This window comes from Euleptes europaea, chromosome 2, assembly GCF_029931775.1.
Source record: "Euleptes europaea isolate rEulEur1 chromosome 2, rEulEur1.hap1, whole genome shotgun sequence".
NCBI lineage: Eukaryota > Metazoa > Chordata > Lepidosauria > Squamata > Sphaerodactylidae > Euleptes > Euleptes europaea.
The window spans coordinates 11263840-11321757 of NC_079313.1; the positions used below are offsets into that span (position 1 = coordinate 11263840).

At 45.4% G+C, this 57918-nt stretch overlaps 1 protein-coding gene across 1 annotated transcript; it reads left to right on the forward strand.

Annotated features, from left to right (window-relative positions):
* Nucleotides 1-12663: 12663 nt before the first annotated feature.
* Nucleotides 12664-20561, forward strand: LOC130472612 (vomeronasal type-2 receptor 26-like). Its single transcript, XM_056843985.1, has 3 exons — nt 12664-12870; nt 14516-14729; nt 19651-20561. Exons 1-3 carry the CDS (start codon nt 12664-12666, stop codon nt 20559-20561), a joined length of 1332 nt encoding a protein of 443 aa, XP_056699963.1.
* Nucleotides 20562-57918: the final 37357 nt, after the last annotated feature.

Consider the following 57918-nt stretch of genomic DNA (forward strand, 5'->3'; position numbering starts at 1 on the left):
ACACACGGAGAGAGGAGGCAATTTGTGAAGATCGGAAAATGCATGTGTAACCCAGCATAATCCTAGTGACACAAATCCCTATTAGAGGATAAGTGGTTCCCCCCCCCTAAAATCAATAAAATGACAGCACCCCTTGTGAACAAATGTGAAATTGCTTCAAAATTATAAGGAAGCAAGAAGATATTCCAGAGATGGAAATGGCAACAAAAAGTGGCTGAATATGCAGTAATGGCTAAACTAACTAATATGATGAAAGGGAGAACGATAGATGCATTCCAAGAGAAACGGAAGTGGTTGTTTTGACTATAAATAAGAACAACATAGAAGTAATAGGTGCAATGATTTAAAATGTATGAATTGAAAATCTGAAACAGAAATAATTAGAAAGTTAACAGTACAAGTAGATATGATAGTGTTGTGGCTGGAAAACGATATCCAGATTAGGATCACAGATAGCGCACTGGAGATCAGATGTAAACAGCTTGCTCTATTTAATAGTACAAAGTTTAAACAGTACAAGCGGGATTCAAAATCTCTCCAGACGAAACAAAAGGATTCAGACTGCAAAAATAAATCACCATTCTGTGCCTCAAACAGCACCCTTTATACATTTTTAGCAAGAAAGATACTTTCCAGAATCACACCATAGTTGTCATCCTTAACAAACAGTCTCTGTAAAAACTAGTGCAAAGCTGTTCCCTTGCGAAGGTCTCGGTACAAGATAATAGCCTAGCAACGGAGAGGAGTCCAGCAGCCTCTACTTGTTACAACTTTCAGGAATGTTAGTGTATGTGTTTTTGTGCTTTATGCAGACTGGGTGAATTGCAAGCAAAGACAGAGAGGAAGGGGGGGTGTTTCTTGACATGCGTTTATTTGTCTAAAAGGAGGATTTCTGCACCTGCTTATGTACACAGGGCAGTTCATAGTGCCACAGGTAAAATACCTTTCTTGTGGGCACTTCATTCCCCCCTTTTCATGTAAATTGACATTCCTGTCAGTTCTAGGGTGATTCTAGGAGATTCCTGGAGATTCCGGGAGGTCCCTAAAACAGCTTTATTCAAGAGGTGGACAAAACTCAGGTGGGACAGTTTGAAGAAGCAGAAATGCAATTAAACAAAATATTAATGGAAGAGCTTATAAATCTTACAATACATGGTATAATACATGGCAGAATCCAGCAATTGTACATTCTTGTACATTCTTATAGAATAACCAACAACATCCCAGTATCCTTTCTCAAACAAAGCATCCCAAGAAAACCAGAAGCACTTTGCTAACTTTGAATGGAAACATGCGTAACCTTTCTTATAAACGACACCATATTCAAACTGCATCTCCTGAAACATCAATCTGTAAACAGTAATTTGAGAAATTGAATTTCTCACAGACACCACCAGTTTTTGTCAATAAGTAATACAAATGCTAACCTATTTTGATATATTGCAGCACTCATTTGCATTTTTGCTGCTCAGCTAACAGTTTAAGCGCAGAAGCAAAGTTATGATCTCTAACACAGCTTGAAGTCTAATAATGCAATCAAATGTATGAATATATTTCACATTCATACATTTCATATTCATACATATTCATACATTTCAAATATATTCATACATTCATACAATATTCATACATTTGACCATGAGATTATGAAGCAAAATCATAGTACTCAATGATACGCTGAGCTGACCATGCATCCCCACTGAGTGCCTCCCCTTTTCATAAAGGGGAACACCCAGAAAATCACCAGAGGATGTGGGCAGCAAAAGAACTCAGGGTGAATGACCCCCAAAAACACAAGTCCCAGACCACCGCTTTGGCAGTCTAAAGCAGGCATGACTGCCACAGAACCAGAAAATGAAATATCACCAGAGTCTTTCCAGAGGAGCTGTAAAGACAAATGAGCCTGAGACACAAGGAGGAACCCGCTGCTGCCCCCCCTTTTCAATTGCAGGGTGGGGGAGACAAACCCACAGTCTCTGGCAGGACTCCCAGTAGAGGAGGCCAGATTCTGAGCCACAGGAAAAAATCTAAGGCAAACAATGTTAACATATAGATACAGTCATTTGCTGAAAAAGACTTCATCTGGCATCAGGAAAAATAGTGTGCGTTGAAAGCTGGAGCCAGACTGCAGGAGATAAAAATATAAAGAGCATACACAGAGTTCCAAAGGCATGTAAGTCCATGGTGGCTTGGAAAAATAGAGTGCACTTGATGTCTGTAGCGTGCAATGCAATGTCCATAGCAAGAGTTTTTAGAGCCACACAAGGGATCTGTCCCAAGGCAAAAGGTGGCTGAAAGAAAACCTGAAAAACTAAAAAGTCAACAAAGTTAAAGAGCAAGATTTTCCCATTGACATAAAACCTGAAAATCTAAAGTCAGAACCATGTAAAGAGCAAGATTTTTCCCTGTTGACATAGAGGGGCTTACCCTCCCCTTACTTTTCTTTGATACACAGAAAACAGTGACCATTTTAGGCTCAAGAAAGCTACTGACAGACTAAGACCTCAGAGCCAAATAAACAACCATTGTCACCTTTCTCAAACCCTTAAAAAATCTCCATTGCTTGCTTCCGGTCATCAGGAAAACAGATCCATGAAGAAAGAAAAGAAAAACCAAAAGATGTTTCTTGCTGCTGTGAGGTGGCAGGTGGCAATGTCTGCAAAGTTCTTGCCAAGACTCAATAACTTATTAAGCCTCCCTATGATGTTTCCCCTCCTTTTCTAATGCAACCTGGCTGCTGCACAGGTCAGAGCAAGTGGCAGACAGAGTTCTGACCCAAAAAGAGAATGTAACCAGAGGTCAGAGGTCATCCATCAGGTCCTCAAGCAGAGGTTTCATCTCCCAAAAGCTGTCCATCAGAGTCATGAAAACCCAGTTGACACCAGGGGGCAAGGAAGGCATAGATGGTATGAGACCCCACCCCTGCAAACTGGCAGGCTGTAACGAAAATGAGGAAGCCTGCATCCAGGAAGGGGTTAATGGGCGGCTGGCGTATCTGTGCTTCTGGAAACAGTTCAGCTAGATGAGAGGCTGCCGGGGCTGCATACTCGGCAAAGCCAGGATCATCTGTGTCCCACACTTCAGGATCGATGGATGGATTGCAGCTATCAAGACCTTCTGTCTGGCTGGACCCTCCGAGAAAGTAACAAACATCTGGCTTTGGTGCTGGGAAAGTTTCCTTCAGCCATCCCAGCACTGGCTGCTTTCGAGGCTTGTTCCAGCCGGGCATGTCCACATCTGGTTTGCCAACCTCCCCTCCCTTGTTCCTTGCACTGATTTTCCCCCAAGGGTCGGCTGGCCCCACTCTCTTCACCCCGGTCTCTCTGTTCCCTCTCTGCCATGTACCCCTGGAGAGCTGCGGCAGTCTTTCTCTCCTTTTTCTGTGTCCCAGTCTGCACCAGGGTTTCAAACGTCTGAGTACTGGGGCTTTGGAGCATGGCAGGAGCATTCTCAGAGGGAGAGGCAAGTTGATTGATTTCTTTTTCAAGCAGTTGCTTGGAAGGGGGGAGAACGGGGGCTGTTGCAAGGCTGAATGCACTTTCTGGAGGGATGGAATCTGGAACGGGTGATGTTTCGGGGGGGCTTGGGCTTCTCCTGGTCGACGGCAGGAGTAGGGAGAGAGGGAGGTTGCTGAATGGGTTGATGCGTGCCGGTTGCAGAAGGCACAGATGCACTGAGCTGGGTTCACTGAGAGTGTGAAGTGCAGCATGGAAAGACAGGCAGGCACAGCAAGGGTTTTGACATGTCTAGCTTTGATTTGCTAATTTCTTTTCTTTTTCTTTTTTTTATAATTTTTATTGAATTTTTACAATACAAAAAAAAGAAAAGAAAAAAAAGAAAAATATATATATATAAGAATATAAAAGGGTATTCACATAACATATTCAATACATTTCATTTCTTTTTTTTTAATACATTCATCAAAAAAAGAAAAATACCCTTTCCCCCCACCCACCAAAAGTGACCCATCACCATGACTTCCGAAGAAGTGTCCGGTAGTTTTATTTATTAATTTTCTAAAGATTAGTATTACTTAAAGAATAAATTTTCTGTAACTCACTAAATAACAAAGTAAAATCCATTTTTGCCAACTTGTCCCAATATGAGGTGGCCTTAAACTATGTTTGCTTGAATTCTTCCATATCATTTCCATGCAGAAATTCCGTTAATCTGGCCATCCTCATATATAACCACAATTTTTCTCTCCGTTCTATAATTGAAGGTTTACTTGTTTGTTTCCAAACTTTAGCTATCACAATCCTTGCAGCAGCAAAGCTATATTGGCAGATAATCCTATCCCGATCATGAATATCATTTGTGGGTATTCCCAATAAACAAAATAATGGTTTCCTTTTCACTTTACTATTAATTAAATTATTTGTTTCTTTCACTATTTTTTTCCAAAAATTTTTAATTTTTCTGCAAGTCCACCAGACATGCATATAAAATCCTCTTTCTTTTCCACACTTCCAACAAATTCCTTTATCTTGACTGTTCATTTTAGATATCATAATTGGAGTTATATGCCATCTATAAAACATTTTATAGAGATTTTCTCTAATTTCATTGATTATTGTGAATTTAAACTCCCTCTTCCATAAATTTTCCCATTTATCCAAGTCTATGTTGAATCCTAAATCCTGCATCCATTTAATCATGACTGGTTTAATTCTTTCTTGTTCTAAGTTAATTGTAATCAATAATTTATACATCCTACCAATCAATCCTTTATTCCCTTTATCTAATATCTTTTCTAATTCGGATTCTTACTAAATCCAAGTTGACTATCTTTATTGAAAATATCTTGTAGTTTATAATATAAAAACCAGTCTTTTATATTTAATTCTTCCCTACTTTTTAAAACCCATTTATTCTCCTTCCATTCAATAATACCCCTATACATCTCTATATCTATATTTAACTGTATTCCCCTCTTCATATAGGCTTCTACTGGGTTAATCCATCCCGGAGTTTTTTCTTCTAAAATCTTCTTATATTTTGTCCAAATTTGGAATAACCCGGCTCTAATAATATGAATTTTAAAATCCCTATTTACCTTTTCCTTTTCATACCATAAATATGCATGCCAACCATATCGAAGGTTATACCCTTCTAACTCTAATAATCGATAATTTTCTAATTTAATCCAAGTTCTTAACCAGAGAAAACAGGAAGCCTCGTAATATTGTTGCAAGTCAGGTAAACCTAATCCTCCTGTTTCTCTTAATTGAATCAAATTTTTATACGCTATTCTATGTTTTCCTTTTCCCCACAAAATTTTTTGAATATTTTTTTTCCAAATTTTAAAAACTTTAAACCCCTTAATAATTGGTAAATTTTGAAATAAAAAAAGCATCTTGGGTAATACCATCATTTTAATTACCGATACTCTACCCCACAGCGATAAAGGTATTTTTTCCCAATTTGTCAAATCGGTATTTATTTGTTGCCATATTTTTTCATAGTTATTTTTAAATAAGTTAAAATTATTATAAGTTAACCATATTCCCAAGTATTTTACTTTATGTTCTATACCAAAACCTGTTATTCTCACTAATTCTTGCTGCTGCAAGAGTGTAATATTTTTAACCAATATTTTAGTTTTACTTTTATTTATTTTAAAACCTGCAAGTTTTCCGTAAACCTCAATCATTTTGCTCCATTCAACAATCTGAGTAAAAGGATCAGTTAAGAAACACACTAAATCATCTGCATATGCCTTAACTTTATAATGATTTCTCCCTATTTTATAACCTACAATCTCTACATTCTCTCTAATTTTTCTCATCAATACCTCTAATATAATGATAAACAACAATGGTGAAAGAGGGCACCCTTGCCTGGTGCCCTTTTGTATTTCAAATTGTGATGATAGTTCCCCATTAATTACTAACTTAGCAGTTTGGCAAGTATAAATATTTCCCTTTTGAAATTTATCACCAAAACCCATATATTCTAACACTTTCTTCATAAAATTCAAATTTACATTATCAAACGCTTTTTCTGCATCTAAAAATATCATTGCAAAAGGTGTATTATCAAATTCTGCATATTCTAATAAATCTAACACTACTCTAACATTTTGACTAATTAACCTCCCTGGAAGAAATCCTGCTTGGTCTTCATGTATGATAATATTGAGAATTTTCTTCAATCTGTTCGCTAAAATCATTACAAACATTTTATAATCATTGTTTAATAATGATATTGGCCTATAATTTTTAACTTCCATTAAATCAGCATTTGGTTTAGGTATTAAAACTATATTTGCTTTCTTCCAGGTATTTGGAATGGATCCTCCCTGTATACAGTTATTCATCACTCTCAATAAATTTGGTGAAAGTTGATCCGCAAAAGTTTTATAATAAAGATTTGTGAACCCATCTTCTCCTGGTGCTTTATTTAATTTACTTTTCTTTATTACTGATTTTAACTCCTCTAATGTTATTTCAGCATCTAACAATTCTTTATGTTCCTGTGAGATTTTATCCCATACAAATTGTGTTAGATATTTTTCTATCTCTTTTTCTGAAACTATTCCGTGTGTAAAGATTAGAATAATAATCTATAAAAATTTCTGTAATTTTTTGTTTATCTAATAAAATTTTACCGTCCTTCCTTATTTTCAATATTGGCCTTCTCCTCTCTTTATGTTTAAGTTGCCATGCTAACATTTTACCTGGTTTATTTGAATGTTCAAAAAATCTTTGCCTATTATATAATATTTTTCTTTCTATATCAGTAGTTAATAAAATCTCATATTGTTGTTGCAATTTTTTTATTTTATCAACCTGTTCTTGTTTAAGTAATTTAGTTTGTGCTTTTCTTAATTGTATTTCTGCCTGTTTAATTTCCTCCAATATTTTTTTCTTTTTCAACTCTCTTTCTCTGTACCACCGTGAGTTTTGTTGTATTAAAATACCTCTTATCACTGCTTTCCCCGCATCCCAAACAACATCTTCAGGTGTACCTTTATTTAAATTATCTTGAAAATAATGTTGTATTTCTAATTTTATTTTATCTGTAATTTTCTTATTTTTTAATAAATATTCATTAATATGCCAAGATTTGTTTTCCTTGATTCCCAAATTCATTTGTAACACCAGTGCATTATGATCTGAAAGAACCTTCGGTAGGATTTCAAAGTCATCTAGTTTACATATAATGTCTTTGGATAGCCATATCATATCTATTCTAGAATGAGAGTTATGTCTTGAAGAGTAAAAAGTATATCCCTTTTTATTACCTTTTTTCATTCTCCACGCATCAAACATTTCCCATTGTTCTGTTAAATGATTAAAAATACCAGGTATTTTACCTTCAGATTTCCCCTGTTTTTTGTTTTTTTTTGCTGATCTATCTAGACGGGGATCTGTTACTCCATTAAAATCACCCATCCATAACATGTTTTCCATAGCATGTTCAGCCAATATTAGTATTAAATCCATGTAAAATAATTTTTGGTTATTATTAGGTACATATATCCCAACTAATACTATTTTTTGGTAACCACACAAAACCTCTACCATCAAAATCCTTCCTTCCCCATCTTTATACAGCATCCTTGGTTCAAATATTAAAGGAATATACATAGCTATTCCATTAACCTTTTTTTTGTCATTACAAGAAATAAACAGTTTACCTAATTTATTTTGTTCTAACCTTGAAGCCTCCTTTGTTAAAATATGTGTCTCCTGTAAACAAAAAATATTAGCTTTTGATTTCTGTAGGTGATAAAATATTTTTCTCCTCTTATTTGGAGAATTTAAACCATTAACATTCCATGATAATATTTTCATCGTTTTTTAATTAGTAACTCGATTTTCCCCCAAATGAAATGCCCCCTCCCCCCTCCTCCCCCAGTGGTGTCCCCTTCTCCTTCTCATAAATCCTCAGACTCTAATTCAGTCTGTATCCTCTTCTTCTGTCAGTGATTTTCCTCCTGTAGCTTCTGCAGCCTTCTCATTCTCTGTAAGATTCTTTTCAGCCAATTCTTTGGTTGGTTGTTGTGGTGGTTTACTGAGCTCTCCTTCATATCTTCGGAAAAACTGTTCAACTTTAGCCATGCCTGTAAGTTTGAACCTCTTTGCTTTGAATATAAATGAGACTCCTTGAGGGTATTCCCATCTATGTTGTATTCCATTGTGTCTCAGCCTTGCCACCAACTCTGCGAAATCCTTTCTTTTTCTGAGTAGTCTCCCTGGGATCTCCTTCATTAGTCTCACTGGTTGACCATCTATTGTTAAAGGGTTATTGTAATGTTTGTTTAGTATCAGGTCCCGGTGAGATCTTGAGAAGAGTTGTACTAAGCAATCCCTTGGAACTTTGTTTCTGGCTGCATAGGCAGAGTTGACTCTATAAGCTGTAATTATCATCCCTTCCACTATTGCTTCTTCTTGCAAAAAATCATCCAAAAGCACCTTCAGATATTCTTTCAGGTCAGATCCCTCAGTTCGTTCTTTAAAACCACGTATTCGAATCCAACTCTCCTTTATCCTCATTTCTAACATCGCCGCGTTATCATCTTGTCGGTCTTCACGTTCCTGGCATGCCTCCAGTGCTAGTTCCATAGTGTCAACCTTTTTTCTGGTTTCTTTATTTTCCTTTGATTGTTTTTGTTGTTTCGCCTCCATCTTATCTTGCTTCACAGTTAAAGCTGAAATAGAGTCCTGCAATGTTGAGATAGCTGCAGTATTCTGAAGGCCTTGCTTTACATAATCCATATCTTGCTTCATTGACACAACTTCAGATTTTACTTCTGTCACTTCTTTTTTAACTTCAGCCAATTCAGTTTTAACTGATGTCACTTCCTGAAGTGTTTTTGTTAGCAACTCTTGCAAGGAATTCAGTGTAGCGTCAGATTTCTTAGTCATTTTTGCCAAAGAAGTTGATCCTGTTACTGGAGAGGAATCTGGAGAAATAGCTGGGCTAGTAACAGATGGTCTTCTTTTTGATTGTATGGATAATTGAGTCTGAAGGGTCTTGGGGTCTTTGATAAGTACTTTAGGATGCTTTTCTGAGTCCTTTTTATTTTTTCTTCTTTATCTCCCATTGAAACACTCAAAAAAGTAACATTTGTAATCCAAAAGAGAAGAGGGGGGGGGAGAGAGATAACAGTCTCACAACATCAGTTGTGTCAGCAGTCTCAGCAGTGAAGCATAAAACTGAAAAAATCAACCTGGAGAGCAGTTGGCGCCTATAAAATGTTGCCCATCAGTATTTCATTGCCAGTTCAGTAATCACAAATCTGCTGGATGTCTCTTAAAACTGTCAGAGTCAGCAAAGCAAAAAATTCCACTGCGCCACAGTCTGGCAAAAAGCCAAGTTTCTCTTTATAATCGTTAGAGAGTATAGAAATAAAAAAAAACCAGTTTGCTTCTCTTTATCAGCTATGCTGCCAGACACCCCCGTGACTCTCTAGTTGTACATCAGATTTAAAAGAAAGAAAAAAGAAAACCTGTTTGCTTCTTCCGCGCCTTTAAACCGCCGTCCCGATCTGCTTGAGAATAATGGCGCCGGCTTCTCTGCTGACTCACCCGAACGCTCCCCGCCGCTTCCAAGGCAGGGAGCGCATCAAGGGCAAGCCGCGGACCGGCCGCTTGCTCGGCTTCCCCTCTATTTCAAGGGGAGCCGCGGCGATTGTTCGGGGAGGGGGGATTTCCCTCCCTCCCTGCCGCTTTTTGTCGGGGTGCGAGGATCACGCTGCCGCGGTGGTCGGCAGTGGAAGCGGAAGCGATTTGCTAGTTTCTTAAATAAGAAACTGACTTGCTGGGGTGGATAAGCTAGCTGCAGTTAATTAGGTTATTCCTGCATTCCAAGCCAGGTGTCATTCATCAGTCCAGCCCTTCCTCTGCATTGCTGTCAACAATTGATCTGTGCTGAGCCAGCAACCATGCACTTTATCTCCTTTCCTGCAGTTCTCTTTGTAAATACCTCCATTGTCATTCTAAAGGTTCTGGTGACCCTAAAGGTGAGGCGACCCATTGCTGGGTTTCAGGCAGAGCTCAACTTTCTGAACTAGAAGGCTGAGGGCACGGTGCAGCAGCTTCTGGCTGTGACTGTTTCTCTGTTATAGCTTCTGCCTGTGACTGCTCCTCCATTATCAGCCTGGGGCTGAGACTGACTCCCTCCACCTACTCCTTGTCTGAGGAGGTGTCAGCAGGCTGACCCATGCCATTGGCTCTCAAAAACCCATGCAAAGCAGATAACTCAAAGAACAAAACTACAAACCAAGTGAATCCATGAATTCTCAAAAAGGTTAAGCTGCCACCCGGCCAGCTCAGCACCGAGACCCCATCTCTTACCCACAAGACTTTGACCACCCTCCTAGCAGAGATTAATGCCTTGGATCCTGAGAAGCCAACCATCCTGACACCTGACACTTTGCTGATGCAAAAATGGGTGACTGGCCAGCACCACAAGGGGATTGTCCTGGATAGTGAAAAGTCTGAGGGCTGAGTCATGAAGCATGGTCAGGGACAGTCCAAGTCGAATGCTGAGTTGTCTCTAGGTACAGGTTCCAAGTGACAATACCAAAAGCGTAATCCAAGCACAGGGTCAGGGTCAAACGGGTCTCAGAAGAAGCCAGATTCTGCAGTCAACCTAGAGTGGTTGCAACAAGTTGTTCCAACACTGAGTCAGACCCAGTGGCCTGCTTAAATAGTCCTGAAGTGGATCAGCTGCTGCAAGCTACCCTGTCTTAGCATTCTCTGTCTGGTGGAGCTCGTTAGCCTCATTACAGTCATCTGAGAGTGTCCTTTGCTGAGCTTGTAATGTGACATTCCTTCTTCTATTGTGTAGTTGTGCCCTAAGTCTTTTGCACCTCTGCTCCAGTGGCTCTGGAGGGCTTTTAACAATAGGGTGTTTTTGGAGGTCATTAATTCATAGGTTGCCATAAGTCAGAACAGCTTGTTGGCACATAAAACACACATATACACAAATTCCCCTGGTCATGCATCCACATGCATTCTCTTCCAAATGCTGGACATTTTCACATGATTTTAAAGTGTTGTTGACTGTTAGGCAAAGTGGCTTGAAGTAACATTTATTGCAGCTCTGACATTTGTGCCACAAATTGTTTGCAGGCTGGTGTGACCTATGGCAGTAAAGGCAGATGGAAGGCGTCCATGCCCAAACAAGGGGCAGAGACAGGTGTTTTGCAATTGCCTTCGCTTTATGTTTATTGGTAATTGGTGCAATTCCTTCATTCACTGCCTCCCCAGCATGCATTTCCTCCTATATCCAGGACAGCCTTTGTGGCCCACCCTGGGATGAAGGGCATTGTGCTATCTGGCAAGTGATGGAAGCCAGTGAGGTAGAAGCAGAGGATTTGGTGGTACAAAAAATATTTTATATCCAAATAGAGTTTGCTAAAGTTTAAAAAAAGTCCATATCTGGGCTGGGGTATACGTTTTAAACAAATAAGTCTAAGCCCATGTGGAGGCAAAAGCAGACAAAGTTTGACCCCCTCCACAAACTTGTTTTTTTCCACGGAGATGTCAAGAGAGATTAATCACTATGTGATGTGATTATTTCTCTCCCCTGAAATTATAAACATAATAGTAATTTGTGTTGACCTCTGTGGGTTTCTACAGCTCACCAAGTCAAAAACAAAAAAACGTCTTTATCGAGGATGTTATAAATACACAATCGGCCAGGTTGGGGCCATGAGGTCTCATCCCAGCTGGGACCTGTGTCTGACGCTGCCCTTCTGCTCTGCACAGTTACTTCTCTTTACAACGTTTCTGAAGTAGGAAGGGTCTCCTCGTGTTTCTGATGATCTGGCTCCTGCTGTTGTTCTGGCTATTTCCTCAGATCACCCACATGGCTCTGAGAACCAAGTGCCTGCTCACAAGGCCTTTTCAATCACAGTATTACAGGCCCGGAGAATTGATTGTTGGTGGGAATTTGCCCTTCTCCATGACTATAGTCCCACTACCAACCTTTGAGGAATCTCCCAGCAACCTAGACATCTCCCTGTCTCAGTGAGTGTTTGTTGTTGTTTCTACTCCTGCGTAGAATCTGGTCTCAACACTGAGTGTACATGGATTTCTGAGAAATGTCACAATCCAGGCATCACTGTAAAATGGGTGGATTATTCTAGCATTAAGACTAGGACAGTGTAGCCATAGGGCTTATAAGACCATGAAGAGAACGATTTCCAAGATGTAATTTGAATTTTGCTTGTATTGTAATAGAAAACTTTCACACCACTGCAGGATTTTAAAGTCCCGCAGAATCAAACAAATCCTTAGTTTTCCCCCACTGAAAAGTTTTAATAAGATCTCAGATGTCTCAAATGAATACTCTGTGGAAGAGTGTTACCGGTACTTTGCCTAGACAGTGGGCATCCTCCTTCACATATTTTTTTTTTATTGTAGACTGTGGAGACATTAAATTGGTTTAACATAATTGACATGTCATTAAATGTCTAAGGTATCATTGGACTTCTGTTTTGTTTTGGAACAACAGACGGCTACCCTTATTCAATTGTCTGGTTTTAGCCTCTAGAGGCAACTCTACCATTCACTATTTGGTCGTTCTACAGGCATCTCCATGCCATGTATTTTTCATTTCAGTCCAGTGCCCAAAAACTACCAGCATATCCTGGCCTTGTTGTTTTCCATCAACGAGATTAACAAATCTTCCCTGCTTCCATCCAACATGACATTGGGGTTCCATATCCATGAAGAAAGGTATTATGCGAGCGGGACCTACGAGACCAGTCTGTCTCTGCTCTCCACCGTGACACGAATGATTCCTAACTATAAATGTGACCAGAGTGACAAGCTCCTCTCTGTCATCGGTGGTCTTGACTCCAGAGTCTCCAAGCAGATGGCTTCCCTCTTGGGTATCTTTAAGATGCCACAGGTATGTTGCATGGGTCAAGGTAGTGGTGGTGGATGTTCCACCTCGGAATAGATAAACCCCTAAACCTTTCGATTTCTAATCCACAATATTTTTCGTATCTAACGGTGCCCTAATTTAGAAGGGTGTTTAAGCTGGCTAGGTTATACACCTTTCTGTCAATGGTCACAGAGGGCCGTTATGCAGGTATTTCTTATTTGGATAGAATATGTAAGTGTGCGGAGAAGAATTATCTGGAAAAAGAACCGGACACTTGTACGTTTCGCCTTCCTGGTGAGGAGGGGAGAGCAAACTAAACAAGAGGTGGTTAATTCTCTGGACATCCCCCCCTTGCCAACGACCACTGGACATCTCCCCCCTTCTTTTCAAAATGCACCCGGAAGGCTTTTCAGGGGGGTTAAAATGGAAGCCCCTCCTCATAAAGGACCAAACTTCATCACTTCATCACTTTAGAGATCCTAACCCCTTTTTTGTGAGGGACTGTGGGGCCAAGCGGCAAAGGGACAGGGCCTTGGGAGGGGGAAACTGGATAAAAATAATACCGAATTGGGGGGGGGGTTGCAAGGTGAATCCAGTGGTGGTGAGTGGAGCTTTTTGTGAGGTTTTTACATACATACACATACCTTTATTGGCATAATTACAATGTTTTAGACAAAAGTCCAAACAGAATACAGATTAAAAAAACCCTGCAGATTGGGAAGATACAGTAATATTCCATATGGATTGTGATAATACAAAGTAAAAAGCAGTTTTGATCTTAAGCACTTCTGCAAGAAATTGAGCCACCATCTCAGTTATTTCAGGAATCGAATCATTCAAAAGACATTTCAGTTCATTGTTCAGAGATCTTTTGGTAGCTAGTAGAGTGGATAGCCATCTTTTGCGCATTACAGGAGCATAAACGTTCATGCCTTGGAATTTGGGGAAATCTACCAGAAAGAATCTTAGATGGAAAAGCATTTACCCAAGCCAATAAAAACGGTGAGCTTTTTTGGGTGGCTGCTGCTGCTGCTTTTACGGGCGAGAGGGGAAGGCAGCTCAAGTGCCGCCCCCTCGACAGGCTCTCTCCATGCGGTCACTTTTTTGAACGGGGGATGTAAAAGCATGAGTTATTACAGGGACAAAACTTTGAAATCCCAGCCATGCGTTAGCGGCAAAAGTTTTATTCTTCTGTCCTTCTGATAGCCCCTGCTCTGCTTTCTTCCCCATCTTCCTCCTCCTGCTCAGTTCTTTTCTTTTCAGTATCAGAGGGTCTAGTCTGCCCAACGACAGACTACAGTCTCTCTTCTTAACATAAATAATGAAACAAAGTTAGAGATACTACAACTCTTGCCCAGCATCTGCCAGGAGCTGTGGGGAGGTGGGTACACAGGGAGTTTGGGGGGTGAGCGCTAAGAGCGTTGCCCTGGTGTAATGCTGGAACGTCTGGGTCACGCCGGAAGCAACATCATCACATGGAGGCACTGCACTGCCCTTCTGTTTGACTGGCCTGCTTCCATCCACCAACCAGCTGATCAGGGGCAAACAGTGACCAAAACTGCCAGGACCTGGCAAGCATAATTAAAATTCTGCACTGTTCTAAATCTTAATAATTCTAAATATTAAGCTAAATAAATTCCTAAACACTTGCCAATCTCCCCTTCTTCAGTTAGGTTACAGGTCCTTCGACCCTCTTCTAAGCAACACTATCAACTTCCCCACGTTCTATCAGATTGATCCCAAGGACATCCTACTGCAGATGGGATTAATACGGCTACTCTTGTATTTCCACTGGAACTGGGTTGGTCTCATCGCTGTGCATGAGGATAGCAACGAACATTTCATCCGGAGTGTGATACCAATGCTCACCAAGAACGACATTTGTGTGGCCTTCAGAAAAAAGACCATTCCTGGAATCTTCTTATTCTTGGCCCTCAATAATAAGTTATTTGATTTATTTTCATCCGTTTTTCAGAGTCAGGCCCATGTGGTGATCATTTCTGGGGATCCCAACAGCATCCAGAATTGTGTATTGTTACTCTTTACCTATGAAGCGCTAACCAACACTTCATCTGGGAAGGTATGGATCCTGGCAACCCAGTGGGAATTTGCGGCAATGGGACCCCATGAACTGTGGAGAGCTGTAAAATCTTTCCATGGTGCCTTGTCCTTCACCACACACACCAACGATGTGCCAGGATTTCACCACTTTCTCACCACTCTAGATCCACACCACCCCCAGGGAGACGTCTTTCTCCGCAACTGGTGGGAAGCTGCATTCGACTGTGAATTTCCGGTATCAGATCCGGCCTCTGCAAGCAGAAAGAGATGCACAGGAAACGAGAAGCTTGAGAACCTCCCGGCATCTGTGTTTGAAATGAGCATGACTGGACAGAGCTACAGCATCTACAACGCTGTGTATTCTGTGGCACATGCATTGTGTACTGTGTACTTTCTGGAATCAAAATATAAAACAATGTGGAACAAGGGATCATGGCTTCTGAATGTGGATCCTTGGGAGGTAACATCTTATCCATCTCGTAATAGTACAAATTCAATAGTTAAACACGATGCACTTAGCAATTAGGATTGCTTTTCAAAAATATTTCCTTCCAGATCCATGCCTCTCTGAGGAACATTCATTTTAACAACAGTGCTGGAGATGAAGTGTTCTTTTTAGAACATGGGATGAAATCAACTCAACTCGATATTTCAAACTGGGTTGTCTTCCCAAACAACTCTGTTGCCCGACAGAAAGTTGGAAGGATGGATTTGGGGACTCCCTCAGGCGTGCATTTCCGTATCAACCCTGATACAATCGTGTGGGCTAACCAGGTGGGGACACAGAGAATAGAGGAACTTGAAGTTCAATGAGAAAGCTTCCCATGATGCTGAGGGAACGCCATTTGAGCTACAAGTCCTTTTCATCAAAGGCTGCTTCACACAGCAATGATTCTCTGAGTAGCTCTCATTTGGAGTAATAATAAAGCACCCAAACAGTCGTTTTCCCAGTGCTTTCCTTCAGTCCCCTGCAGTCAGAATCCCTCCAAACTATCAGAAGGCTTTTAAAGAAATCTTTGCTCTATCACTACAGCATTATAAAGATCTATTACTATGATCTATTTGCTCCTCTGATTTCCCAGCTTTCATTTTATAGAAGTCTCTAGCCCTTTTATTTCCTTGGGGAGATATGAAAGATGTACCCTCCACAACAAAGCTATGGATTCAGAGGCAATAGATGGCTATAACATCAGTGTGCTATAATTATTTTTCAGTTGCTGTTTCTTTTAAGTCTCCAAAAGACCTCGAATGGTAGCAGGGAAATGATGGCCATGGGCGGGAGACTAGAGCAAGGAGAATAGCACCCATATGGAAGGAAATTTCCAAAATGTGCCCCTTCCCATCCACACTGTGTGCAAATGTACTTGGACTGGGAGCCTTCAAAAAACACATCAAACCAGCTATAGGAAAGACTAGATCAAAACCAGGGAAAACCAAGAAAGTTGATGATTAGGGAACAAAGTTTATTCATTTATCAATTTTAATGATTTAAATCTCATCAGACCAAGCCAGCTAACAATTAAAACAAGCAGAACAAAAACATTTAACGAAAGCATTTTAAAAATGAGGAGGTAAAAATACATAGTGAGGGGGAAAAGTATTTGATCCCCTGCTAAATTTGCCCGTTAGCCCTCTGACGAAGAAATGACCAGTCCATAATTTTAATGGGAGGTCTATTGCAGCTGTGAGAGACAGAATAACAACAGGAAAAACCCCAGAAACCCAGAAGACAAAAGTCAGAGACCGATGTGCATTATAATGAGTGAAATAAGTATTTGATCCCCTATCAACCAGACAGATAAGGGTTAGGGTTAGGGTTAGGGTTCTGCTGTCAACAGAAGCAATCCATCCATCAGATTCCAAACTAGCCACCATGACCAAGACCAAAGAGCTGTCCAAGGATGTCAGGGACAAGATTGTAGACCTTCACAAGGCTGGACTGGGCTACAAGACTATTACCAAGCAGCTTGGTGAGAAGGTGACAACCCTAACCCTAACCGTCAACCTCCCTCGGTCTGGGGCTCCATGCAAGATCTCATCTCGTGGAGTTGCAATGATCATGAGAACAGTGATGAAGCAGCCCAGAACTACACGGGGGGAACTTGTCAATGATCTCAGGGCAGCTGGGACCATAGTCACCATGAAAACAGTTGGTAACACACTACGCCGTGAAGGACTGAGATCTTGCAGAGCCCGCAAGGTCCCCTTGCTCAAGACAGCACATGTACAGGCCCATCTGCAGTTTGCCAATGCACATCTGAATGACCCAGAGGAGAACTGGGTGAAAGTTTTGTGGTCAGATGAGACCAAAATCGAGCTCTTTGGCATCAACTCAACTCGCCGTGTTTGGAGGAGGAGGAATGCTGCCTACGACCCAAGAACACCATCCCCACCGTCAAACATGGAGGGGGACATATTATGCTTTGGGGGTGTTTTTCTGCTAAGGGGACAGGACACCTTCACCGCATCGAAGGGACGATGGATGGGACCATGTATCGTCAAATCTTGGGTGAGCACCTCCTTCCCTCAGCCAGGGCATTGAAAATGGGTCGAGGATGGGTATTCCAGCATGACAATGACCCAAAACACACGGCCAAGGCAACAAAGGAGTGGCTCAAGAAGAAGCACATTAAGGTCCTGGAGTGGCCTAGCCAGTCTCCAGACCTTAATCCCATCGAAAATCTGTGGAGGGAGCTGAAGGTTCGAGTAGCTACACATCAGCCTCGAAATCTTACTGACTTGGAGAGGATCTGCAAAGAGGAGTGGGACAAAATACCTCCTGAGATGTGTGCAAACCTGGTGGCCACCTACAAGAAATGTCTGACCTCTGTAATTGCCAACAAGGGTTTTCCACCAAGTACTAAGTCACCTTTTGCAAAGGGGTAAAATACTTATTTCACTCATTATATTGCACATCAATCTCTGACTTTTGTCTTCTGGGTTTCTGGGGGTTTTCCTGTTGTTATTCTGTCTCTCACAGGTACAATAGACCTACCATTAAAATTATGGTCATTTCTTCGTCAGAGGGAAAATGGGCAAATCAGCAAGGGATCAAATACTTTTTTCCCTCACTGTAATTGAAATGCAATGTGTCAAACTAAAACATAAGGCAGGAAGAAGGGGTAATTAAGAAAATGCCATGCAAAACAAAAAAGACAGAAAACGGTGATAGAGATAGACAAGTGAATATTCCGGGGGGGGGGGGTTCTATAATTTTGGCACCACAGCCAAGATGGTCATCTCTCAGGTTGCTAATGTTGTGTGGATGATCCCCAAAAAACTGCTTGAGTCCGGATACCAAACCGGACGCAGAACTTTCTTTGGGAGGCAGCTGTAGATATTCCAGTCAAGGAGATGACCTCTCGTATGTTTCTCACTGTTGAATTTTTTGCACTTCAGATGCCACCTTTTTCTAGGTGTGTGGAGCAGTGCCCTCCAGGGTTCAGCAAAGAGGTTACAGAGGGGAAGCCGGTTTGCTGCTACAACTGCATTCGCTGTCCAGAAGGAACCATTTCTAACCACACAGGCAAGTGCCGAGAGCAAAACTCATCAATCCCTTATTGAAATGCAGCATGTGGGGATGGTCCACCCTAGACACAATGGGAGGAGATCCATTGATGGGCCTCCAGCACTTGCTTGATTTATTGACTATTTGTTTCCCACTTTTCTCACTGAGACTGTCACGGCTTACAATATTTAATTTCAATCAGATAGCATAAGGGCCCATTCCTGAAAAATGGGCCCAAAGCCCTTAGGAGGCTGACTACGGCATCCGCCGGTGCAGGGGCCCACACTGCCAACGCCCGGAAGGAACATGCCGGTGTGAGTGGACCCAGCGCCGGTGTGCAGGGCCGGGTGCCGCTCCCTGACCATCGCCACCTCCCGCCGGCTGCCGGCCACCGGCACATTAGTCGGTCTCCCGAACACTTTCGGCTCGGGAACACCCCTTTTTATTTTTGTTAAGATACGTCAGCTTTTAGCGTATCATAGGGTTGCAACCCTCATAGGGTTGCACGGGTTTTTGGCACCGGACAGCACTGCCGAAACCTCTTTAGGAGGCAACGCCGCCAGTTTGATCCTAAGCCTGGCGCGGGCATTCCTTTCAGGAATGCGCTGCAAGGCATCCAGTGATCAATGTGACAGGATTAGGCTTGTAGAATTAGAAAACCATGTGTGTGTCTGTTTTGCCATCAAGTCACAATTGACAGGGTGACCCCGTAGGGTTTTCAAAGCAAGACGCTCAGAGGTGGTTTGCCACTGCCTGCCTCGGTGTCACACCCTTGCTATTCCTTGGAGGTCTCCCATCCAAATACTTGCCAGGGTCGAGGCTGAGAGTGTATGATTGGCCCAAGGTCACCCAGCAACTTTCCATGGCAGAGTGGGGATTAAACCCTGGGTTTCACTGCCGAGCAAGGGGATAACAGTGGGATCCCCCCCACCCCCCTCAAGACTTGCGGGTCCCCACTTGTCAACCCATCATTCCCATACCTCACACTAATGTAAAAAGAAAAAGGGAAATAATGATCTAGAATAACTTCCCCAGACCGAAAATATGGAACTAATGTGGGGGAGGAAATCGGTTTCTTAAAAGAGCTGGGCAGCAGCATCTCAGAGGGGTCTATTGACTTTGAATGGTGAAAAAGGAATTGTTCCATCTCCTAGAGTTTTCCACAGAACTAACTCCACTCAGAAAGAACATTTGGGTTCAGTCTGACGTGCTTTGGGACTTGTTTCTCATTCCAGATGCCATTTCCTGTGCCCAATGCCCAGAAGATCAATACCCAAACAAGAACCAAGACCAGTGCGTCTCCAAGAAGATACACTTCCTTTCTTATCAAGAGAATTTGGGGGTAATTTTAGCTTCCCTGTCTATTTTCCTGTCTCTGGTCACATCCCTTGTACTGGCCGTTTTCATTCAACACCACAATACACCAATTGTCAGAGCCAACAACCAAGACCTCACCTACGTCCTCCTCATCTCCCTCCAGCTCTGCTTCCTCTGCTCCCTGCTCTTCATTGGCCGACCCACTAAGGTCACTTGTTTGCTCCGACAAACCGCTTTCGGCATTCTCTTCTCCATTGGTGTTTCTTCTGTCCTGGCAAAAACGGTCACGGTGGTTCTGGCCTTCATGGCTACCAAGCCAGGAAGCATAACAGGAAAGTTGTTGGGGAGACAACTGGCAAATTCTACTGTCCTGGCCTGTCCCCTTATCCAAGCAGCTATCTGTGCCGTATGGCTGATAACCTCTCCCCCATTCCCCAACTTGGACTTCCATGCCTTGCCTGGGGAGATAATAGTGGAGTGTAATGAAGGGTCAGTCACCATGTTCTATACTTCTCTGGGCTACATGGGCTTTCTGGCCCTGGTCAGCTTCTTGGTGGCTTTCCCAGCAAGGAAATTGCCAGATGGTTTTAATGAAGCCAAGTTTATCACCTTCAGCATGCTGGTCTTCTGCAGTGTGTGGATCTCCTTCGTGCCAACCTACCTGAGCACTAAAGGGAAGTCCATGGTGGCCGTGGAGGTCTTCTCCATCTTGGCCTCTGGTGCTGGTCTGCTGGGTTGTATCTTTCTCCCCAAATGCTACATTATTGTCCTGAGGCCAGATCTCAACAGCAGAGGTCGCATAATGAAGAATAAGGAGCACAGAATCTAATTCTGTAGTCCCAGCCTACAGTCAGTCATTTGGAACTTGGAAACTAGAAATTCATCCAGGGGTTAATGTGATCATATTTGTTCAAAAAATAAAAGTAGTAAAACATGACCACCTTTGCAGTATATTTCCTTTTACTTGTCCCTGTTTTACCGGCTCCAGGAGCACCGGTGTTGCCGGCCCCTGGAGCACCGTTTTGCCGCCTCCAGGGCAACCGCCTGCCCCCCTGCCCATACAATGGAAGCAACCTCAGTTGAGAGTGACCTACGATGGCTCGGTCGAAGCCCTACTATGTTTCCTACACCAAGTGGACAGTTATATGCGGGAACAGGGACAGCACTTCCCTACCGAAGACAGCCGGGTGCGTTTCGCTGCCTCCCTCTTGACTGGAAAAGCCGCTGACTGGATGGTCCTCCAGTTTGACACTCAGGCCTGATCCATACTTTCCATACTGATCCATACTTTCAATGAGTTCATGCGAGCGTTATGGCGCCGCTTTGAGGACCCTTTCCTGGGAGAAAAGGCCAAGGCAGACCTCCTGGAACTTCGACAAGGCTCTACGCCGGTGCAGGAATTTGCAGACGAATTCCAAAGGCTTGCCAGTAAAATAGTGGACTGGACCGAGGCTACCCGAATACATTATTTCCGGGAAGCCTTACATCCTGACATATTAAACTGGGCTTATATGCAACGTGACCCAGCCACTCTTGAAGAATGGATCTTATTGGCCGAGGAAGTGGAGAGTCGTCGCCAATTCATTTTGCTAGCCTGCAGTTGAGCCAGGGAGGGGGGTAATCAAAAGCCCCTGACCAAAGCCGCAGCTCCTACACCGCGGAGACCTGCTGTACCCTCGCAAGACCGCACGTCTCGGTTTCAGAGGGGAGCCTGTCTCATTTGCGGAACCATGGGCCACTTTGCAGCCACCTGCCCGCTTCGGCCGGACCGGTTGGTCCCTTCTCGGCAAGATCTACCGCCCCTTCTTCGGCCCCTGCCTTCTTCGTGCGCAAAAAGATGGGTGACTTGCTCTTATGCATCGACTTTCGGAAACTCAGTGCAGTCACCCAATCCAATGCCTATCCCATCCCTCTGATCTCGGATCTCTTGGGACAATTAAAGGAAGGGCGCATTTTTACAAAACTTGACTTGGTAGAAGCCTACTACAGAATCAGGATTCGAGAGAGCGACGTGCCTCTCACTGACTTTTCCAGTTGCTTTGGCATGTATGAATTCTTAGTGATGCCTTTTGGATTAAAAGGGGCCCCGGGGGTCTTCATGCAATTCATTAATGAGATCCTACATGACTTGTTGTATAGGGGCGTGGTGGTTTATTTGGATGATATTCTTATTTACTCAAAAACTATGGACGAACACGTTGCCTTGGTGAGAGAAGTATTGCAACGCCTCAGAGACAATCAGCTCTATGCTAAGGTGTCTAAATGTGAATTTCACCAAAAACAGTTAACCTTCCTGGGCTATATAATTTCACCTCACGGACTTACCATGGATCCTGACAAGGTGCAGTCGGTAACCGATTGGGAACCACCCTCCACCCATAAACAGGTTCAGCAATTTATTGGGTTCGCTAACTTCTACAGGGGGTTCGTTCCCAACTTCGCTCAAATCGCACTCCCCATCATGGACCTCCTTAAGACTAAGGGGAAGGGCACTGCCGCCACGTTGCCCTCAGTCAAAATCAACTGGACCCCCTAGTGCCAAACCGCCTTTGATATTCTCAAACGACTGTTTACCTCTGAGCCAGTGTTGAAGCATCCTGATCAAATGTTTATAGTTCAGGTTGATGTCTCAGACATGGCAATGGGGGGCACTTTTACAGCGGGGGAGGGATGGTCTTCTGCATCCATGCGCTTACTTCTCTAAAACGTTCGGGCAATCTCAGCTCAACTGGCCAATCTGGGAAAAGGAAGCGGCTGCCATCCACCATGCCCTTATGGTGTGGAGACAATTTTTGGAGGAGTCTAAAGTCTCTTTTGAAGTGTGGAGCCATCACAAGAACCTGGAAGCACTCATGGGCGCCTGGAAACTGTCCGCGAAACAAGTTCGCTGGGCGGACTTCTTTTCTCAGTTCCGTTTTGTATTGAAACATGTCCTGGGGAAACAAAATGTCCTGGCTGATGCTCTATCCAGACTTCCCCAATATCCAACCAAGGTTGAATGCCCCACGGAGTCCCTGTTCACTCCTGCTCAAAGGGGTTTGCTACCCTCTAGCAGTCAAACCCGAGCGCAAACCCGGCTCCCACCGCAACCCCCACGGGGGGGGACACTTCAAGCCCAACCACACCGGTCAGCCCGACCGCGCCACCCCCCTCGCCTCCTTCGCCAGCTCCGTCGGCGCCCAGTCACTCGGACAATCCAGCCATCCAACCCCCCTCAGGGACGTCCCCTCCTTCTACCACAGAGCCTACACTGCCAGATGGGTTGGATCTCACACTCTTTTTTAACCTCACTTCATTCCTCGTACCAAGCCGAACTCTCTAAGCAAACCTTCCCCTCTGCTCTAACTGAATGTAGAGGCTTATGGTACAAAGACTCTAAGCTGTACACGCCTAAAGAGCTCCAAAAAGAAGTCCTACAGCTGGAGCTAAGACACTTTGGGTTTCTAAAAACATTGCACTTGTTACAGAGGCAGTTTTGGTGGGCGGGCATGCGGACTGATGTGGATTCCTTCATTCGCAGTTGCCCAGTCTGCGCTACGGTAAAAAGGGCCCAAGGGAAGCCTCCTGGATTGTTGCAGCCTTTAGTGACCCCCACTAGACCTTGGGAGGTTATTGCTATGGATTTTATGACTGACCTCCCCCTCAGCGAGGGGAAAACTGTACTTTGGGTAATCAAGGACCTGTTCTCTAAACAGGTGCATCTCGTCCCCTGCGCAGGTATCCCGTCCGCCCCAAAACTGGCCTGCCTCTTTGTGTCACATGTCTTCCGTCTACATTCCTTTCCGCGCAAGGTGATCAGCGACTGCGGAAGTAGCTATGTGGCTAAATTCTGGAAAGCTTTCTTAAAATTAGTGGGGGTGGAACAAGGTCTCTCAAGTGCTTTCCACCCCCAAACCGATGGCCAAACCGAAGGGTGAATGCTGTGTTGGAATGCTACTTGCGCTGTTATGTTAACTATCATCAGGATGATTGGGTTGAATTGTTACCCTTTGCTGAATATGCGTATAATAATGCTGTGCATCAGTCAACTGGATTTAGCCCCTTTCGGGCCGCTTATGGGCAAGACTTTGGTCCCATAAGCTGTAATGATGTCTCCGGGGTGGAGGGGGGAGAAAGTGTTGCTGACTGGGTGCACACGATTCAGACAACCAGGCCTTGGCTGGTACGTAATCTAGAGCGAGCTAGACGTAAATACAAAAGTCAAGCCGATAAGCATCGCTCACCGGGCAAGGACTACTCAGTGGGAGACATGGTTTATTTGTCCACCAAGAATCTACTGTCCAACCGCTCGTGTAACAAACTCAGTGCCAAGTACGTGGGTCCTTTCCCCATTGCTCGTATCATCAACCCAGTCACTGTGGAACTTTCACTCCCAAAATCACTCAGGAGAGTCCATCCTGTCTTTCATTACAGTTTGCTGAAGCCACACGTGCCGTCCCCCGAGTGGCATCCTGAACCACTTCCTGATGTACCAGTGATGGTTGGGGGGGAGGAACATTTTGAGATTGCAAAAATCTTGGACTCTTGCGTCCGTCATGGGTCTCTCCACTACCTGGTCCATTGGAAACATTTCGGTCCCGCCCACAATGAATGGGTACGTGCACGTGACGTGTCTGCATCCCATTTGGTCCGCCAATTCCATACCGCCTACTCTGACAAGCCTGGACCGGTGACTGACGGTGGGGGGGGCCTAAAGGAGGGCAGAATGTCAGGCCTGCTTTCCACAGCTCTAAGCAGCCTGTCAGACTCTGACCGTTTTAGTTTCGATTCTACCAGGTGCCTCTCAAGGCCAAACTGCTAACTGCTGAATTCCTGCTCCAGTGCTATCTCCCGTGGGAATGACTCCTCAGTAGAGCCCACCTTGACCTGTTGTGACTAATACTTTCCCTTATAGGCCTACCCCATGCTCCAAATTGCCATTCGTGCCAATGTACCTGTAAGCTCTGCATACCTGTATGTTTTCCATTAAATCAGCTCTCTTTTGGACTCTTTGTCACTGGATGCTGTTTGTCGGACTACCACGGGACAAGTGCTCACAGATTCTGATAAAATTCTGAACAGTCAGATGTGACCATCCTGACTATTTCCATGTGTGTGCTAAGGCTTCCCAATTGCCTGGGCCCTTCAGGGAATTCCCTGTCCCCAAGCCCAATCTTATACCCTCAAGAAACTGAGGAGTGGGAGAAAAAAATGGTCTCCATAGTGACACTTTGGGAATCCCCCCTAATCTCTGTTGGGAAACATGGTCTCGCGAGCCCACATTTCCCCAGTGGAGGGTGTGGAGGACATGTAGCCATTCCAGCTGTCCTGTTTGACAAAGCTTCCCTTTCCCCATATTCCTGGTTACTCCTCCACTATTCCAGTTCCACCACCATCAGGCAGTCAATTTCTAGGGCTCAATTCTCCTGGGAACTAGCACCAAGGTACCTTCTACTGCATTGCTACTTAGAGGTTCTGTTTCGGTTTTGGGACTAGTGCCCTCACTTGTGTTCTCTGGGGATGAAGGGATCAAATACTCTCCCTCCCACTACTACTTCATGATAAGAATAGTGCTTTACATGGATCACAGAGATTAGATTGCAGCATTCAAAATGTGAAGAACTTTTAATACAGAAATAAAAGCAAACACAGCATTTTTAGACACAACAGATTGAGCAAAGACCAAAAGAAAAGGTGACAAAACAGCAGTCCTCTGACCCTAACTCTTTACAGTCCAGAAAGGATGGAAAATTGGGATAGGCTATTAATTCTTGGGGTTGGAAGTATCTGGAACTTACCCATTGCCTTGTTTTGATATTTTGGCATTCTTCCCTGGTGGTCTCAGCCATAAATGCTTAATATGGAGTCCAGGTTAACACAGAGACTGCTAAAAGTGGCTTGCAGTCATATGGAGACTGAACAGAGGTTAGAGCTAAGAGAGATTCTTCCTTATGTCTGAGAGTTAAATAACAGTTTGCCCACTATTGTCCCAAAAGGAAGACCCATTCTTTCTCTTTTTGCCTCCGAAGCTGTATGGCTTAGGTATGACTCTTGCCTGGGTGTGAACTGGCCACCTATTGACCTTCCCCTGGTGGGGAAATGAGGAAGAGGCTGAGACCTGGGCATGGAGTAATAGGTTCAAGGGGAGAGCAGCCGGAAGGAAGGCTGGCTCAGTGGTCATGCAATTGCTATTGAGGTTCAGAGGTGGAATTGAGAGATGGTGGAATTAATGTCTTGCGAAAGATGAGAAATATCATGATCCAGAGTATCATCCAACATGTTTTTAAAATCACTTTTGAAACAATAATAGAATCAGCCTCCGGATAGGATAGGTAGGTTGGGAAGTTGACATTCTTGCAAAGGTGACCCTGTAGGAGCCTTATACTACCATACAATTGACATGGAAGCAAGTGGAGTAGGAGTTCCTCCAGGACATAACCACCAGAAGTCTTGCTTTATAAGAAACAGTGTCTTTTATTTACAGTGCACAGATAAAACATACCATCACGTACACTACTCCACTACTACTTCCAGGCTTCTTCCAAATAGGTTAGGTTAGGTTACAGAATCACAGTTACACAGTTACATAGCCTTATATATACCCACTGCACCTGATCTATATTAGGCCACCTGTGGACCTGCCCAAAGCATTACATCAGCAAACTGCCCAGATTCCTGCAGTTCCCTTTGGTACCAGCAAGGCTATTGCTTTTGCTTGACCTCCCAGATTTCCTAGATCTGACAGCTATCACACAGCTGTTACTGTCAGATTATTACAACCAACTTGATACTCTGACACTCCTCGTTGTTATAATAATTGGACTAATTGTTTAAATCTGTCACTGAACAGATCAGCCACGTTCCTTTCACCTGCACACTTTACAATATCTTCTGTTTATTGCATCAGCCACATTTTGATATCTTATCCTTATGTGATTGCTCTTGCTTCTGAAACATTGCTCGTTTCCCAAGCTCATTGCCGCAGCATTGTCAGTATATATCTTAACAGGTGCATTTACAGTTACATACAGTTCTTTCAATAGGTACATGAACCACTCCGTTATTGTTTGGCTTATTGCACTGTGCACCTCACAAGTACTCATTGCAACTAATGACTGAGTCACTGACTTCCAGATATAGTACATACCCACTGGTGGACTTTGCTTTTGCCTGGTCTGCCCATGAAGTGTCAGAATAGGCAACCAGTTCTCCATCACAAGCGTTAAGGCACAGCTTCCTGTGCATAGATCCTTTCAGGTATCTTAGCACCCTTTTAGCTGCCTTCCAGTCAGTTACTGTTGGTGACATGCATTGTTTACTCAGGCAGTGCACAGCCTGATATATGTCTGGTCTAGACCAGGTTGTGAGATACAGCAGGCTTCCTACCAGAGATTGATACATCGTTCTATCACACCCTGCCTGTCCATCTGTTTCTCCACTCACATCACCTGTTACCATGGGAGAGTCTACAACATTAGCTTCTAACATCTTAAACTTCTCCAGAAGCTGTTGTATTTTATCTGGCTGAGATAAAGAAAACATTCCATCTTCACCTCTGCTTATTTGCACTCCCAGGTAGTTACTTATTCTGCCTAGACATTTTAGCTTAAAATGTTCACCAAGTAGCTTTTCAAAATGATCTTTGTCACCTTTATTATTAGTCATTAAACACAGGTCGTCTACCCAAGACATCACAAAGCACTCTTTCTGTCCTGAACACTTTGAAAACAAACAGGAATCAGACACACTCTGCTTGAATCCCAATTTCTTGATAGCATCAGTCAAACAATGGTTCCACACTCTAGCAGACTGATGGAGACCATACAAAGCTTTGTTTAATTTCAGGACCATGCTTTCCTGCTTTAATTCAAAACCAGGTATTTGCTTCATGAATATTTCTTCCTTTAAAGGTGCATTCAAATACGCTGTTTGCACATCATAATGGTACACATCTAGACCCTTCAACCCTGCCACAGCCAGAGCTGTTTTGATTGTGGTAGAATAAACCGTGGGACTGAAGGTCAGATCGTAATGCAGATATTTGCGCTGGGCGAACCCCTTGCAAACTATCCTTGCCTTACGTTTCACAGTACCATCTGCCAGCTGCTTCAGTTTAAAGACCCAACGACTGGTCTCTGGGTAATGTAGCAGGAGTAATAACATTGTATTCATTCAAAGCATTCATCTCCTCCTGCATCGCCTTTACCCACATGTCTCTTTCTCTCCTTTCCAGAGAAATTACTTCCTCATAACAAGTTGGCTCAATTGCAGACACATTATATATACAGTCACAATCTTCAAAACCAAACTTCACCGGTGGCACACCTTTGGTGCTTCCCTCAGATCTCCTGACTGCAGCTTCTCCCTCTGAAGTGTCAGAACTTTCTCCTTCTGAGCTGTCTGAACTTTCTACACTCTCCCTTCTGGGAGTACTAGCGGGAGAACCACCGTTACCTCTGGCTCCTTGCTGCTCATTAATGGGCATAAACACTGTGTCAGGGATCTCATCTGAGCCATGCAATCTTGCCCAATTAAATGACTCACCGAAGTTGGCAGATCTGCTTATTGTAATCTTGTTACTGGTATCAGCAAAATGGTAGGATTTTGCAGCATTCTGATACCCGAGGAATAAAAGCGGCTTGGACTTTTTTCTTCCCCCCCCCCTCCTTAGCTTTAAAGGTATATTAACCCATGCCTTGGCACCAAACACTCTCAGATGCTTTAGGGATGGTTTTCTCTTATACAAAGCTGTATAGGGGATGTTATCTATGCTGGATGTCCATAGTCGGTTGATGAGGTAATTTGAGACTTTAATTGCCTCCGCCCAAAACCTAGGCTTTAGATTAGCGTCCTCTAACAGAGATTGCAGCATGGATTTCAAATAGCCTATCCTTCGTTCTGCAACTCCATTTTCCTGGGGGACACACTGGTTAGCAAGTCTGTGCTGTATTCCCTTCCTGTCTAACCACTGGGCTAACTCATTAGAGAGGAATTCTCCGCCTCTGTCGCTCTGGAGGTTGGCAAGCAACAAATCTAGCTGCCTTTCCACTCTCTTCACCCAGTATTTGATTGTCTTACAGGCTTCACTTTTGTGCTTGAGCAGATAAATCCAGCCGAACCTAGTGAAGTCATTGACCAGAAGCAGAGCCCATCTGTTCCCAGACACACTTTCCTGTAATGGGCCATAGATATCTACATGGACAAGTCTTAGGGGTCTGTCTGTCACTTTTGGCTTACTTTGGCTACTGGGGATCTCCTGCTCTTTACAGATTTACACAATGTACAATCAAGATAGGTGTTACACTTGTTAAGCTTTACCTCATTTTCCCCTAACAAGCTCAGGGTTTTCTGTATCATAGAAAAAGAGGCATGGCCTAAACGCCGGTGTAACAAATGTAGGCACTCTGAATGAGGATTAACATTTGAAGTTCCCACTGTGCTTGTGGCTTCCCCAGCCCCTCTGCGCACCACATAAACGTCCTGCTTTAACTGCACTTCTAATAGCGTTTTTCCCTCTCTGCTTCTCTGGCAGGTGTTTCCTATAAACCTCACAGAGAAACCAGCCTCAGTCAAGGCAGATACGCTTAGCAGATTATTCTCCAGGAGAGGCACGCAGAGCACATTCTGGAACATATGGCTTAACTCAGGGAAGTTTAGACTGCCCTGACATTGGAACTCTAAACGCTTCCCGTCTGCCAAGCGTACATGCGTTCTTGCAGACTCATGTTTATTTGATAGTAAGGAGCTATCTCTAACAAACATCTTGCTTGCCCCACTATCAACCAGCCATAAATCCTCACCCTTATTAGTCCCAGCCAACACAACTGCTGTGTGTGTGGCATTCTTATCCTGTTGCTTAGCCGTCTTCTTCTTTAACTGGGGGCAGTTCCGTCTCAGGTGCTAAGTGCTTCCACAAGAATAACATTTTCTCACATAGAGCACACAGTCCTCTCCCTCTTGATTGAAGACTCCACTCCTCCGGCCCGTTCCAAAGCCTTGCTTCTCCAAAGTCTGCGCTGAGTAGGTTTCATTCCCACTTACAGGCTGTCTCCGCTGCGGGGCTGAGGTCAGCAGCGTTGACTGTAACGAACCTCACTGCCGGGGGTGAAATTCTGGGTTGTAAGACTCGTGGGCTGTTGTCACTGCAGATGGACGAGGCGCTGCTCTATCGGGGTGACTGGTTCCCAGCGGGGCTGCAGTCCTCTCAAAACGTCCCTCCTGCTGACGCTCCTCGTCTTCCAGGATCTTTCCAGTCACATAATCATATGTGAGCTGCTGCACAGCCATGGATTCCAGTGAGGCCACTAACACATCAAAGCTTGCATCAAGGGAACCCAGCATGATGTAAACTTTATCCTCATCTGCAATTACTTTCCCTCTCAGTTCCAGCTGCTGAAACAAATCAGCCAGACCTCTCAAATGCTCTGAGACAGGAATGTGAGGTGATTTATAAGTCCGGTATAATCGCCTCATTAGTGTTAGTATCAAGCCAGCAGAGTCTCTGCGATAAACGCCTTGCAAAGTCTCCCATGCTGCTTTTGCTGTGTTTTTGCTGGCAATATATACTAACTGGCCACAGTCAGTATTAAGTTGGCAAGTGCCTTCTTATCTTTCTCTTGCCCTTCATCATCATCATCATCATCAGCGGGGGTCAGGCCACAACATCCCATAAACCTTCTCTCTTAAGGTAATGCTCAATTCTCACCAACCATATAGAGTAGTTGTCAGTGTTGAGCCTTTCCACCGGGATTGCAGATTGAGCCATCTCTCCCACTCAATCTCTCACTGTTTCAAAAAAGCCTCTGGATGTCCTGGAACTCAGTCGAGCTCTCACCACACGACTCCTGCGCAGTGAAGCAAATTCTGGGCCCATAACCCTGACATGGAAGCAAGTGGATTAGGAGTTCCTCCAGGACATAACCACCAGAAGTCTTGCTTTATAAGAAACAGTGTCTTTTATTTACAGTGCACAGATAAAACATACCATCACGTACACTACTCCACTACTACTTCCAGGCTTCTTCCAAATAGGTTAGGTTAGGTTAGGTTACAGAATCACAGTTACATAGCCTTATATACACCCACTGCACCTGATCTATATTAGGCCACCTGTGAACCTGCCCAAACATCAGCAAACTGCCCAGATTTGGATTCCTTCAGTTCCCTTTGGTACCAGCAAGGCTATTGCTTTTGCTTGACCTCCCAGATCTCCTAGATCTGACAGCTATCACACAGCTGTCACTGTCAGATTATTACAACCAACTTGATACTCTGACAACAATATGTGGGATTTATTCAGTCAGCTCATGTTTCAGATCCCAAGACCTCAATGAGGAGCTCACCTCTCCAGCTTAATCCCTCAACCAAAGCATATATGATTTGTTTTCATTGCCCTAAACACATTAACAGTTAGAAGTTTACTTGTCTAGTGATCTGCGAGCCAGACACACCATATATATATTTCTCTTAACAGTGCGTTCCTGAGCGGAATGCCTGCACCAGGCTTAGGAGGCAACGCAGAGACCTGGCACCAAAAATCCATGCAACCTGCATAGGTGGCATATCTCTGCTAAAAAAGGGGGGTGTTCCCAAGCCATAACGACTTAGGAGGCCGCTAAATGGTGGTGCCGTCCCCCGGGCGGTGCCCTGACACCCCCGGAATGCCTTCCAGGAAGCCGCCGTGGCCTTTGCCGGTGTCTGGGGCCAGCGCTGCCATGGCAGCAGCCAGTGTCTGGCCCTGCATGCCCATGCTGGGGCCACAAACACTGACATGCACTACCCGGACACCGGCGCTGTGGGCCCTTGCGCCACCGGAGGCCTTCGCTGGCCTTCGGAAGACTTTTGTCCTGGCCGCCAGCACAGCTCAGGAATGCATGGTAAGGGACTCTTTCTCTCTTCCAAACCACAAGTGCTATAGGAGATACCTTGTAAATCTGACATTGTATTGTTATTCATAACCATGCAAGCATTTCCCTACCTTGCGTTCAAAACTTCATAAACAAGAGCTGAGTTTGGCTTTCGTATGAGTGAAGATGGGACATAACTTTATTGTATGCCAATAAAGGTATTGAATTGAAAACAATGAGTGGAGATGAGACATAACGTCAGAAAAAGAAAAAAAAATGAAACTTTGGTTGTCTAATCTGGGAGAAAATAAATGTCTGGATTTTCTAGGGATGGGAGCCAACAAATCACTACAGTTGTTGCCTAGGAGGGTCGTTTTCTTGACCTATGCCAACTTCAGCCAGGAGACACATGTTTTATTTTAAGCAGAGAGCCTATCCAAAGAATTCCTCCAGTGGCACCACCTCTCTTCCCTTCCATTACACTCTTCTTCTGACAACCTTCTGATTATCCCTAGTCCAAGGAACATCCAGCTGTCCTCAACAACGGCCACGGCTTTCTCGGCCGTGGACCCTGGCTGGTGGAACTATCTACCCTAGGAGACCCAGGCCCTAACAGATCTTTCCCAGTTCCAGAGGGCCTGTAAGAACCTAAGATCTGCCAGGCTTATGGTTGAGGGCAACAACGGTTTTACATCTGTGACATTCCATTTACTAGTCTGGGTTCTTGCGCTCCCCTCCAGCCTGCCTCTTCCGTTCAGCCCTCTTCCCTTCCAGCCACCCTTTTTCTGTTTTAACTAGGCTGAATTTTTGATAACTCCCCCCCATACTGTTGGACTATGACTTACAGCGCATTCCTGAGATTCAGCGTTTGGTAACGGCGGGGAGGAGATGCTGCCGCACCGCCTCCTAAAGCCATTTCCCTGCACGCCCCCCCCAAAAAAAGCCTTTTACAGCTTTTTTTGTGTAAAACGGGGCCTTTTCTCCCCATAGAGAAAACTGAGGCTACACCTGCTAAAAAGCAGGCGCAGCTTCGCTCTTTTCTGCACCGGCGTTCACAGGGCGAAAGGGGACAGGAAGGTACCTAACGTCAGCTCCTGCCCCACCCCAGGAACCCCTTCTGGGATGCCGCGACGCCTCCCGGGAGTCCGGTGTGGGTTTTTATGCTAGTGGGACACCAGTGGAAGGCCCCGTCAGCATCCCAGGGTGGCGCTGCTGCAGCAGCAACCAGTGTCCAGGCCTTCACACCAGTGTTCGGGCCACTAACGCCGGCATAAGTAGTCCGGATGCCGGCATGGGAGGCCCGAACACTGGTGCAGCACCTTCCTGGCCTCCTAAGGGCTTTCACCCTGGAGGCTCAAAAATACAGTTAATGTCTCAACAGCTGGGGGTTGATTGATTTGGGGGTGCCATATTTTAAGTGTTGTGCTTTTCTCTGTTTTAGCATATTAACAGTTTTGTTTTTATGTTCTATATTGTTGCTGATATTTTTATCTTGTAAACCACCCTGAGTCCTGCTTTGCAACGGTAGCATATAAATAATGATAATGATAATGTTGTTGTTGATGATGGCAGAAGCAGAGAAATAAAGCAACCTTCCTGTCTGGTGGGATAATAGGGTGAACAAGATAAGTTTGTTAACCTTTCTGTTGACCACTTTTTGACAGAGGGACATCTTTGAAAGGGACCTCGGAATGGAAATGCACATGAGTAAAGTTTTGAAGGAAGAGACCTGTTTTATCTCAAATTTGAAAACACAGCGAAACTCAGGGGAAAGACAACCTCTGATGGTCGGAAACAGCATGCACAAAGACCCGAAGTTGTCAGAGGGGTGATAGCGAGTGAAACAGCCATGCATAAAAGAACAAGAATGGCTTTCGGACCCCATTAAGTGACTGTGGCTGCTTGCCGTCTCTCTTGGGATTTATGTCAACTTGCCTTGGGAGAAAGAAAGTCAATCAACCCATTGAGAAAACCCAACGCATTGAGACATGATTACCTCTCTCCCCTAGAATGATAAAAATTACAATAATTTTTATTGAGCTCCCGAGGTTTTCTTCTTACCCAGTAGTTCACAAGAAATAAAATCCAGGCCAGGAGAAAACATGTTTGTACCGAGAATGTCATGACCCCCTCCCCAAGTGGGACTGAGTCAGCAAAGAGCACATTGATGTTTGCTTCCCGCCCCCATCTGAAGCTGTAGCTCCGGCAGGCTACAGTTCAGGTTCTGTGAAGTACATTTGGTTGTTGATTTGGGAGGGAAGATTTCTTGGCCATGGTGCTGATTTGGGTGCTGCTCTTCTTCTTCCTGCTGCCTCCGGTCATGCACAGGACGCTGAGAAACAATTGCCTCTTGACCAGACCCTTCCAGCTCCAGGAAGACTATTACAGGCCAGAAGACCTCATTGTTGGTGGGGTTTTGCCCCATCTCAAGTCTTCGGTCATACACGTGTCCTTTGAAAAACTTCCCAGCAACATCCCTGTTTCACAGTAAGTTTTGCCAGGAGTGGTCTGGGTTGGTTTACTTTTCAGCCTGGAGAGCAAATTCCAGTGGCAGTTCTAGAACTATGCGCCTGAGGCTGTTAACGCACGGCTGGGATGTCACTGGTTTGTCCCTGGTATCAGGCTTTTCCATCCTGTGTTCCAAAAAACGAACGCATGGGAGAGAGCATGTTGAGGGGATGGCACAAATCTGCCTGTCCTTCTCACCCGCAAAAGCAGCACCAGCCACCAGCTAAAAAGGCAAATGCGATCTTGGGCTGCATCAACAGAAGTCTAGTGTCCATATCAAGCGATGGTATCGCTTTTCTCTGCTCTGGTTAGACCTCATCTAGAATACTGTGTTCAGTTTTGGGCACCACAATTTAAGAAAGATGTAGACAATCTGGAACGTGTCCAGGGGAGGGCAACAAAGATGGCAAGGGGTCTGGAGACCAAGTCCTATGAGGAAAGGTTGAAAGAGCTGTATGTGTTTAGCCTAGAGAGGAGAAGACCGAGAGGGGATATGATAGCCATCTTCAAGTACTTGAAGGGCTGCAATATAGAGAAGGGTGCGGAGCTGTTTTCTGTTGCCCCAGAAGGTCGGACCAGAACCAACGGGTTGAGATTAAATCAAAAGAGTTTCCGTCTAGACATTAGGAAGAATTTTCTGACAGCTAGAGTGGTTCCTCAATGGAACAGACTTCCTCAGGAGGTGGTAAACTCTCCTCCCCTGGAGGTTTTAAGAAGAGGTTAGATGACCATCTGTCAGCAATGCTAATTCTTTGACCTTGGGCAGATGATGAGCGGGAGGGCATCTTGGCCATCTTCTGGTCACTGGGGGTGTGAGGGGGGGAGGTAGTTGTGAATTTCCTGCATTGTGCAGGGGGTTGGACTTGATGACCCTGGTGGTCCCTTCCAACTCTATGATTCTATGAAACAGCACAACACCGATCCACTCACCGGTCAAGACACAGGGAAGCACTACTGCACTCGTTCTAGGCATGAAGAAGGGGCGCCAGAAGGGGCTTCTGCTGGTCTGCCTCCACTGCCCCCCTGCCCTGGTCCCCATGGCCGCCTCTCTGCCGCCCTGGCTTTGACGGTGAGGTTCCTTGCACTCCCCCACCCTACTGGCCCCCAGCTTGGAATGGTCCCGGAGGTGGGTGGAGGCAGCGGCTGGAAGTGTGCATTGGCGAGGAGAGAGCCTGCCGAGGAGGCAGCGAAAAGGAGTACTGGAAGGAAGGGGGAGTCGCTTGCTGAAACGCACCAGCAAGCACTCCAAATTACAGCGATTCTTTCATTTAAATCAGAAAAAATCTGGGTAAAGTTTTGCAATGGGAGTGGGTTGGTCCCGCAGGAGGGGTATGTCCATGCGTTTGGACAGCAGAGATTCACTACATTCACGGGAGAATCGCAAGACAAAACAGCCATGCTTTTTCACCCTGAGTTAACTAGGAGAAGGGTGAAGGAGACGCAGCTGCCTGATATTCTGGGCTCCATATCAGTAATCTGGGAAGGACTAAGGAATGCCAGATTTCACATTCTGACCCTGCATTCTCCATCCTACTTTCTTACAAATAATGATGGCCAGTGTTTGTGTGTGTGTGTGTGTGTGTGTGTGTGTGTGTGTGTGTGTGTGTAAAGTGCCATCAAGCCGCAGCTGACTTATGGCAACCCCAGCTTTCGTGGCAAGTTAGAAGCAGAGGTGGTTTGACACTGCCTTCCTCTGCAGAGTCTTCCTTGGTGGTCTCCCATCCAAGAACCAATCCTGCTTAGCTTCTGAGATCTGATGAGATCGGGCTGTACCATGCCGACTGCCCTCCCATGATGGGCATTAGACATCTTTAAAAGGTAATTGAATGAATGCACATAGGAGTGGTTCATCAACTGATAATGACTAAATGGAAACTCCAGATTCAGAGGGCAGTCTACCAATAAATATTCGTAGAAATGGCAGGAGAGGGTCATTGTCTGGCTCTCTCAGAATAAGGATGCTGTGTTAAATGGAGCCTTGTTCTGACCCAGCAAGGATCTTATGAATTGAGGAATATACTAACACTGTTCACAAATTAAAGTGAATTTTAGGGTTAACTCCGATTGGTCCAAGAAAGGCTGTTTGTGCCTTTCTTGAATGGGGCATCTACAACTCTGTGACAGATAACAGACTTCCATCCCAGCCATTATTAGAATTATTAGAATCCGCAGCACATGTGGAGGAGCGGGGAATCAAACCCGGTTCTCAAGGTTAGAGTCCACCGCTCTTAACCACTACACCACACTGACAATCCAGAGGGTTTTTTTTTCTGTGCAACGAAGGTGGGTCCGGATGGTTTCCCTTCGCATCCCTTATTATGCCATTCCCTCTTACCACATGCCTCTGATTGCAGCCCCGTGGTCAAAAACTATCAGCACATCCTGGCCCTCGTATTTGCCGTCAATGAGATTAACAAGGATCCGGCACCTCCCAAACATCACGCTGGGCTTCCGCATCTATGAGGACACCTACTTCGCAAGAATGACCTACCAGGCTGCCCTATCCTTTCTCTCCTTGGGGGGCCAAATAGTCCCCAACTATCGATGCAGCAGAGAGGAGAAGCTTCTGTCGGTCATTGGAAGTCTCCACTCCAAAATCTCAATGCAAATGGCCTCCATCTTGGGTAGCTTCAAGATCCCACAGGTAAGAGGATGTTTTTTTTCGGGGAAGAGGAGTGTGTGATTTGAGGAAATTCTATCTGCAGGTGCCAGGGACTGAACCAGAGACATTCTACGTGGAAAGCAAGTGTGTTTGGCCATTTATGCAGGGTCAATTTTGATGCTCGCTCAAAGCTCTTTTTAAAAATGCGACCTTTAAAATGCCTTTTCGCAGTCCTGACACAAAAGGAGAAATTCCACACACACACACTCATCTGCTCCTTTGTTCCTTCGTTCCCATAGCCGTTTGAATAGCTAATGCGAGGCTCTGGTTTTGCATGCTTCCTTGAGGGGATTCTTCAATGCAGGGGCAGAGCAAACACAAAAGGTTGTGTTAAGGGGGCTCTTAAGAAATGTGAAGCAGGTATGCACCGGCTTCCTGAATGACGGTTCAGCGTGAAAAACTCAAAAAAAATTACAGGGCACTTCAGCCTGGAATGTGCTGCTAATTCCCAAGCATAAATGGCCTTTGCCACTGAGCTGTATCTCTCTTCCCGATTAGATTGTCATTTCTTTCATTGTTTTCATTTTGCAAGCACGGTTGTGAATTTGGTTACTATGAATGGGTCTCTCTTATAGGTCTAAATTGGCATGCCTAGGGGAAGCCTAACAGAGGTAGTAGCAAAAGAATGGGAAAGTTCCTTAATGACTGAATGTTTCCTCCATGGACCTGAATCGTTCATCAATGGCTCGGTCTACCCAGCCATCAGAAGAAGGAGGATATGAACCTACTGCAGGGTAGATGGCACAGCAGAATGTGGAACAAATTCCATGGAATAAATAAAAATATTTTGGCAGCTCACCATATGTGGGGAAACCAAGGGGGAACGCCCCACTTGTTGGAGCCTTAACACCCCACCTTGATGGTAAATGAACACCACTCTTTTCTACCCCATCCTCATTCTCAGTTTAGTTAACTGAAGATGTATGTTTTTTTCACCTCCTAGAGGTTCCCCCCTTTTCCCCTGTGGGGGAACAGCCTTGCAAGTGTTTGTGTCTGCTCTCTCTCCTCCCAAATTATCTCTCTCTCTAGGTTATCAGGAGCTAAGCCTATACAAAGAAATTTATTAATTATCCTTTCACTCCAAGAGAGCTGTGGCTTAGATGATAGTAAGTAGAGTATCAGTGCAACAGGCTGAAGATGCAGTTTTTAGCCACTCATTAAATATTATTACCCAGGCCTTAATCTCAACTTTTAATAACCCAGCCTCCTGTCGGAGAGATGTACACTCTGGAACCTTAAATAAGACTCTAACTAAACCTGATAGTACTCCTTCTAGGAAAGCATAATTAGTATAAGAGCCTAGTTGAGCACCATATATAAGTTGTGCTAAGGACTTGGCCAAGAATCTCTCTCTCTCTCTCTCTCTCTCTCTCTCCCTCTCAGTATCACCACTACCATCAAGTCTATTTACAGAGAATTCATCACCCATAGACTTGATGGGTTCCTTCTGCCACCACAGAGATCAGACTCTGCCGCCACATGCAAAATGTAAAGAACTTTTAATAAAGAAATAAAATCACACACAGCAATTGTAACCACAATGGGCTGAGCAAGGATTAAAGTAAAAGGTGATAGCACACAGTCCTCTGAACTAGAATTGTGCATTCCCCCCCACCTCAGAATTTTTCAGGTTCAGGTTTAATAAACCCAGAAATTAAAAAAAAAAAAAGCTGAAAAGCTGAATACAAGTGATTCGGCTTTTCTGAAAAATTCTGCAATTTTCGAGTTTATTAAACTTGAACCCGAAAAATACCCAGTGTTCAGTTCTGCACTACTGGGGGGTTCAGACATGGGATTACCTAGAACAGCTCAGGCTTTTATGGAGTCCTGAACACTATTGAAATATATAATTTCAAATGTACAGCTCCCATGGAAGATAGCAAATACACGAAGTCAGTTAGTTTGGGATGTCTGTACTTCCTTCTTTCTAGCAGTTAGAACGGTTCCTTAGAGGAACAGGCTTCCTCGGGAGGTGGTAAGCTCTCCTTTCCAGGAGGTTTTTAAGAAGAGACTAGATGGCCATTTGTAAGCAATGCTGATTTTATTACCTTAGGCAGATGATGAGAAGGAGGGCACCTTGTCCATCTTCTGGGCATGGAGTAGGGGTCACTGGGGGTGTGGGGGGAAGGTAGTTGTGAATTTCCTGCATTGTGCAGGGGGTTGAACTAGATGACCCTGGTGGTCCCAACTCTATGTTTCTATGATCCTATGACCCATAAGCTGCTACCTAGTTTGTCCCAAAATACATTTTTCAGGCTGGTTTCCTGCTGCTTCACTCACTCTTCCCTCTACCTGTCAGCCATTAAGCTTCTCTCTATGTATATCCAGTAACGCAACTTCCTAAATAAATAGTTTTTCTCTTTAACAGGGTATACCTCACATGTTCTTTATGAATGAGTCTTCACTCTGCCAACAAACACTTTGCAAAACATTTAGAAATCTGTTTTAAACATTTAAAGTCTTCTTTCCTTCCACCAGCTAGGTTATGGCTCGTTCCACCCTGTTCTGGGAGAGAGAACCATATTTCCTTCCTTCTACTGGATAGATCCCAGTGAAGTCTTACAGTACTTTGGTCTAATCCGCTTACTCCTTCATTTCCACTGGAACTGGATCGGGATCATTGCTCCAGATGATGACAGTGGAGAAAATTTCATCCAGACCCTGGCCCCAATGCTTGACCAAAATGACATCTGTGTCGTTCTCATTAAAAGGACCTTGTCCGAAATCTCAGTGTTCTATACACCTACGGTGGACTATTTGGATCTAGCTCCAGCTGTCTTGCAGAGTGAGACTAAAGTTGTAGTTGTCTCTGGGGACTCAAATACCATACGAAACTTACTCATTTCATTTTTCTTATACAAAAGACAGGCCAAGGTCTTACTTGAGAAGGTCTGGATTGTGACGAGCCAGCGGGAATTTGCTGCAGTGGGGTTTTTCTATCAGTGGGGGACCATAGAGGCCTTTCACGGTGCCCTGTCCTTCAGAGGCCACGCAAGCGATGTGCCAGGATTCCACAACTTTCTCCGAACACTGGATCCGTACCATCCCCAGGGAGATGTCTTTCTTGAAAAGTGGTGGGAAGTTGCATTTAATTGTATTGTCGCGAAACCGGATTTGAAACTTTCAAGGGGTGTTCAATACTGTACAGGGCAGGAGAACATTGAGGCACTGCCAGCCTCTCTATTTGAAGTGAGCATGACCGGTCACAGTTATAATGTCTACAATGCTGTCTATTCCACGGCGCATGCGCTACACAGCACACGCAAGTTGAGATCAAAACATGCAGTGATGAAAGATGGCAAGAAACTTCCGGATGTCCAACCGTGGCAGATAGTAGTCTCCCTCCGATATGCAGTTCTTGTGTAAAGGAATGGATGGCCCAACACCCCAATGATCTTCCAAAAGTACCAAAACCTGAAACAAAACTACTAATGCATCAGCCAATGAGAAAAATCCTTAAGACTGTTACAAAATAGGAAAAACGATTATTGAGACAGAATTAAACTCACATGTACTAGATACATGTTAACATGTATCTAGTTAATATGTGCTAAATCTAAATCAAATGTGCTAAATCAAATTCCTGCTTGGGGAGGGGGGGGTTAGGTTTGCCAACCTCCAGGTAGTAAGTGAAAACACCTGTGCCAGAGTTAAAGCAGGTTAAGGAAATAGGCAGCACCACCTTCGGAGGAATACATGTGCACACATACAATTCGTTCTTAGACGCATGATCTCTAGAGTGACGGTTCCACCGGCTGCATTCACAATCTATATTTGCCGGTTACCTTATGATTTATTATTGAGCTGATAAAGCCCTTCGAAACGTGGACGCAAGACTAGCCACATGTTCTCTTACCTCTGGACCTAATTTCGAATCCTTTGGACCCTTTCTTCTTGGACTTGTATTTATCTCCCAGAACTCCCGGGCGGGACATTTTTTTGGAGACTTTGCCTCGGTTGAATGAACTGCTTTGCATTTATGTAAGCTTACTTGTGGTATTGTTTTATCATTGTCTCATATTGTTTTGGATTTGCATGTGTGGCATGAAGTTAATGCCTTATTAAATCACATGCTTCATTTGTTGCCTAATTGGCTTGTATAATTGAGCCCTCGTGCTGCCTATTTCCTTAACCTCCAGGTAGTAGCTAGAGATCTCCTACTATTACAACTGATCTCCAGCCGATAGAGATCAGTTCACCTGGAAAAAATGGCCGCTTGGGCAATTGGACTCTGTGACATTGAAGTCCCTCTCCTCCCCAAACTCCATCCTCCTCAGGCTTCGCCCCCAAAACCTCCCGCTGGTAGCGGAGCGTGACCTGGCAACCCTAGGGTGGTTTAATCTTCTCAAAACATCACTGGGGGGGGGCAGGTGCTTCTGCAGACCATAAAGTCTGCAGTAGATCAGCCGTAGTAGATAATGAAGTTTTTTTCAGTAATGTTAAGGAGAATGACTCTGAAATGCTTAGATTTTGATTCTTGGCCTCCATTTCAAATAACAGGCCATTTATATTTGTGCTAGCAACTGGGCCTAGTTGACGATTCATTCTTACCTTTTCAATTACAAAAAGGATGACAGAGAGCATCACCTACTCCCTTGTTACAAAGACCAGGCCCTACATGGTCACGACCAGTCTCCTCATTGGCCATTTCCACACCAGTCACTTACAGCTTATTATCCTCATAGTCAATCTGTGAGGGTCAGCCGCATATACAGAATTTATGTCTGCATTTCCCCACTCTCGCTGTTTTATATATTCTGCCCAAGGATGTTTTATTTCTGTCCGCACCTTCCGGAAAAAGTAATGAAAAGTTACGCGGGGAGCGTCATGTCATTCATGACATTGGGAATGCCCAAGCTCTCCCTTTCTCTTCCCCCTTTTTTTGTTTTGTTTTTGCGCATGCGCTTTAGTATGGGTGTGAAAGTGCAATGTGATTGGCTTCATAAAAACAATAAAAATGCATGGAAATGGTTGGCAAGAGGAGGGGGAAAACCTTCCCATGGGATTGTTTGACGCGAGAATCATCAAAGTTCAATACCGGCCATGCCCCTTGTGCGCCTAATGTATCCCATGAAATAGTTATCGATAAAAAAACCCATGTATATCAAATGTTATGTCAGACAAAATGAAATCCAGACCCCGCGTGAAACAACAGGGATGGTTAAGCCAATGCTCCAATGTTCTAGCGCTGGACAACAGATATCTAATGTAAAAAATTAAAAAAACAGGGAAATGGTTGGCGAGGGGAGGGGGAGTTGAGGGGAAATGTGGGGAGGGGAAAGGGGAGTTCAACCCAAAATTGGGATTGAACCACGGAGGAGAAATGAAAAATCTCATATTTGACCATTCCTCAGGGAAAGTTGTATTGAAGCTATAGAAAATAAATACATTGTGTTATTAGTGTTTGCTGATAAGATGATAAAATGATTTCAAAATGTTTCCAGCACCAAATGGAGGACCAAGACCAGTGTATCTCCAAGAACTTAAGCTTCTTTTCCTATCAAGAGATTTTGGGATTGGTTTTAGCTTCTCTTGCTCTTGTACTTTCTCTGGGCACAGCTCTTGTCCTGGCAACCATCATGAAGCACCGAGACACACCCATTGTCAAGGCCAACAACCGAGACCTCACCTACATCCTACTCATCTCCCTCCTGCTCTGCTTCCTCTGCTCCTGTTTTTCTTGATAAAGGTTTTGGGTCTCTCCCCCCCCCCTCGAACCCCGGTTTCTGCTACAAGACTGAAAAGCAGCACCATGTAGAGTTCCTTCATCCCCCAGTGACGATGGGAATATTAAAAACAGGCACAAAGCCAATCAGACAAAAAAATTCTGTCAATACATAAAAAGCTTAACATCAGTTAAAAACCTCTTGCAATTAACGAATCGCCATTGAGACGGGTTGTGAAAGCAATGATGACACATTCTGCCATACAAATTGTGTGGTCCAGGCCTGCAGGGTAAATCTCTCGTTCTCTGTGGTAAAGACAGGATAAATCTCTCGTTTTCTATGGTAAAGACAGAGTGGTAAAGTGTTGATTAAAACACACTCTGACAAATTCTGAAGTGATAAGAGAAGTCTGTTGGGGGGGGCATATTACTGTGAATGCCAGAAGAGGCCAGGTGAATTTGAAAGATCAGCTGTTGCAGTTATGGGGGAATCGACTTGTATATGCTATAAAAGGCTGACAGGAGGGCCGTTTACTCCTCGGGTGCAGGCCTGGTTGTGGAAATTGAATAGACAAACGCAATCGGTTGTGTATTCCAACATTTACTTCTCAAACTTAATTTGCTGCTAATTTTTAAACATACATGCTACATTTAGCTACTGACATTTTAGGGCAGTGGAGCTGATGGTTTGCCCCTGTGTCCTTGGAGGGGGGTAGCCACATTCATCAATTACTAAAAACAAAAAGGAGATTTGTGTCTCTTTTAATCTGCTCGTCATTAATGTGCCACAAGAGCCCAGCTTTTCTCTAGATGCCAGTCGCTGCCCCAGGACGCTGCTTCCTACCACTTCCTGGCTTTATTTGAGAGAAACACATCTGTCTCAGCTTTCTGTGTGCTGAGATGCCCACACCTTGCTTCAGAGGAGGGCAAGGCCAGATATATGAAGGGTCTCCCAAGTAGGATTGCCAGTAGGGTTGTCAGGTCCTTCTTCGCCACAGACGGGAGGTTTTTGGGGCGGAGCCCGAGGAGGGCGGGGTTTGGGGAGGGAAGGGACTTTGATGCCAATGGACTCTGACTTTGATGCCATAGAGTCCAATTGCCAAAGCGGCCATTTTTCTCCAGGGGAACTGATCTCTATCGGCTGGAGATCAGTTGTAATAGCAGGAGATCTCCAATTAGTACCTGGAGGTTGGCAACCCTAGAAGAGATCCAGAAAAAAGGCGCTCACACATGCCTTGGGTCACTCTGGGGCCTGCTGTTGAAAGGTGAAGAAGAAAGAGAAGGAGGCAGAGCAGTTTGTTTTTATACCCTGATTTCCTCTACCTTTGAGGAGTCTCAAAGAGGCATACAAAGGCCTTCCCTTCCTCTCCCCACAACAGACACCTTGTGAGGTAGGTGGGGCTGAGAGTATTAGAAGAGAACTGTGACTGGCCTGAGGTCACCCAGCAGGCCTCATGTGGGGGAGTGGAGGATGCTCGGTCGGCGGCTGAGGATTTACAACTGCTAACTGACTTGTTAGACGAACTTATTGCTCACGAAACCCTTCCTGATCTGTCCACGGCTCCAATCCGTCCTACTAACATGGCGACCCCGGTCGCACCGGCCCCCGAACTGTGTCAGGTTGAAGCGAGAGCGGTGGCCACACGGGTGACTGCCCTTTTTCAGGGCCACACTGCGGCAACTATTTTGATGGCGGAGCTTACTAGACATCTCACCCCCGATTTCGGCTCCAATGCTGCGGCCTTGGCGGTACTGATCCAGCCGCTCCTGGACCTGAACGATGACCATGTGGAGATACTCTACACTTTGGAAAAGGAGGCGCTTCCTCTCATTACCGCGAGACTGACCGAGCAACTGGCAGCCGACCTGGAGCTAGCTGAACGTAAAAAAGCGGAAGACCAAGCGCGAGCAGCGGCCGAAGCCGCAGCGAGGGCCCGGGCAGAGCAGGAGGAGAAAGAACGCCTCGCCCGGGAACAGGCGTGCAGTGGTACGCGCCCCCAACAGCCCAGGGGTTTTGACTTGCCTCCCTCGTTTATCCCTTCCTACGTTCCGTCGCATAGTGTTCAACGCACCCGCAGACTAATGGGAACTTTACCCGAGGATACTTCCGATGAGGAGGACTTGTATACAGAGGAACCTCTCTGGGCCAGCGGGTTGCGGTCCAGCCAATCCCGCCGGATTAGTGGCGTGGGCAATGAGATATTTTTGTTACGTAATCAGAATATGGACCTTTTAGAAAAGGTAGCACGTTTGCAAGACCAATTGACTTTACTACTCCAAAACAACGACCAGTCACAACAGGCTCCCACTGTGCCCATTGCTCCCGCTCTCGGGATACCGCCGCAGCTGCCGCAACAACCAGCTGCTCCGGTTGGAGGCGGGGGTCCAGTCGGAGGGGGTCCTGCCGCACCTGCTGGAGGAGGGGTCCGGCCGCACCTGTTGGAGGCGGGGGCCCAGCCGGAGGGGGTCCGGTCACGCCTGTAATACTGGGCGGAGGCCCACCGGCACCTGGAGGTATTCCCGCCGCCCCAGGGGGAGGACCTATCGCACCCTTGTTTCCAGGAGTCCCAGCTCCTGGATACCCCCAAATGCCTCCATGGACACCGCCAAAACTGAACGTTACCTATGACGGCTCTGTAGAAACCTTACCCCACTTTTTTACATCATATGCGGGAACACAGGCAATTTTTCCCAACCGAAGAGAGCCGCATTCGCTTCGTGGCCTCCTTGTTAACGGAAAAGGCGGCCGACTGGATGATTCTCCAATTTGATACACGGTCTCGATCCATTCGTTCCCTCAACAACTTCATGACCGCCTTACAACGACGCTTCGAAGATCCCTTTATGGGAGAGAGAGCCAAATCGGAACTTTTACAACTCAGACAAGGCTCCTCTCCAGTTCGGGAATTCGCAGATGAATTCCAACGACTCGCTAGTAAAATTGTAGACTGGCCAGAAGCGACTCTTATCCATCACTTTCGAGAAGCATTGCACCCTGATATTTTGAATTGGTCATATATACGAGGTGACCCTGACACTCTGGAAGATTGGATCTTACTGGCTGAGGAAATTGAAAGCCGCCGACGGTTCATCTCGCTCGTCCGGAATAGAGCAAAGGAAAAGGGAGGACAAAACACCCACCAAACCTGTGGCTCCTACCCCGCGAAGACCGACCGGGCCACCTTTGGATAGCGAGTCTCATTTCCAAAGGGGAGCTTGTCTAATATGCGGGGGAATGGGTCACTTTGCAGCGGCTTGTCCTCAACGCCCAGAAGCCACTCACCCCAGCATACCACCCCAAGCTCGAGGGAGACCTCAACGCAGAGGCACCGTGGCCACCCGCAGCGCAGCGCCGGGACGACCCACACCGTCTGCACTTCACGTTGAGGAATCGGCTAACCTCTCTGCACCAAACGACCCCGCAGGGTCTCGGATTACAAATGCCCCACTGGGGGACAACTCTCCTTCTTCTGACGAGGATAACCAATGGAATGCTGCAGCTCTAAACCTGGAAACCCCTCTTGATCTGTCAAAAAACGGATTTGGTCTGTGGTGAGTGCAGCGTCTCCACAGACCCCTGCAGAATCTCCTGCTAAACTCAAAGCTCCCGTCAAGGTGAGTGAAGTGGAAACCACTGTTTATGTGGACGCAGTGTTGCAGTGCTATAAAGGGGGTCCCCAACTGCCTGTCAAGGCACTTATTGACTCTGGCTGCGGCCGCACCTTAATTAATGAAGCCACGTTTGCAGCCCTCAAAGTCAAGTCCGAGGCTTTACCAGCTCCCGTCCAATTCGCGCAGATGGATGGGAGTCATTTAAAAGGGGGACCAGTCGATCATCGCTCACGGGGAGTAGCGATGGGTATTGGTTCTCATTGGGAACAAATAGACTTTACCGTAGCCCCCATCCGATTCGTAGTTGTCCTAGGGATTAATTGGCTTAAAGGTCATAGTCCCTATATAGTCTGGGAAACTGACACTATTACCTTTGCCAATCCCAAGTGCGACCAGCACTGATGGGAAGCCGGGGTGGTGCCTCAACCCGCTCCGGCGTTAACTTCCGATGCCGCATCGCCAACGCCGTTACCCGAGGCATACAGAGACTTTGCAGATGTCTTTGATATCAGAGAATGTGATGCCTTGCCCCCCTACCGTACCACAGACTGTGCAATTGAGGTGGTTAAAGACTGTACGCTGACTAAGAGCAAGATTTACCCCATGAGCGTTTCCAAACGTGCTGTCTTACGTGACTTTTTGGATAAAAACCTTGCTCGAGGGTTCATTCGACAATCGAACGCTCCCAACTCAGCCCCTGCGTTCTTTGTCCGGAAAAAAGAGGGTGACCTGCGTTTATGCATTGACTTCCGAAAACTTAATGCAGTTACATAGGCCAACGCCTACCCCATACCGTTGATTTCAGATATTATGGGGCAATTACAGGAGGGACGTGTATTCTCTAAACTGGACTTAGTGGAAGCCTATTATCGCGTCCGCATCCTTGAGGGGGATGAACCCCTCACCGCCTTCTCTAGTTGCTTTGGAATGTATGAATTTCTTGTGATGCCGTTCGGATTAAAAGGGGCCCCGGGGGTCTTCATGCAACTCATTAACGAAATCCTCCATGATTTACTGTACCGCGGCGTGGTGGTTTATTTGGATGATATCCTTATTTATTCAAAAACCATGGAGGAACATATTATTCTGGTCCGAGAAGTTTTGCAACGTCTGCGTCATCACCAGCTCTATGCAAAGTTGTCTAAATGTGAATTTCACCAAGAGAAAATAACTTTTTTGGGGTACATAATCTCTCATCGTGGCCTTAGCATGGACCCCGCCAAAGTCCAATCGGTACTTGACTGGACTCCCCCCTCCACCCGCAAGCAAGTGCAGCAATTTCTGGGTTTTGCTAATTTCTACTGAGGCTTCATTCCCAACTTCGCTCAAGTGGCGCTGCCAGTCACTGACCTCCTAAAAACAAAGGGGAAAGGGGTTTCTGCAACATTACCCTCTGCCAAAATACTGTGGACTGATCAATGCCAATCTGCCGTTGTAGCCCTCAAACGGCTTTTCACTTCTGAACCTGTCCTGCAGCACCCAGATCCGAACCAAATGTTTATTGTACAGGTCAATGCGTCCAATGTAGCCATGGGGGGGGGGCCTTCTCCAGAGAGGACCGGACGGTCTCCTTCATCCCTGCGCCTACTTCTCGAAAAAGTTTGCACATTCCCAATTAAACTGGCCCATTTGGGAAAAGGAGGCATCAGCCGTCCACCATGCCCTGATGCTGTGGAGGCAATTACTAGAGGGATCCGGAGTCCCCTTTGAAGTCTGGACCGATCACAAAAATCTAGCTGCCCTCACGGGGACCCATAAATTGTCCGCGAAGCAACAGCGTTGGGCAGACTTCTTTGCTCAATTTCGTTTTGTTCTTAAACATGTGTCCGGGAAACAGAACGTGCTTGCTGATGCCCTATCCAAGTTGCCTCAATACCCAGTGAAACTTGATCGACCGACAGACTCTTTATTTACCCCGGCGCACAAAGGGGCCCTGCCCGTGCTAGCCATACAGACCCGATCCCAAACTCGAACCCAGCATGAAGACTGCACAGCGGCCGACAAGGTAACCAACCCTACCCAGCAAGCTCCCTTGCCAGCCCCCCTTGCGCCGTCTGCATCCGACACCCCGCAACCACCAGTTTCCCCTCTTCCATCTCCACCAGCTCCTGGTTCACCCTCTCCCACGAAAGGAGGGGGGGTGATCATCTCCAACTCCTTCCTGGACTCCCTTCGTGCTCAGTGCTTAGCAGAACGAAATGCCCAGACCCTACCCCAAGGTGTACTTGAGCAAGGTGGTTGTTGGTACAAAGACTCAAAATTATATGTGCCTAAGATACTTCGAAGAGAAGTCCTGCAATTGGCCCATGGAACTTAAACTGCGGGACACTTTGGGTTCCTGAAAACCCTTCACTTGTTGCGCAGACAGTTTTGGTGGGGGGGAATGCGTTCTGATGTGGACTCCTTTGTTCGCAGCTGCCCTATATGTGCCAGTCAAACGGTCTCAAGGCAAGCCCCCAGGACTGCTGCAACCGCTGGAAATTACCAGCAAGCCCTGGTAAGTGATTGCCATGGATTTCATGACGGATCTCCCACCTAGCGGGGGCAAAACTGTACTGTGGGTTGTTACTGACTTATTTTCCAAACAGGTACATTTGATTCCGTGTGCGGGTATTCCCTCCGCCCCCAAATTGGCCCGCCTCTTTGTGTCACATGTTTTCCGTTTGCATTCGTTCCCGCGCAAGATAATCTGTGACCACAGAAGTAGTTTTGTTGCAAAGTTTTGGAAAGCTTTTCTCAAGTTGGTGGGGGTGGAGCAAGGTTTATCCAGTGCCTATCATCCCCAAACGGATGGGCAAACTGAACGTGTTAATGCTGTGCTAGAATGTTATTTACGCTGCTATGTCAATTACCACCAAGATGATTGGGTAGAACTGTTACCTTTTGCAGAATATGCTTACAATAATGCTGTACATCAATCTACAGGTTTCAGCCCATTTTATGCTGTGTATGGTCAGGACTTCGGTCCTCTTCCCCTGTAGGGGGAGGGGGATCCTCCGTAACACATGGCCCTGGCTGGTGAGCAATCTTGACAGAGCCAAGCGCAGATACAAGACGCAAGCAGATAAGCATCGTTCTCCCAGCAAGGATTTTCAAATTGGTGAATTAGTGTATCTGTCCACCAAGAACCTGCGGTCCACTCGCCCCTGCCACAAACTCAGTGCCAGGTATATTGGGCCATATCCCATTGCCCGGATCATTAATCCTGTCACTGTGGAGCTGACTCTCCCTAAAACCTTAAGACGTATCCACCCAGTCTTTCATGTCAGCCTCCTCAAGCCTTATACTGCCTCCCCGGAATGGCACCCAGAACCACCTCCCGAGCAACCCGTGATGGTGGGGGGGGGAGCATTTCGAAGTGTCAAAGATCCTAGATTCCCGTATACGACATGGGTCCCTGAAATACATAATTCGCTGGAAGCACTTCCCCCCTGCGTACGATGAGTGGGTACGTGCACAGGATGTCTCCGCCCCACACTTAGTAAACGCCTTTCACACTGCCTACCTGGACAGGCCGTCCCCCTAACGGACCGGGAGGGGGCCTTAAGGAGGGCAGAATGTCAGGCCTGTATCACAGTTGCTTTTATTTCAGTTCATGTTCTCACTGATCAGACTCAAGAACTCAAGGATTGTTATGCATATCTCTAAGCCTTTGAAGCTGTGTGAACCATTCTGTAATCTCTTGCTTTTTTCATGCTTTTATATTACCAAGTGCAAGCCAGCAAAAGCCATTGCTGTCACCTTTTCCTTATGCTCTGTTAACCTATTTTGACCAGTAAAACCAGCTTCTTTGGACCTGTCTCTGATGTGGTTTTTGGTTCAAGTGGGCCAAGGGCTGACACCCTATTAAGTCCCAGAATGCCATACAGAGGGAGGCAGCAGGAGGGGACGGTCACAGCTCTTCGGCCTGCTCCAGGACCCTTGTGCCAGGCTGACCGGATTCTGTCCATGCCACTGACGCCAAGCCATGCCCATGGATGTGGTCGTCGTGCCCGAGTCCCTCCAAGTCCAGGGGGCCGCCTTCTGAGAAAGACTCCATGCCGTTCTTCAAGACAGCATCAATGGCCTTGGGGGAACTGGACAGCGAGTGGCTTCCGATGAAATGGCCAAGGGTTTCTTCCTCCTGCCCGCTCTGCCCTTCGTTGGCATACTTGGTCCCCAGAGGTTTTTCTGGCTCCTTGGCGCGTAAATCGGCATCTCTGGCGAGGGAGGGGACTACTCTGGAGGAAGCGTCATTGTGGAGGGACCTGGAAAAAACTGGGGAGGGAGAAGAAACATACAAGGTGTGGCCGGCATTAACGTCAGGCAAGGCTGAGCATTCGCTGGGGATATGCGTCGAGACAGCCAAAAGCCATCTTGGCTCTGCGATATCCATTTTGGTTTCTCTGGCTGGTCTACTTGTAATTATGTAATGTATAAGGAAGGTCTGTGTAATGCTGACAGGCTGATGGAATACTCTCAAGGTCATCTCTATCAAGAGCTACCTAATAAAGTCGCTCTAGTCCTTGTCCTTGAAGGGGCAAAGCAGAGCACCTTTCATCTATCAATAAGATGTGACCAAAATCACCTTTCTGACTAAGCTGTCAGATGTCAGAATCACAAAAGCAGGACACTTTTGTCCTTCTCAAGGTCTTAAGATATCTTCATGTACTGAGAGAACATTAATAGCTGAAACTGTACTTATTATACCTTAAAGGCATTACAGATTTTCTAGGAACCATAACAAGTTTCTAGGAACCGTTGATTCCGGTCTAGTGGTGTCTCGCTGAATAAGATAACATGTCCCTTCTCAGGAAGCGATCCTTTCTAAGAGTGTAGGCAGTTAACAGCCCGAACAGAGACAACCGTGACCCTAAACTTAAACCTAACCCTAACCCTAACATCGAACCCTGACCCTAACCCTAACCCTAACCCTAACCCTAAACGTAGCCCTAACCCTAACGCTAACACTAACCCTATGTCAGCTCTTGGTCCATTGAACCAGAAACCACAGCAGAGACAGTCAGATCCAAAGAAGATGGCTTTACTGGTCAAATAGGTATTACAGAGCATGAAGGGGAAAATGACAGCAATGAGCTTGCTGCCTAACACTCAGCAGTATAAAGGCAAGGATATTTGCAAGTGATTACAGAACACAAACATAGTTGCTGTTCCCAGGACAGCTCCCAGAGCTTCAAACGGGCTTTGGTATATAGGAATGTCCTTGAGCGCAGTCAGCGATAGAAACGAAAGCAAAACAAAGGAACTGAGATACAAAGACAAAGTAACTGAGATACAAAGTAACTGAGATACAGGCCTGACACCCTAACCCGAAATCCAAACCCAACATAACCCTAACCCTAACCCTAACCTCTAACTTCTAACCCTAACCCTAACCCTGTCATGGTTTCTGACAAAACTAACCCTAACCCTAAACCAACATAACCCTAACCCTAACCCTAACCCTAACATCAAACCCTGACTCGAACCCGAACCAAACCCTAACCCTAACCCTAGCCCTAGCCCTAGCCCTAGCCCTAGCCCTAACCCGAACCCTAACCCTAACCCTAGCCCTAACCCTAACCCTAACCCTAACTTTACCCAACACAGACCCTGACCCTAACCTTAACCCTAACCTCTAACCTCTAACCTCTAACCCTAACCAGAACCCTGTCATGGTCACTGATATGACTATGGTATTCTGTGAACATGTGCAGGATTAATTCCATATAGAGCTAGTACACATCATGCAACCTGGGCCACTGCAGAGGTTTGTGTAATGTATAAGGAAAGTCTGTGTAATGCTGACAGGCTAAATACAGTATAAATACAGCCACAGTACAGCCAGACTTCAGATGGTTATTGCTGGCAGACTGCAGCTGTCTGAAGTAACATTTCTCCAACTCAGAGGCCTGAGATGTAAAACATTGAGACTCTGATCCTTGTGTAGACAGCAGTTCTCTGACCAAAATCACCTTTCTGACTCAGCTGTCAGATGTCAGAATCACAAAAGCAGGACACTTTTGTCCTTCTCAAGGTCTTAAGATATCTTCATGTACTGAGAGTACATTAATAGCTGAAACTGTACTTATTATAGCTTAAAGGCATTACAGATTTTCTAGGAACCATAACAAGTTTCTAGGAACCGTTGATTCCGGTCTAGTTGTGTCTCGCTGAATAAGATAACATGTCCCTTCTCAGGAAGCTATCCTTTCTAAGAGTGTAGGCAGTTAAGGCCCGAACCGAGACAACCGTGACTCTAACCTTAACCCTAACCCTAACACTAACATCAAACCCTGACCCTAACCCTAACCCTAACCAAACCCTAACCCTAAATGTAACCCTAACCCTAACCCTAAACCCTAACCCAACATAACCCTAACCCTAACATCAAATCCTGACTCTAACCCTAACCCTAGCCCTAGCCCTAACCCTAACCCTAACTTTACCCAACCCTGACCCTGACCCTGACCCTGACCCTAACCCTAACCCTAACCCTAACCCAAACCCAAACCCTAACCCTAACCCTAACCCTAACCCTAACCCTAACCCTAACCCAACATAACCCTTCTCAGGAAGGGATCCTTTCTAAGAGTGTAGGCAGTTAACGGCCCGAACCGAGACAACCGTGACCCTAACCTTAACCTTTACCGTAACCCTAACATCAAACCCTGACCCTAACCCTAACTTTACCCAATCGTAACCCTGACCCTATCACTAATCCTATTCCTAACCCAACATAACACTAACCCTAACCTCAAACCTCAAACCTCAAACCTCAAACCTCTAAACCTAACCCTAACCCTGTCATGGTCTCTGACATGACTATGGTATTCTGTGAACATGTGCAGGATTAATTCCTTATAGAGCTAGTACACATCATGCAACCTGGGCCACTGCAGAGGTTTGAGTAATGTAGAAGGAAAGTCTGTGTAATGCAGACAGGCTAAATACAGTATAAATACAGCCACAGTACAGCCAGACTTCAGATGGTTTTTGCTGGCAGACTGCAGCTGTCTGAAGTAACATGTCTCCATCTCAGAGGCCTGAGATGTAAAACATTGAGACTCTGATCCTTGTGTAGACAGCAGTTCTCTGACCAAAATCACCTTTCTGACTCAGCTGTCAGATGTCAGAATCACAAAAGCTTTTGTCCTTCTCAAGGTCTTAAGATATCTTCATGTACTGAGAGTACATTAATAGCTGAAACTGTACTTATTATACCTTAAAAGCATTACAGATTTTCAAGGAACCATAACAAGTTTCCAGGAACCGTTGATTCCGGTCTAGTGGTGTCTCGCTGAATAAGATAACATGTCCCTTCTCAGGAAGCGAACCTTTCTAAGAGTGTAGGCAGTTAACGGCCCGAACCGAAAAAACCGTGACCCTAACCTTAACCCTAACCCTAACCAAACCCTAACCCTAACCCTAACCCTAGCCCTAGCCCTAACCCTAACCCTAACCCTAACCCTAACCCTAACCCTGGCCCTAACCCTAACCCTAACCCTAACTTTACCCAACACTGACCCTGACCCTAACCCTAACCTCTAAACTCTAACCCTAACCAGAACCCTGTCATGGTCACTGACATGACTATGGTATTCTGTGAACATGTGCAGGATTAATTCCATATAGAGCTAGTACACATCATGCAACCTGGGCCACTGCAGAGGTTTGTGTAATGTATAAGGAAAGTCTGTGTAATGCTGACAGGCTAAATACAGTATAAATACAGCCACAGTACAGCCAGACTTCAGATGGTTATTGCTGGCAGACTGCAGCTGTCTGAAGTAACATTTCTCCAACTCAGAGGCCTGAGATGTAAAACATTGAGACTGTGATCCTTGTGTAGACAGCAGTTCTCTGACCAAAATCACCTTTCTGACTCAGCTGTCAGATGTCAGAATCACAAAAGCAGGACACTTTTGTCCTTCTCAAGGTCTTAAGATATCTTCATGTACTGAGAGTACATTAATAGCTGAAACTTATTATAGCTTAAAGGCATTACAGATTTTCTAGGAACCATAACAAGTTTCTAGGAACCGTTGATTCCGGTCTAGTGGTGTCTCGCTGAATAAGATAACATGTCCCTTCTCAGGAAGCGATCCTTTTTAAGAGTGTAGGCAGTTAAGGCCCGAACCGAGACAACCGTGACTCTAACCTTAACCTTAACCCTAACCCTAACACTAACATCAAACCCTGACCCTAACCCTAACCCTAACCCTAACCCTAACCAAACCCTAACCCTAAATGTAACCCTAAACCTAACCCTAAACCCTAACCCAACATAACCCTAACCCTAACATCAAATCCTGACTCTAACCCTAACCCTAGCCCTAGCCCTAACCCTAACCCTAACCCTAACTTTACCCTAACCCTAACCCTAACCCTGACCCTGACCCTGACCCAAACCCAAACCCAAACCCAAACCCAAACCCTAACCCTAACCCTAACCCTAACCCCAACCCAAACCCTAACCCTAACCCAACATAACCCTTCTCAGGAAGGGATCCTTTCTAAGAGTGTAGGCAGTTAACGGCCCGAACCGAGACAACCGTGACCCTAACCTTAACCTTTACCCTAACCCTAACATCAAACCCTGACCCTAACCCTAACTTTACCCAATCGTAACCCTGACCCTATCCCTATCCCTATCCCTAACCCTAACCCTAACCCTAACCGTAACCCTAACCCTAACCCTAACATCAAACCCTGACTCTAGCCCTAACCAAACCCTAGCCCTAACCCTAACCCTAACCCTAACCTTAACCATAACTTTACCCAATCCTAACCCTGAACCTATCACTAATCCTAACCCTAACCCAACATAACCCAAACCCTAACCTCAAACCTCAAACCTCAAACCTCAAACCTCAAACCTCTAAACCTAACATGTCCCTTCTCAGGAAGCGATCCTTTATAAGAGTGTAGGCAGTTAACGGCCCGAACCGAGACAACCGTGACCCTAACCTTAACCCTAACCCTAACCAAACCCTAACCCTAACCCTAACCCTAAACATAGCCCTAACCCTAACCAAAACCAAACCCTAATCCTAACCCTAAACGTAGCCCTAACACCAATCCTAACCCTAACACTAACCCTAACCATAAACCCAAACCGAACATAACCCTAACCCTATCCCTAACACTAACCCTAACCTCTAACTCTTAACCCTAGCCGTTTCATGGTCTCTGACATAACTAACCCTAACCCTAACCCTAACCCAACATAACCCTAATGCTAACCCTAACATCAAACCCTGACTCTAACCCTAACCCTAACCCTAACCCTAACCCTAACTTTACCCAATCCTAACCCTGACCCTATCCCTAACCCTAACCCTAACCCTAACCCTAACCAAAACCAACCCAAACCCTAACCCTAACCCTAACCTTAACCCTAACCCTAACCCTAACCCTAACCCTAACCCTAACCCTAACATCAAACCCTGATCCTAACCCTGACCCTAACCAAACCCTAACCCTATCCCTAACCTTAACCTAAACGTAGCCCTAACACCAACCCTGACACTAACCCTAACCCTAACCCTAAACCCAAACCGAACATAACCCTAACCCTTACCCTAACACTAACCCTAACCTCTAACTTCTAACCCTAACCCTTACCCTGTCATGGTCTCTGACATAACTAACCTTAACCCTAACCCTAACCCAACATAACCCTAACCCTAACATCAAACCCTGACTCTAACCCTAACCCTAACCCTAACCCTAACCCAACCCAAACCCTAACCGTAACCCTAACCCTAACCCTGACACCAACACTAACACTAACACTAACACAACATAACCCTAACCTTTAACCCTAACCCTAACCCTGTCATGGTCTTTGACATGACTATGGTATTCTGTGAACATGTGCAAGATGAATTCCATATAGAGCTAGTGCACATCATGCAACCTGTGCCACTGCAGAGGTTTGTGTAATGTATAAGGAAAGTCTGTGTAATACTGACAGGCTAAATACAGTATAAATACAGCCACAGTACATCCAGACTTCAGATGGTTATTGCTGGCAGACTGCAGCTGTCTGAAGTAACATTTCTCCAACTCAGAGGCCTGAGATGTAAAACATTCAGACTCTGATCCTTGTGCAGACAGCAGTTCTCTGACCAAAATCACCTTTCTGACTCAGCTGTCAGATGTCAGAATCACAAAAGCAGGACACTTTTGTCCTTCTCAAGGTCTTAAGATATCTTCATGTACTGAGAGTACATTAATAGCTGAAACTGTACTTATTATACCTTAAAGGCATTACAGATTTTCTAGGAACCATAACAAATTTCTAGGAGCCGTTGATTCCGGTCTAGTTGTGTCTCGCTGAATAAGGTAACATGTCCCTTCTCAGGAAGCGATCGTTTCTAAGAGTTTAGGCAGTTAACGGCCCGAACCTAAAAAACCTTGACCCTAACCTGAACCCTAACACTAACCCTAACATCAAACCCTAACCCTAACCCTAACCCTAACCCTAACCCTAGCCCTAGCCCTAACCCTAACCCTAACCCTAACTTTACCAAATCGTAACCCTGACCCTATCCCTAACCGTAACCCCAACCCAATCATAACCCTAACCCTAACCCTAACCCTAACCGTAACGCTAACGCTAACCCTAACCCTAACGCTAACGCTAACCCTAACCCTAACCCTAACCCTAACTCTAACCCTAACAAAACCCTAACCCTAACCCTAACCCTAACCCTAACTTTACCCAATCCTAACCCTGACCCTATCCCTAAGCCTAACCAGATCCAACCCAAACCCTAACTCTAACCCTAATCCAACATAATCCTAACCCTAACCCTAACCCTAACATCAAACCCTGACCCTAACCCAAACCCTAACCCTAACCATACCCTAACCCTAGCCCTAGCCTTAGCCCTAGCCCTAACCCCAACCCCAACCCCAACCCCAACCCCAACCCCAACCCCAACCCCAACCCCAACCCCAACCCCAACTCCGACCCTGACCCTGACCCTGACCCTGACCCTGACCCTAACCCTAACCCTCACCCTCACCCTAACCGTAAACGTAAACGTAAACCTAACCCTGACCCTGACCCTAACCGTAACCCTAACCCTAACCCTAAACCCTAACCCAACAAAACCCTAACCATAACCCTAACCCTAACCCATCCCAACCCAAACCCTAACCCTAAACCTAGACCTAACCCTAACCTTAACCTAACCCAAACTTTACCCAATCGTAACCCTGACCCTAACCCTAACCCAACCCAACCCAAAACCTAACCCGAACCCGAACCCGAACCCGAAACCAAACCCGAACCCAAACACAACCTTAACCCTAACCCTAACCCTAACCCTAACCAAGCCCAACCCTAACCCTAACCATAACCCTAACCCAACATAACCCTAACCCAAACCATAACCCTAACCCTTACCCTAACCCTAACCTCAAACATCTAACCCTAACCCTAACCCTGTCATGGTCTCTGACATGACTATGGTATTCTGTGAACATGTGCAGGATTAATTCCATATAGAGCTAGTACACATCATGCAACCTGGGCCACTGCGGAGGTTTGTGTAATGTATAAGGAAAGTCTGTGTAATGCAGACAGGCTAAATACAATATAAATACAGCCACAGTACAGCCAGACTTCAGATGGTTATTGCTGGCAGACTGCAGCTGTCTGAAGTAACATTTCTCCAACTCAGAGGCCTGAGATGTAAAACATTGAGACTGTGATCCTTGTGTAGACAGCAGTTCTCTGACCAAAATCACCTTTCTGACTCAGCTGTCAGATGTCAGAATCACAAAAGCAGGACACTTTTGTCCTTCTCAAGGTCTTAGGATATCTTCATGTACTGAGAGTACATTAATAGCTGAAACTGTACTTATTATACCTTAAAGGCATTACAGATTTTCTAGGAACCATAACAAATTTCTAGGAGCC

Excerpts from the sequence above, each read along its gene's own strand:
- LOC130472612 (XM_056843985.1), top strand. The coding sequence starts at position 12,664 with ATGACATTGGGGTTCCATATCCATGAAGAAAGGTATTATGCGAGCGGG. Across the intron at positions 12,871-14,515 it reads GTATCTTTAAGATGCCACAG|TTAGGTTACAGGTCCTTCGA; the intron begins GTATGTTGCATG and ends CCCCTTCTTCAG. Across the intron at positions 14,730-19,650 it reads GCTCACCAAGAACGACATTT|ATGCCATTTCCTGTGCCCAA; the intron begins GTGTGGCCTTCA and ends TTCTCATTCCAG.